The following is a 71718-nucleotide window of genomic DNA, read 5'->3' as shown; positions in this document are numbered from 1 at the left end:
GACTGGGTCTGAGCTGTGGGGCCTCGGGGGTGAGGTTTTGCCAGGAGCCTGAGCCTCTGTCACTCAGCATCTCTGAGCGGGGGCCAGAACAGGGGAGGAGGCCCATGCTGGTATGACTTGGCCATGGGAGGTTCGTCTGAGGACCCCAGAAATAGCTGGGGCTCATTCAAGGGCTGCTCCGAGCAGCTGAGACGCCCTGCTCCTCATTCAAGTAGGGAGGGCAGAGGCAGAGGTGCTGTGAGTGATGGTCCTGTTCTCTTACTGTTTTTTGTTTTTAGACACAGGGTCTCATTCTGTTGCTCAGGCTGGAGTGCAGTGGCACGATCATAGCTCACTGCCGCCTCGATCTCCTGGGCTCAAGAGATCCTCCTGCCTAAGCCTCCTGAGTAGCTGGGATCACAGGGACACGCTACCATGTCCAGCTAATTTTTAATTTTTTGTAAAAATAGGGTCTTGCTATATTGCCCAGGGTGGTCTGAAACTCCTCCTGCCTTGGCCTTCCAAAGGCCTGGGATTACAAACGTGAACCACCACACCTGGCCTGTTTTTTGTTGTTTTGGAGACGGCGTTTCACCCTTGTTGCCGAGGCTGAAATGCAAGGGCGCGATCTTGACTCACTGCAACTTCTATCTCCCATGTTCAAGATTCTCCTGCCTCAGCCTCCCAAGTAGCTGGGATTACAGGCATCTGCCACCACGCCCAGCTAGTTTTTGGATACTAGAGACAGGGTTTCCCTATCTGTTAACCAGGCTGGTCTCGAACCCTGAGCTCACGTGATCCACCTACATCGGCCTCCCAAAGTGCTGGGATTACAGGAGTGAGCCACCACACCTGGCCTAGACTGTTGTTGAAGCCTGTTTTCCTCTTCTCCTTCCTCGGTTCATTTTTCTTTTACACCCTCCCTCGATCATTGCTCTGCCCATCCAAAAGCTGTGGCTGGCACCAGACTGAATAGAACCCCCTAGCCTCAAGTTCCAAACCCACGCTCTCCAACAGCCAGGCTTTCACATGGGAAGCTTCAAAGCCTTGTGACAGCCTGGCTGAACCTCTCCAGCCCGGGCGCTCCTTCCAATTCCTGCCCCAGAAAACAAGTATCTCCTCTGTCCCAAAGAAGCCTGTCCGGAAGCCTCAGGCACCCGCTCCTGGAAGCCTGTACTCTTCACATTCGCAACAAAGGCCCTGTCCGCCCAGTCCTGCTGAGCACACTCCTGTGCCCCTGAGCCCTGAACTGGCCTTTGCTCAGGCTGGGACGACTTCTCAGAGCCTTCCACTTGCTGCAGACTTGGCTCAGCTTAAAGCACTCCATGAAATTGGGGTGTGGCATCTGCCTCAAGGAGCATTTCTACAACCTCTGTTGCCTCTACCGCAAAAAACTCCACCTCTGAACACTGCAAAAAACTCCACCTCTGAACACTGAATGAGAACTGCATGATTGTAAGGAAGGAAAGGGGGTGGGTGTTGTGGCTCACACCTATAATCACAGCACTTTGGGCAGCTGAGGCAGGCGGATCACTGAAGGCCAGGAGTTCGAGGCCAGCTTGGCAAACATGGTGAAATCCCGTCTCTACTGAAAATACAAAAATTAGCTGGGCACAGTTGATCAGTCTATAATCCCAGCACTCTGGGAGGCCGAGGCAGGCACCTGAGGTCAGAACTCTAAGACCAGCCTGGCCAACATGGTGAAACCCTGTCTCTGCTTAAAAAAATGCAAGTTGGCTGGCCACGGTAGCTTACACCTGTAATCCCAGCACTTTGGAAGATCAAGGTGGGCACATCACAAGGTCAAGAGATGGGGACCATCCTGGCCAACATGGTGAAACCCCACCTCTACTAGAAATACAAAAATTAGCCAGGCGTGGGCCGGGCGCGGTGGCTCAAGCCTGTAATCCCAGCACTTTGGGAGGCCGAGACGGGCGGATCATGAGGTCAGGAGATCGAGACCATCCTGGCTAACACGGTGAAACCCCGTCTCTACTAAAAAATACAAAAAACTAGCCGGGCGAGGTGGCGGGCGCCTGTAGTCCCAGCTACTCGGGAGGCTGAGGCAGGAGAATAGCGTAAAACCCGGGAGGCGGAGCTTGCAGTGAGCTGAGATCCCGCCACTGTACTCCAGCCTGGGCGACAGAGCGAGACTCCGTCTCAAAAAAAAAAAAAAAAAAAAATTAGCCAGGCGTGGTGGCATGCACCTATAATCCCAGCTACTTGGGAGGCTGAGGCAGGAGAATCGCTTGAACCTAGGAGATTAAAGTTGCAGTGACCAGCTACTCGGGAGGCTGAGGCAGGAGAATCACTTGAACCTGGGAGGTTAACGTTGCAGTGAGCTGAGATCACGCCACTGCACTCCAGCCTGGGCAACACAGCAAGACTTCCTCAAAAAAAAAAAGCAAAAGTTAGCTTGGCGTGGTGGTGGTGGCACACATCTATAATCCCAGCTACTTGGGAGGCTGAGGCAGAAAGGTCACCTGAGCCTGGGAAGTCGAGGCTGTAGTGAACCAAGATCGTGCCACTGCTGTACTCCAGCCTGGGCCACCAGAGTGAAACCCCATTTCAAAAACAAAACAGGCCAAGTGCATGCCCTCATGCGTGCCTGTAATCCCAGCTACTCAGGAGGCTGAGGCAGAAGAATCACTTGAACCCAGGAGGCCGAGGGTGAAGTGAGCCAAGATCTCCCCACTGCACTCCAGCCTGGGCGACACAGCAAAACTCCGTCTCAAAAACATAGAAAAATAAAACCACAATTTGGGTAGGTGGATATCTGGTTCCCTGAACTGTCCGGGTATGGACGGCCCTCCTATTGGGGTGGGATGGGACGCTGATCTCGGACTGCACACGTCCACCCGTCTGCCACCTGCCAGGGTCTCCTTCCCGATCCAGCCCAGGACAGGCCGGGGGCACTCACTTGATGTAGTAGCCAGCAGATTCTAGGTAGGACGCAGGCTCGTTGGTCAGACCACATCACCAGGGCAGGGTGATTCTTGTCTCTGTGCACCAGTTCCTCCATCACCCACATGTAGTGACGCACAGACACGTTGCTGAAGAGCTGCCGGGGGCCAGGAGGGAAGGGACAGAGGCACGGTGTGGCCCATGGGCTGGCCCGACGGAGCAGGTGCACAGCAGGGACTCATGGCAGCACCAGGCCCACAGCGGGACACTCATCAATAACCACAATCCCATCCCGGTCACACATCTGCAGCTTCTCTGCGTAGGGATAGTGGCTGGTGCAGAAGGCGTTGGTGCCAAGCCAGCAAAGCAGGTTGAAGTCCTTCACCAGCAGCAGACAGTCGAAGTCCTTCCCTCAGATCTAGAGGACAGCAGAGTTAGTGACCCCGTCCCTGTCAAAGCTGCACTTCCTCCAATGGCAGGACTCTGGAGAGCCACGCCAGGAGCCCCCTCTCCAGCCCAAGCACCAGCTCCACAGCGGGGTGGTTTGGAGCCATTTGCCTCATTGCCCTGAGCTGCCCTCAACTACAGCACACAGGGAAGGTGAAAGTGGAAGGTGACCAGAAGCAGCCCCCACGAGGACACAGGAGCCCCAATGCACGTCTACATCCTCATGCTTGTTGACACTGTGGAAATAGAAAGGTTTCCCATTGATGAGGAACTGGCTCTCGGTGACAGCCACAGTGAGGATCGCCACAGGGAGTGTGTAGAAGTCAGAAAAAGGCCTCAGTGATGTCTGTGCGGTCAGCCGCAGCTACGATAGCTAAAGCGCCAGGTGTGAGCACCCCGACAGCCTGAGCCCCATCTGGCCTGCCCTACCCTGCAGCAGGAAGACCCCCAGTGCACCCCAGCAGCCGCCTTGGGGCCTGCAGAGAAGCAGCAATCAGAGGCTCTGCCCTTTCCTGGCTGACCCTGGGACCTGTCCTTCAAAATCGGGCCTTCTCCTTGATCAGACGAGGTGGCTCATGCCTGGAATCCCCAGGAGGATCACTTGAGCCCAGGAGTTCAAGACCAGCCTGGGCAACAGTGAGACCCCAACGGTATAAAAAAGATTTTGTTTTTTTTTTTTTTTTTTTTTTTTGAGACGGAGTCTCGCTCTGTCGCCCAGGCTGGAGCGCAGTGGCCGGATCTCAGCTCACTGCAAGCTCCGCCTCCCGGGTTTACGCCATTCTCCTGCCTCAGCCTCCCGAGTAGCTGGGACTACAGGCGCCCGCCACCTCGCCCGGCTAGTTTTTGTATTTTTTTTTTTAGTAGAGACGGGGTTTCACCGTGCTAGCCAGGATGGTCTCGATCTCCTGACCTCGTGATCCGCCCGTCTCGGCCTCCCAAAGTGCTGGGATTACAGGCTTGAGCCACCGCGCCCGGCCATAAAAAAGATTTTGTTTTGAGACAGTCTCACTCTGTCACCCAGGATGAAGTGCAGTGGCGTGATCTCAACTCAGCATAGCCTCTGCCTCCCAGGTTCAAGCAATGCTCCTGCCTCAGCCTCCTGAGTAGCTGGGATTACAGATGCCCAGCAAATTTGCGTATTTTAGTAGAGACAGTGTTTCACCATGTTGGCCAGGCTGGTCTCGAACTCCTGGCCTCAACTGATCTGCCCACTTCAGCCTCCCAAAGGGCTGGGATTACAGGCGTGAGCCACCATGCCCGATCTACAGATAAAATTGTTTTAATTAGCCAGGCATGGCAGCATGTGCCTACAGTCCCAGTTACTCAGGAGGCCAAGGTAGGAGGACTGCTGCTGCCTGGGAGCTCAAGGCTGCAGTGAGCTGTGATCAGGCCAATGCACTATAACCTGGGTGACAGTAAGACCACCTCAAAAAAAAAAAAAAAAAAAAAAAAACACCCTTTGGGCCTCCCGCCAAAAGTGGGAAACATCAGAGAGCTCAGAGGACCGCGCCTGCCTGTTCACCTGTCCCGGGCCTCTGCTGAAACCAGGACTACCAGAGGGGGCAAAAGACCTCCCTTAAGCAAGTCCCGAACCACCATTACCTCCCACGAGTACAGGTAGGCGGGGCGTTCGTGCACCCGGTCCGGCCACCAGAGGTTGGCACCCGGCACCTTCAGCTGGCCCTGGGTCCCGGCCACGTTGTCCACAACTTTGTTTTCTGCATCCAAAAGATGCACTTCCAACTCGAACTAGTTACTGCACTTGACGGAGATCTGGTAATTCACCAGCCCTGCAGGAGGCAAGAGAGACCAGGGCTTAGGGAGGGGCACGACCTGGGGCACACAAATGGGAATGCTCCACAGCGGCCACTCCCAGGCAGCCATTTGCTTATTTTTTTTTTTTTTTTTGAGACAGAGTCTCGCTCTGTCACCCAGGCTGGACTGTAGTGCCGTGATCTCGGCTCACTGCAACCTCCACCTCTGGAGTTCAGTTGATTCTCCTGTCTCAGCCTCCTGAGTACCCAGGATTATAGACATGCACAACCACACCTGGTGAATTTTTGTCTTTTTAGTAGAGACAGGTTTTGCCATGTTGGCCAGGCTGGTCTCGAACTCCTGACCTTACATGATCCACCTGCCTCAGCCTCCCAAGGTGCTGGGATTACACGCGTGAGTCACCGCGCCTGGCACGCTTTTTTTAATTTAAAAAAACATTTTTTTTGGGCCAGGTGTGGTAGCTCACGCTTATAATCCCAGTACTTTGGGAGGCCGAGAGGGGTGGATCACCTGAGATCAGGAGTTCAAGACCAGCCTGGTCAACACAGTGAAACCCCATCTCTACTAAAAATACAAAAATTAGCCGTGTGTGGTGGCACATGCCTGTAATCCCAGCTACTTGGGAGGCTGAGGCAGGAGAAAAGCTTGCACCTTGGAGGTGGAGGTTGCAGTGAGCCAAGATCGTGCCACTGCACCACTCCATCCTGGGTGACAAGAGCAAGATGTTGTCTCAAAAAAAAAAAAAAAAAGAAAAAAAATTTTTTTTTCAGCCAGGCACAGTGGTCACACCTGTAATCCCAACACACCAACACAGAGAGGCTGAGGTGGGAGGATTGCTTAAGTCCAGTAGTTCAAGACCAGCCTGGGGAACACAGGGAAACCACATCTTCCCTAAAAATAACAAAAATTAGCTGGGCGTGGTGGCTTGTGCCTGCAGTCCCAGCAGCCCCAGGTACTTGGGAGGCTGAAGTGGGAGGACTGCTTAAGCCAGGAGACTGGGGCTGCAGTGAGCTACGATCTTGAGGCAAAGTAGGTAGTCAAGGAAGGGACCGTGTCCTTCAGACGTACCAACCACAGCACTGAGACGTGTGATGTGTGAACAAACATGTACAGCTACAGCCCATGTGCAGCCAGAGGATGACCCAGAACGTGCTTAGAGTAACACCTCTTCCAGCTCCTTAGGAATTCATCATGGAAGACTCCTAGAAAGGGAGTTACCCCAATAATAACCAGCGCTCTCTCATGCTTACGAGCAGCCTGCCCTGAATTCTCTCTCTCAGGGTAAACCGTGTATTTTGCACTTCACTGTTTTTTGAGATGGGGTCTCGCTCTGTCACCCAGGCTGTCTCAGCCTCCCGAGTACCTGGGATTATATAATTGAGTGTTGCACTGTCAGCTCACTGCAACCTCCACCTCCCGGGTTCAAGCAGTTCTCCCATCTCAGCCTCCCTAGTAGCTGGGATTACAGGCACACGCCACCACACCCAGCTAATGCTGTCCAGGCTGGTTTGAACTCCTGAGCGCAAGTGATCCACCCACCTCGGCCCCCCAAAATGCTGGGATTACAGGCATGAGCTTCTGTGCCCAGGTTATTCTGCACTTAACTTGCAAAATACTTTTCCCTTTACAATAAATTGCTCTATGTTGCATCATCTTTGCTGTGTGATTCTCATTTAAATTCTTTTTTATTTATTTTAATTATTTATTCTTTTTGAGACAAGGTCTTATTATGTTGCCCAGGCTGGTCTTCAACTTTTGAGCTCAAGCGATCCAGCCACCGTGGCCTCCCAAAGTGCTAGGATGACAGGCATTAGCCGCCACACCCAGCCTAAATTCTTTGAAACTTACAACTGCGGCCCCACAACAGCTGTCAATCATCACACCACTGCCATCCAGCCTGGGCGACAGTGCGAGACTTCCTCTCACAAAAGGAAAAAGATATATTAAAAAAAAATTTTTTTTTGGCCAGGCACGGTGGCTCAAGCCTGTAATCCCAGCACTTTGGGAGGCCGAGACGGGCAGATCACGAGGTCAGGAGATCGAGACCATCCTGGCTAACACGGTGAAACCCCGTCTCTACTAAAAATACAAAAACTAGCCGGTGAGGTGGCGGGCGCCTGTAGTCCCAGCTACTCGGGAGGCTGAGGCAGGAGAATGGCGTAAACCCAGCAGGCGGAGCTTGCAGTTAGCTGAGATCCGGCCACTGCACTCCAGCCTGGGCGACAGAGCCAGACTCCCTCTCAAAAAAAAAAAAGAAGAAGAAGAAAAAAAAAGGATGTAGACCAAGCAAAAGCGGACCAGACCTCACTGGATCCCACTTCTCTGCTGACCACATCCAAGTCAGCAGGGGAACAGGAGTGGTGTCCTCAGCCTGATGTCGTATTCTGTCCTCTATCTGAACCTTGAAAACCAAGGCACCTTTCCTACCTGCGCAGAGCTGACCTCAGAATGTCTAAACTGTCCCGACCTCCCGATCCCAGACTCAGCTCTGGGCAGCGCCTGCCGCTTAGGCCTGACGAGTGTCTGCTGGCTCACGACTGTAATCAGAGCTGTAATCAGAGCTGTAGGAGATCAACGTGGGAGGATGGCTTCAGGCCAGGAGTTCCAGACCAGCCTGGTTAACGTAGTCAGACCCAGTATCTTAAAAAACAAAACAAAACAAAAAACTCAACTGTGTTTTTGTTTTGAGATGGAGTCTGACTTTGTCACCCAGGCTGGACTGCAGTGGCCTGATCCCGGCTCACTGCAATCTCCGCCTCCCTGGTTCAAGCAATTCTCCTGCCTCAGCCTCCCAAGTAGCTGGGATTACAGGCGCTCCCCACCACACCCGGCTAATTTTTTTTTGTATTTTTAGTAGAGACGGGGTTTCACCACGTTGGCCAGGCTGGTCGTGAAGTCCCGGCCTCAGGTGATTGGCCCACTTCGGCCTCCCAAAGTGCTGGGATTACAGGCGTGAGCCACGGAGCCAGACCAAGTTTTGTTTTTATTTTAATTAGCCAGGCATGGTGGCCCCAGCTAACTTGGAAGGGTGGGGCGGGAGTATCGCTTGAGCTCAGAAGTTAGGATTGCGCCACTCCGCTCCAACCTGGGCCGCAGGGCCAAACCCAGTCTCAAAAACGTTTCAAAAATTAGAAGTAAACATTAGAAAGGACACTGCCCGGGCTCAGCCTTCGCCTCCGGACGGGGCACAACAGGAGCGCTTCCTCCTCCTCCCGCCTCCTCCGCCCGGGCCCTCCCGGGTCCCCTTAGTCCCCCCGTACTCCAACCCCGCGCCCCCAAACCCGTTGACCTTTAACCTCCTCCGGGCCCCCAGCTCAGGGACGCTCAGGTGAAGGAGACTGCAGGGCGCCGGGGCTCACCCCATTCCCACCGCCGGGCTTCCGGGCGCCTCCTGGCCCTGCCCTGAACCCGCGCCTCCCGCAAAGGTCGCCGGTACCTCTGCTCCTCGAAGCCCCTCTGTCCGCTGTCGGAGAAGTCGGCGCGGAAGCTCCAGAGGCCGTCCAGCTCCTGGCGCTCCTGCGACGCTCTCTTCCAGGGATACAGCATCCCGCCCGGCAGCTCCAGCAGCGCAGCCACACAACAGCGGCCGAGAGCCTCCCCGGCCACAGCCGCCCGCCAGTCCACTCTTCATCCTCCCGCTCTGGGCCGCCGTGTGCGGGGTATGAGCGGCGCAGGAGTCCTGCGGTCAGGTCGCGTGATGGGCGTGAAGTCCTCCGCGCCATCTTTTTTGAGGGCAAGTGCCAAGCCTGGAGAGGCGGGGCGGTGCCAGGCCCTGCCCAGTGGGGCATGGCTGGATCCCCCCCTCCCTCCGCCCCCCCTCGCCCCCCCTTTGGGGAAGCGGGACTCCTCGACCCTCAGCGCCAGCCAAGAAGGACGTCCTCTGCTCCCCATCCCAGCAGCAGAGGCTGGATGATCCAGGGCGGCAGACCAGGACAGAACCCCTGAGATTGGTGGGATCCCCGTTTCTTCAAGGGGCAGCTCCACTTGCTTTCCCCAGCAGGAACTGGAGCAGGCCCCAGTGGGGCCTCTTCCTTGACTGTTGGATGCAGCTTCTTGCAGGGATGCAGGTCCTTGGGAGGCGGCCATAGCCTTGACCCTGGGCCTCTGGGACCCCGACCCTAAGTAAGGGGCCAGAGGCTCCCTCTTGACGTTGGTAAGACATATGAAGATGCAGGGGGAGAGGCCAAGTGCAGTGGCTCAAGCCTGTAATCCCAGCACTTTGGGACGCTGAGGTGGGCGGATCACTTGAGGCCAGGAGTTCGAGGCCAGCCTGGCCAACATGGCGAAACTCCGTCTCTACTAAAAATACAAAAAAAAAAAAAAAAGGACCCGGGCGTGGTAGCAGGCGCCTGTAATCCCAGCTACTCGGGAGGCTGAGGCTAGAGAATCGCTTGAATCTGGGAGGCAAAGGTTGCAACGAGCCAAGGTCACACCAATGCACCCTCAACATCCCCCTTCCCCGCCACCAACAGTGACCCTAACCCGTCCCCCACCACCAGCATTGCAGCCCCAGATAGTGTCCCCAACACACTCCGAGCTATGGGCAGTGCAGCCCTCGATAGTTAGCGCCCCCATCCAGCTCCCAGATGCAGGCAATGATGCCCTGGATATCATACCCCCTGCCCACTGCAGGCAGTGAAGCACCCAATAGCGCCCCCAACCGGGCACCTCACCTCTGGCAGTGTTGCACCCAACAGTGCACCGGACCCATCCCCGACCAGAGCATTGCAGCACCCCATAGTTCCCCAATTCGCCCCCACCCGGCCATGGGCAGTATATCCCCAAATAGTGCCCCCAAACCTACCCACCGCGGCAGTACTGCCACAACCCACCCCGAGCCACGTGCAGTGCAACCCCGGATACCGCCCCCAACCCACTCCCCTCCGTAGGCAGTGATAGCACACCCAACCAGCCCCCCAACACGAGCAGTAACGCCCTGGATAGGGCCCCCACCCTCACCCCACGGGGTCCCTGGAACCCTAGACCCTGTCGCCGACTCCTGGGGAAATTCTTGCCACTTGGGGGCACTCCCGTTTGCAGAGACACGCACCCTGGAAGGGAGCCAGGGACTCACGAACCCCCACCCCCAGGTCGGGCTCAGGAGCTGCGGGTCAGGCACTGACCTCCATCACGACCCAGCCTCTTCTTCGGCCTCGCCGCTTTTTCTCCGCAGCCTGCTTCAAACTCTCCCTGGAACCCTGGGCGCCTGACCCCGTTCCCTGGGAACTTCTTGACGCTTTGAGGTACCCCCGGAGGGAGAGACACGCACTCTGGGTGGAAGCCAGGAACTTCATGACCCCTCCGGGTCGGGTGCGGGGGCTGCAGGGAAGAAATCTTATCTCTGTCCGGGGACCCCAACCTCTTCTTCGACCTCGCTGCTTTTCTTCCACAACCCGCCTCAACCTCCCCCTGGAACCCTGGACGCCTGTCTCTGTCCCCCGAGGAACCTCTTGTCACTTTGGGGTGTCCCCTGGAAGAGAGACACGCACCCTGAGTGAGAACCAGGGACTCCAAGAGCCGTCGGCCCCGAGGGCTGCGGGAAAGGCACTGACCTCCGCCTGGGGACCCCAGCCTTTTCAGCCTCGCCGCTTTTTTTCTGCAGCCTGCCTCAACCTCTCCCTAAAACCTCGGGCGCCTGTCCCTGTTCCCCAGGAATCTTCCTGCCACTTTGGGGTGCCCTGTGGGGAGAGACACTCACCCTAGGTGGAAACCAGGGACTCCATGACCCGCCCGGGTCAGGAGCGGGGGCCACCGACAAGGCACTGACCTCCGCCGTGGGAACCCAGCCACTTCTTCGGCTTCGCCGCTTTTTTTCCGCGGCCCACCTCAACTTCCCTCCGGAACCCTGGGCACCTGTCCCCATCTCCCAGGGAACTTCTTGATGCTTTGGGGTGCCCCCGTGGGGAGAGACACGCACCCTGGATGGAATCCAGGGACTCCAAGACCCCCCAGGTTCGGGCGAGGGGTCGCCCCAGAAGGCACTGATGTCTGGTGTGGGAACCCAGTCTTTGGCCTCGCCGCTTTTTTTCCGCGACCTGCCTCAACCTCCCCCTGGAACCCTGGGTGCCTGTCCTTGTCCCCCGGGAGACTTCTTGCCGCTTTGGGGTGTCCCCGTGGGAAGAGACACACACCCTGGGTGAGAGTCAGGGACTCCACACACCCCCCCCCCCCCACACACACACCGGGTCGGGCGCGGCGTTTACCGGGAAAGCACTGACAGTACATCCCGGGATAATGAACCTATTCCGCCAGCTTTTTACCATTCTGGCTGTGCTGTATCCTCCCTCACCGCCAGGAACCGCAGCAGCGAGGCCAGCCAACTCAAGCTCCAGCCTCCCGCATGCGCGGCGACTGCCTTCCCCTTCTTCTCTAAATTAGGAACAGCAGCTACGGGTGCCGATGCAGAAAAACCTGTAATCGCAAGCTCTCCACATTTGGCATCCCTTATATATAAGGTTTAATGCAAATGTAGTTCCTGGACTACATGTTCTGATTGGATGAAGGAAACCTCTAGGCCTATTCTGATTGGACTTTGTTGTCATGTTCTGATTGGTTACTAGAAGACTTCCTCTTATCCAATCAGAACGTGAAAATAAAGTCCAATCAAAATAGACCTACAGCTTTAGCTCTCATCCAATCAGAACATGTAATACAAGAACCTCTGTAATATAACCTGGGTAAGTGGCAATCGTGTTTCTCTGTGCTCTACTGCGTTTGCAAGCCCGTGTGTTCCGCGCCCGGCTTAGAAAAGGAGGCGTCACCGGTGGTATGCTGGAGGCTTGAGTCTGCAGCAGCGTGGCTCGCCTGGCTGCCGTTGGTCGCGGTGAGGGAGAGTACAGCGCAGCCAGTGTGGTAGAAAGGTGGCAGAGTAGGTGAGCTATCCCAGGCTGCACTACCTGCGGCGGCGGAGTGAGGGGCTGGGCGGGCGGAGACTGGTTGGATGCAGTATCAGGAGCTACACTGCCCAAGGCGAAGGTTGGGGCTGTGCAAATCTCTATCACTGCTGATTCACCTCACATTTCCAGAACTAATGAATCAAACAGACCATTGTGAGGTATGAAAGTCCCTTAACATAGGTAGTGCCATATGTTCTAAAGGATTTGTCCAGTTGAGTCTCATTGAGAAGGTATGGGACAGAACAGGTGATACGACACTGTTGTAAGTGGAGGATTTTAAGAATGCCCAGTTGGTTAGTAAACTGTGTGTGTGTTGTTCCAGCAGCCCCTTTGCATGCCAGTTTTTGTCAAGCCCCTTTTACCATACTTAAGTGAAACTGACCCAGCTCATCACATAATGCCCGAAATCAAGGGTCTGCAAACACTGGCCTCATGTAGGCTGCTTATTTTCCTTGCCCGTGGCGGCACTGGTGCAGGGTCCGATGTTAAGGATGCTGTCACACACCTCAAAGGCAAGTGGCCAGCTGTGTGCCCGACTGGGCCTTGCTGCCGTACACTTCAATCTCGTCCATGTCATCCTGTGACAGGGACTTGTCCCTGGCTGACCAGCTGACGGTGTGTCCAGTCATTTCTTCTCTGAGGGAGGCTTTTCCTTGTCAGCAGCCTCACAGATGGCACTGGCCGGGGGCTCCTGCAGCTTCTCTGTGTACTTGAGGAGGAGGGAGTTGCCCAGGTGAGAACCCAGGAACAGGTTCGCAGGCTCCATGGTGACCATGCTGGTGGTGAGGACGCTGGTGACCACCTTGTCAAAAGTGGAACGCTTGGATGCTGCACATGCCATCGGTGATGAGGGTCAGCACTTAGATCTCGCCGTGCTTGAAGGAGATAACCATCTTGTCATAGGAGATGAAGATGGCCTGGGCGTAGTCCAGGATGATCTGCACAGCCATCTGGGTGTGCAGTGGGAAAGCCAGGGTGCCTGTGGTGAGGCTGTTGAGAGCTACGCCGTGTGGGGGAACACTCTGGTTCAGAATAGCGAGCTGACCACAAAGACCACCACCCCACCTATGGACTTGGGCACGGCCAGAGCCTGCATGCAGTCAGTGGGTAGCTGGTGAGGAACTAGATGAAGGGCTGCACCTTCTGCGTGATGTCAGCAAGATGGCCACAAAGCAGCACTGTCTGCTGCGGTCATCCTCCACCATTGCAGTGCGGCTCACTGGTTCCGCCTCCGGGTTCACGCCATTCTCCTGCCTCAGCCTCCTGAGTAGCTGGGACTTACAGGCGCCCGCCACCACGCCCGACTACTTTTTTGTATTTTTAGTAGAGACAGGGTTTCACCGTGTTGGCGAGGACGGTCTCGATCCCCTGACCTCGTGATCCGCCCGTCTCGGCCTCCCAAAGTGCTGGGATTGCAGCCTTGAGCCACCGCGCCAGGCCTGATGTGGTCTTAAAAGAGTTAGACAGTTGAGAGCTGTATCTGTGGCCTACATTTTGTTCTGTTTTTGTTTTGTTTTTTCTTTTTTTTTTTTTTGAGACAGAGTCTCACTTGGTCACCCAGGCTAGAGTGCAGTGGTGTGATCTTAGCTCACTGCACCCTCCACCTCCCGGGTTCAAGCGTTTCTCGTGCCTCTCCCTCCCACAGAGCTGGAATTACAAGCGTGTGCCACCACACCTGGCTAGGATTTTTAGTGGAGAGGGGGTTTCACCATGTTGGCTGGGCTGGTCTCGAACACCTGGCCTCAAGTGATCCACCCACCTCAGCCTCCCAAAGTGTGTGGCCTACATTTTGGATATGAAATATGAAAAATATTTACCAAAAAATAAACAATAAATAATTACTATTGGATCCATATATAATTTAATCAATCTGGTTTCCTTCATATTTCCTCTTGCTTTTCATCCTCCTCGCAGTTTCATGATTCTCTGGAGGTCATCTAAAACAATAATATAATTTAAGGAAGCAAATTTTTTTTCTTGAGATGGGATCTTGCTCTGCTGCCCAGGCTGGAGTGCAGTGGTACAATTACGGCTCACTGTAACCTCAAACTCCTGGGCTAAAGCCATCCTCCTGCATCAGCCTCCCCAGTAGCTGGTACTACCAGTGTGTGCTACCAAGACTGGTTAATTTTCAAACTATTTTGTAGAGATGAGGGTCTCACTATATTGCCAGAACTGGTCTTAAGCAATCTTTCCACCTCGGCCTCCCAAAGTGCTGGGATAGCAGGTGTGAGCCACCAAACCTGGCAAGGAAGCAAATTTGATTTTACGTCATCCAAAGACTAACGCAAAGGAAGTGTATCTGAGTTGTAGTACGTCAATAAGTGGAAATATTCAGATTCTATATAAATTATTTGTGATTTCCTTTCTGAGAAGAAAGAGACTACAATTCTCATTATACATGTGCATTTTCAAACATTTCCAAACTTGAGATGAAAAAAAGAAAGAAAATATGAGACAGTGACTATATTTGAGGTATATTCTTTAAACAGACTGTAAACGTGGGGTTTACACATTTTGTCAGCCAACAACAAGTTCAAAATACATACATTCTTAGTGTTAACAAGGGCTATAAAAAAGTGTAGAACAGCTATCAGTAATATTTTTGTGTTAATATGAATTCTAGGCTTGGATAAAACACGCAGGATATGATTTATTACAACTCTAGATGTCTGCTTTTTAAATGTTATTTCTTTTTTAGGACTTCAGTCTGATTAAATGTTATTTCTTTTTTAGGACTTCGGTCTGATTAATAGATGTCTTCTTTACCTCTTTTTTTCTGGTTTCTTGTTTGTTTTGCTTTGTTTTGTTTGAGACTGGATCTCTGTCGCCCACTGCTGCTAGAGTGCGGTGGCATAATCATGGCTCACTGTAACCTTAACTTCATGGGCTCAGATGATTCTCTCACCTCAGCCTCCCGAGAAGCTGGGACCACAGGCACATGCCACTATGCCCAATGAATTTTTTCTATTTTTTGTAGAGATAGGAGTCTCACCATGTTGCCCAGGCTGGTCTAGAACCTCTGGCTCAAGTGATCCTCCTGCCTTGGCTTCCCAAAGTGCTGAGATTACAGGCGTGAGCCACCACACCTGGTTGAGATTTCTTAGTTCTATTATATTCTCTAATACAAAGAAAGAAAGGTCATCATCCAGTTTTAAGTGCTTTCAGGGCAATTTCTTTTTTTAATTTTTTTAAAATTATACTTTTAAGTTCTGGGATACATGTGCAGAACATGCATGTTTGTTACATACGTATACGCTTGCCATGGTGGTTTGCTGCGCCCATCATCAACCCATCATCTACATTAGGTATTTCTCCTAATGCTATCCCTCTCCCAACCCCCAATCCTCTGACAGGCCCCCATGTATGATGTTCGGTGTTCATGTATTCTCATTGTTCAACTCCCCTTATGAGTGTGAACATGTGGTGTTTGGATTTCTGTTCTTGCGATAGTCTGCCGAGAATGGTGGTTCCCAGCTTCATCCATGTCCCTGCAAAGGACATGAACTCATCCTTTTTATGGCTGCATAGTATTCCATGGTGTATATGTGCCACATTTTCTTTATCCAGTCTATCGTTGATGGTCACTCGGTTTGGTTCCAAGTCTTCGCTATTGTGAACATACCACAATAAAAATACGTGTGCATGTGTCTTTATAGTAGAATGATTTATAATCCTCTCAGTATATACCCGATAATGGAATTGCTGGGTCAAACTGTATTTCTGGTTCTAGATCCTTGAGGAATTGCCACACTGTCTTCCACAATGATTGAACTTATATACACTCCCACCAACAGTGTAAAAGCGTTCCTATTTCTCCACATCCTGTCTAGCATCTGTTGTTTCCTGACTTTTTAATGATTGCCATTGTAACTGGCGTGAGATGGTATCTCATTGTGGTTTTGGTTTGCATTTCTCTAATGACCAGTGATGATGAGCTTTTTTTCATATGTTTCTTGGCCACATAAATGGATAGACTGTATGTTTCTAAAGAAGTGGTTCATTTTATCTGGGCTAACCAACTTGTTGGCATACAAATGTTTATAGCATTCTCTTAAAATATTTAAAATTTTTATAAATCAGTATTGAGGCAGGGCTCAGTGGCTCATGCCTGTAATCGCAGCACTTTGGGAGGCTGAATCACTTGAACCCAGTGTTTGAGACCAGCCTGAACAACATGGTGAAACCCTGTCTCTAACAAAAAACAACAAACAGACAAAAACTAGCCAGGCATGGTGGTGTATGCTTGTAGTCCCAGCTACTCAGCAGGCTGTGCATGTGCTCCAGCCTAGTCGACAGTGATACCATGTCAAAAAAAAAAAAAAAAAAGTAGGGCCGGGCACAGTGGCTCACGCCTGTAATCCCAGCACTTTGGGAGGCCAAGGCGGGTAGAGCACGAGGTCAGGAGATCGAGACCAGGCTAACACGGTGAAACCCCGTCTGTACTAAAAATACAAAAAAGTAGCCGGGAGAGGTGGCAGGCACCTGTAGTCCCAGCTAACTCGGGAGGCTGAGGCAGGAGAATGGCGTGAACCCGGGAGGCGGAGGCTGCAGTGAGCTGAGATCGCACCACTGCATTCCAGCCTGGGTGACAGAGCAAGACTCCGTCTCAAAAAAAAAAAAAAAAAAAGGTAGTAATGTATGCACTTTTATTTCTGACTGTAGGAATTTGAACTTTCTTTTCTTTTTTGCACTTGGACGTTCGTACATGTATCCCAGAACTTAAAGTATAAACAAAAAAAGAAACATGCAGTCCACCAGCTATGAGTCATGAGGAAGGAAACAACAGACCTGGAACTGGGAAGAAGACTGAGTCGATAATCAAAAACTTGTCGATAAAGAAGAGCCCTTCAGCGGGGACACAGGCCCCCTGGACCTGTCCTGCCTGGCCCCCGAGGCTGCATTTACCCACCTGCCCGCAGAAGGTGGGCCATCAGGGTAACTAGAAGCTGCCAGCCATCCGTTTTCACAGTGAGGCCCCCCCGAGGCCGTCTCATCAGACTTGCTGTGAGCAGCAACCTGTAGCTGTGGCTGTGACTGGCAGAGGCGCCGGGGGTGGGGCCAAAGTAGTCCCTTGGAGCCCTCACACACTATTGGTGGGAATGTAAATTAGTACAACCACTATGGAGAAGAGTGTGAAGACTCCTCAAAAAACTACAATTAGGGCCACCACGTGATCCAGCAATCCCACTGTTGGGCATATACCCAAAAGAAAGAAAATCAGTGTATTGAAGAGATATTTGCACTCCCATATTTATTGCAGCACTGTTCACAATAGCCAAGATGTAGAAGCAACGTAAGTGTCCATCAACAAATGAATGGATAAAGAAAATGTGATGTATATGCACAATGGAATACTATTCAGGCATAAAAAAGGAAGTCATGTCATTTGCAACAACATGGATGGAACCGAAGATGATTATGTCAAGTGAAATAAGCTAGTCACAGAAAGACAAACATCTCACGTTCTCACTTGTTTGTGGGATCTAAAAATCAAAACAGTTGAACTCATGGACATAGAAAATAGAAGGATGGTTATGAGAGGTTGGAGAGGGTACTGTGGAGCTGGGAGGGAGGTGAGGATGGTGAATGGGTGCAAAAAAATAGAACGAATAAAACGTACTATTTGATAGCACAACAGGGTGACTATAGTCAATATTAATTTAATTGTACATTAAAAAACAAACACAAAGTTGTCCCCTGGCTTTGCTCCTTTGGGGGAGAGTTGTACAAATTGGACTAGTGGCCCAGCACCCTGGGCGACCATCCTGTGCTGGCCAGGCTGTGCCAACCTCATCTGGCTGGAAGTTCGGGGCGGCAGGACTCTGAACCTGCCTCTGCTAAGGGGCTTCCCCAACCAGTGCCATTTAGTGGGACGCTCTGGGTGTGAACCTGAAAGTTCCAGCTTTCTGCCTTGCCATGTGAATGTATTCTTTGCGCCACAAGCACCCACTTTGCTCCTGCCTCGCTCCTGCATCACTCCTGGGAACAGCGGGTGGACAATTGCTTTGGGGGCTGCAGAGAGAAAGCTAAGTGGACTGAGTAGGGGCCTGTGAAGGGGGAAGGAGGATGGACTTTCAAAGGCTAAGGAGTGGGCAGCTTAAGGTTGCAATGGCAGAGGGGGCTCTGACCCAGGACCTGAACTGCAGCCAGCTCTTGGGATGTGGGCCACCCAACTCTGCAGCTGACCCCTCCACTGACCAAACGGGAGAACAACGAGTGTTCTCCCCTGTGCATATTGATGCATTGTTTAGCCTTGGCTGACGGTGGGGTGAAGAGAAGTGTGGGTCTCCTGGGTCAGGGGAGGCTGCCTTTTCTAGTGCTCATGACTTTTTTTTTTTTTGAGATAGAGTCTCGCCCTGTCACCCAGGCTGGAGTGCAATGGTGTGATCTCAGCTCACTGCAACCTCTGCCTCCTGGGTTCAAACGATTCTCCTGCTTAACCTCCTGACTAGCTGGGATTACAGGTGCCTGCCACCATGCCCAGCTAATGTTTGTATTTTTAGCAGAGACGGGGTTTCACCATGTTGGCCAGGCTGGTCTCGAACTCCTGACTTCAGATTATCCACCCACCTCAGCCTCCCAAAGTGTTGGGATTACAGGCGTGAGCCACCGTGCCTGGCCTCATGACTTCTTATTCCTGGTCCCATACCTGGATTTGTCTCCATCCATGTTCAGATTTGTGATAGTTTGTTTTGTCTTTTAGGTTTTTCATCGAACGCCTCCTGTAGACCGCACTGCTCAGAGTGCACTGTTAGGGCACGGCTCTGCCACTGCCACCCTCCGTGAGCAGATTTCTCCCTCCTGCCCTGGGGATATGGAGAGTGGCTTGTTTCTTTCCCTATCTATCCTAGAAAGATGATTTGTGGGTTTTTTTTTTTTTCCCACCAAAGTGGCAACTGGGTTGGTGTTGGGGATTCAAGCTGGCCTCGGGTGGTAGCGCTCCTCCACCGTTTCTCCCTGGTTTCAACAGTGTTAGTTAGCATTTGTCCATGAAAAGACAATCTTTTCTCTAAAGCAATAAGGGGTAACAGCAGGGGGGTAGTGACTGCTGCTGCCGCCCCCAGCTCCCCCTTTCCCCTAGCCAGGTGTGGGGGAGATTCCTGTTGTGACTGAATGTAAGCACCCCCAGCTCTGCTGCAGCCAATGTAGAGGAAGTGGGGCACTCCCTCTGTCTCTTTCTGCTCTTTACCTCCAGCTAAGAAACTTCGGAGTTAGGGGGCCCAGGAACCTGGAGAGGTCTTAACCCTGTGAGGAAGTATAGGGGGACCCCTCTCCCGCCCTCATTCCCTTCTGAGAGTGGTCAGTGTTTACTAGCTCCTGAGTCCCCAGCCCAGGGACCCTGTTGCTTTCCTTCACCAGCCTCAATCTTCCTGGGCCTTCACTGCTCCCCTGCCCTTCCTGGGGTTGGGGTGGGGGCAGGCGTTGATGTGTGTTTCCCTGTCTACCTTGTACCCACAATCATCCCACCGTTCCACCCTGTGTGACTTCCTTTCTTTTACCTACTCCTGTGAGTACTGCCTTCTCCCAATAAAACTTGGTGTGTATTCTCAAAAAAATTCAAAAGAAAAGCCCTTCACCAAATGACTCCGTGGTGAATCCTACCCAACAATTAAGGAAGAATTAACACCAATCCACCTTAATCTCTTCCAAAAAACTGAAGAGGAGGGAACACTTCTTAACTCATTACAGGAGGCTTGCATGACCCTGATACCAAAAAGAGACAAAGACAGTACAAGAACAGAAAAATAGAGAGCAGTGTCCTTTATCAACACTAATGCAAAAATCATCTAAAAAATACTAACCTAATATAGCAGCATATTAAATTATACACCAAGAACATGGGGAATTTTTTCTCAGAATGCAGGGATAGTTCAACATCAGAAAATCAGTCAACATATGAAAAGCAGCCACATTAATAGAACAAAGGAGAAAAAAACACCTGGTGCAGAAAAGGCATTGACAAAATTCAGCCCTTTTTGGATAAAAAACAATCAACGTGGAATATAAGAAAACTCCTTCAACATAATAAAGCCACATATGAAAAGCCTATAGCTAATATCATACTCAATGCTGAAAGACAAAGCTTTTCCCCTGAGATTATGATCTAGACCATATGGTCTACTTTCATGACTTTAATAAAAAAACTATGGGATTAGAACACTTAACATGAGCTTTACCCACTTAACAAATTTTTCAGTGTACAAAGCAGTACTTATAAGTACAATGTTGTACAGCAGATCTCTGTCACTTATTCATCTTGTTTAACTGGAACTTTCTGCCTGTTAATTAGCAACTCTCCATTTACCTACCCCCACGCTCCCTGGCAACTGCCATTCCACTCACTAATTCTATGTGTTTGACCATTTGGAGTACCTCATATAAGTGGAATTACACAATATTTGACCTCATGTGACAGGTGATTTCACTTAGCGTTAATGTCCTCAAGGTTCATGCACATTGTCGCATATTGTAGACTATTCTGCCTTTCAAAGGCTGAAGAATATTCCATTGATGCATATACTACATAGTCTTCATCCATGCATCCACTGATGGACATTAGGTTGTTCCTGTAGCTTTTGTGAATAGTACTTAAGAACATGGGTGTGCAGATACATCTTTTTGAGATGCCGATTTCCATTTTTTTTGGATACATGCCCTGAAATGGATTGCTAGATCACCTGGTAGTTCTATTTTTAACTCTTTGAGGAAACTTCCTACTGTTTTCCATAGGAGCTGCACCATTTTACATCCTCACCAACAGTGTACAAGGGTTCCAGTTTCTCCACATCCTTGATACTTGTTGTCTTTTTTCTTTTTTTTTTTTTTTATAATTAACAGCTATCCTGACAGGTGTGAGGTGATACTTCATACTGGTTTTGATTTGCATTTTCCCAATGATTAGTGATGTTGAACAATTTTTTATATACCTCTTGGCCATTGGTATGTGTTTTTTTGAGAAATGTCTATTTAAGTCTTTAGCCCATTTTAATTGGCTTATTAGGTTTTTTTTTGTTTTTACCATTGAGTTGTGGGGGATTCTTTTATATTTTGGAATCAACCATACTTCCTCTATTCAACATAGTATTGGAAGTCCCAGCCAGAATAAACGGGTAAGAAATAGAAATAATTAAAAGGCATTGTAATTGGAAAAGAAGTAAAATCATCTCTATTCACAAATGACATGAGATCAGGAGTTCAGGACCAGCCTGGCCAACATGACACAACCCCATCTCCACTAAAAATACAAAAATGGTGGCGCATGCCTGTAATACCAGCAACTCGGGAGGCTGAGGCAGGAGAAGAATCGCTTGAACCTACGAGGTGGGGGTTGCAGTGAGCGGAGATTGTACCACCACCCTCCAGCCTGGGCAACAGAGCAAGACTCTGTCTCACAAATAAAATAAAGAATACATAAAGAAAACCTTAGCTGGGCACGGTGGGTCACGCCTGTAATCCCAGCACTTTGGGAGGCCGAGGCAAGAGAATCACCTGAGGTCAGGAGTTCGAGACCAGCCTCGTCAATATGGTGAAACCCCATCTCCACTAAAAATACAAAAATGGTGGCGCATGCCTGTAATACCAGCAACTCGGGAGGCTGAGGCAGGAGAAGAATCGCTTGAACCTACGAGGTGGGGGTTGCAGTGAGCGGAGATTGTACCACCACCCTCCAGCCTGGGCAACAGAGCAAGACTCTGTCTCACAAATAAAATAAAGAATACATAAAGAAAACCTTAGCTGGGCACGGTGGGTCACGCCTGTAATCCCAGCACTTTGGGAGGCCGAGGCAAGAGAATCACCTGAGGTCAGGAGTTCGAGACCAGCCTCGTCAATATGGTGAAACCCCATTTCTACTAAAAATACAAAAAATAGCCGGGCATGGTGGTGTGTTCCTGTAATCCCAGCTACTCAGGAGCCTGAGGCAGGAGATTTGCTTGAACCCAGGAGATGGAGGTTGCGTGAGCCAAGATTGTGCCATTGCCCTCCAGCCTGGGCAACAAGAGCGAAACTCCATCTCAAAAAAAGAAGAAGCAAAAGAAAACTTTACTGGCTGCAGTGGCTCATGCCTGCAATCCCAGTGCTCTGAGAGGCTGAGGCAAGAGGATTACTTGAGCCCAGGTGTTCGGGACCAACGTGGACAACAAGGTAAAAGACCCCCACCTCTAAAAAAATAAATAAAGTTAGCCAGGCATGGGTGGCATGTGCCTGTGGTCCCAGCTATGGGGGAGGCTGAGATGGGAGGATCACTTGAGCCCAGGAGGTTGAGGCTGCAGTGAGCCATGCTTACCTCGCTGCACTCCAGCCTGGGTGACAAAATGAGAACCTGTCTCTGAGAAATAAAAAGGAAATTCTACAATTCAACAACAACAAAAACACAACAAGGCTATTCTGGGTACACTGCCTATGAGTTTGTCCTGCTCCACAAGAAGCGGTATAAAAAAGAATACAACATAATTTTTAAATGGGCCAAGAAGTCGAATATATAGCCCTCCAAGAAGATGCACAAATGGCTATAAGCAAATGAAAAATCATGAACATTACTAGCGATTGTGTTAGAAGTGTAAATCAAAACTATATTGTGATACCCACTTGATACCTACTAGCATGTCTATAATTAAAAGATAAATGACAAGTATTGAAGAGGATATGGAGAAATTAACTCTCCTATGCACTGTGGGAAGAATGTAAAATGGTGCAGCTGCTATGAACAACAGTTTGGCAGTTCTACAAAAAGTTAAACACAGAATTGTCACATGCAATTCCACTTCTACATATATACTCAAAAGAATTGAAAGTAGGGATTCAAACAGATCCTTGCACACCAATGTTTACTGCAGCATTACTTATAATAGCCAGGTATAGAAAGAACCTAACTGCCCATCAACAGTTGAATGGATAAACAAGATGTGGCCTATGCATGTATTGGAATATTATTCAGCCTTAAAAAGACAGGAAATTCTGATACGTGCTACAATATGGATGAATCTTGAAAATGTTTTACTAAGTGAAATAAACCAAAGAGGAAAATATTGTATGATTTCATTTGTATGAGGTACCTAGAATAGGCAAATTTATATAGTAAGAAAGAATAACAGAGGTTACCAGGGCATGGAGAGAGGGAGAGACGGGGAATTAGTTTTTAGTGGGTACATACTTCCGTTTGGAGATGATGAAAAAGTTCTGGAAATGGATAGTGGTAATGGTTGCACAACACTGTAAATGTACTTAATGCCGATGAATTGTATACTTAAAAGGGACTAAAATGGTAAATTTTATGCTATGTATATTTTGCCACAATAAAAAAATGAACTATTAAAGAAGAATGTCTGGGCTTTCCAGTTTTTTTGTGTGTTTTGTTTTGTTTTGTTTGAGACAGGATCTTGCTCGGTTGCCCAGGCTGGAGTGCAGTGGCATGATCATGGCTCATTATAGCTTTGACCTCCCAATCACAGGTGATCCTCCCTCTTCGGCCTCCCAAGTAGCTGGGACCACAGGCATGCATCACCACACTCAGCTAATTTTTGTAGAGACAAAGACTCCCTATGTTGCCAAAGCTGGTCTCGAACTCCTGGTCTCAAGTGATGCTCTCTCCTTGACCTACCAAAGTGCTGGGATTACGGGTGTCAGCCACCACGTAGGCTTTACTTCTAACTTCTTCTTAGCTGTGGTCCAGGGGTCTTGTTTCCTGAGTCCTCGTGATCCCCATCACATGCTTCCAGGTTGATTCACTTCTTGTACAACCCTCTGACCCAGTGCTCTCCACAGCTCTGCCCTCAACTCTCCACATATGGTGCCTGAAGAGCCACTTCCTTTCCTATACAGGCCACCAGTGTCTTTTTGTGGCATATGAAACTCACTTCAGAGAAATGTGGGACTTTGGAATCCATGAAAGGCATAGTTCACTTCACTGTCAAGGGATATAGCTCATTGGTCAGAAATTGTATCTGTTCTCTGAGGAACCATTGCATTCGGCCTCTCCTGGCTGGTTTCTGGTTCCTTCTCCCCTCCTTGTCTGTCTTCATTTCTCTCAAATCCCCCCTCTACCTGGTCAGATCTCCTTAAAGACCCTGTCTTTGCACTCAAGAGAACGCCCCATGCTCCACCTCAGATTCTCCCCTCATTTCTGGCCCTGCATCCCTCATTCTCACACTCTACCTAGGCTAGCACTCACTGGTGGAGGGCTGGGGTGCCATAGCTTTGGAGGAGAGGTTTAAAGGTCTCCATATCCAGGAGCTGGCTCTGATATCTCGCCCCACCTGCCTGAGGCTGATCATTAACCCAGAACTTATATAAAGATGGTTCATGCTGTGGAATGAATATAGCACTGCCTGCAGCCATGGCCGGTACGGTTAGCCCCAGCACCATGACTGAGACCCCAGAGCCACCTCCATTGTCTGATCGCATCCAAAATGCTGCTGACATCTCAGTCATTGTCATCTATTTTCTGCTGGTGATGGCTGTTGGGCTGTGGGTAGGTGGAATCCCAGTGGCACAAGGGTGGGCACAAGGTTTAGGAGGGGGCATCTTAAGAGGGGGAGGGGTGTGGTCATGGCAAAGCTTTTCACAAATGTCGTGTTAGTATCAGAATCATATTCTTGTGTGTTGCATAAATAATGCTTACAATGAGCTAATGTGTCTCCTAACAACCCCATCGTGTGCACAGAGCCAGCACCGGGACCTTCAGATTTACTTTGCATCCCCAACACCTGGCATAATGGATAAAGATGGTATTTTTATTACTGCGTTTCTTTCACTTTCTTTTGTTGTTTGCTCACTTTCTGATTTAGTGAATTGGACTCTCCGTGTATATTGACTTTTTTTCTTTTTAATAAGTTTGAGACTGCAAATTTTCTTGCAAGCATGGCTCAGTGATACCTCACATGGTTTTCATAAGTGAGAGTAATCACAGCAGTTAAGACAGAAGTTGAGGATTATGATATTTTTTTAAGTTCTTCCAGCTCTGGGTTTTTATGAAGCGATTGTTTTTGAAGTCCTTTAAAACTTGATGCTGTAGAACACTTTCCAGCAAAATGTTTCTCTCTGTAGGAGTGCTGAAGTCACCCCTGTCAGCACCCTGGCCAGAGCCTCTGGGGTATCTGGGTGCACTTGCTGTGACTTGACCCTCATCTCTCTTCCCTTCCACTCAGGCGATGCTGAGGACCAACCGAGGTACTGTAGGAGGCTTCTTCCTCGCTGGTCGTGATGTGGCCTGGTGGCCGGTAAGTTTTCTGGACCGGTAAGCGGACCAAAGTTTTCTCGAGATAAATTTCCTGAGTGTGTGCTTAAAAGTGAATGTAGGCCGGGCGCAGTGGCTCACGCCTGTAATCCCAGCACTTGGGGAGGCCAAGGCTGGCAAATCATCTGAAGTCAGGAGTTGGAGACCAGCCTGACCAACATGGTGAAACCATCTCTACTAAAAATACAAAAATTAGCCGGGCGTGGTGGTGCATGTCTGCAATCCCAGCTACTCAGGAGGCAGAGGCAGGAGAATCACTTGAACCTGGGAGGCAGAGGTTACAGTGAGCCTAGATCATGCCACTGCACTCTAGCCTGGGCAACAAGAGTGAAACTCCATTTCAAAGAAAAAACACAGTGAATGTAGAAAACATTGGGAATGTTGATCAGTTCTGATGTACATTGGTTGCCTAGTAGCTGAGGCTGCTTTCCTAAATCTCTGACCTCATGGCTCCTCTCTGTAATTCCAGGACATGACAGTATGTCACCTACTATGGCAGCAGGTTCAGTCTGGCACTGAAGGGCCCCAGTTCAGCCCCACCTCATATTCTTTTCTTCTGCTCTTTATCAAGAGTCTTCTCCTGGCTTATGAGCTGTGCACATTCCTGCTTTGTTGCCAGTCCTGAGCTGATGCTGGCCCTCTTGTTAGGATTGGCCCTCCCTTGTCTGCTGTCCTCCTTCAATCCCTCACCTCAGCCCTTCCTCATCTGAGGAGCCGCCCGGCTCTCCCCATGGGTCCCTATGTCCCGTGCAGTTATTTATTGTGTTCCCTGTGATGGTGCTAATGCTGGTGCCTCCTGATTCGTGCCCAGTGGGTGTTCTTGTGGGGTTTTGATGTGAGGCCCCCTCAGCCAGGGTCCCACTGCAGCAGAGGCTGCATCTTCCCCTCTGCACCTGGAGAGTGTCAGCCCGGCATCACATTATACGGTGAGTGCTTAGCAAATGCTTCCTTCACAGGTCTGACTCATTTTCTAAATGGTATGAGGGGAAGTGGAGACGGGCAACTGTCCTGGCTGGGGTGATGGAAGCAGAACAACTGGAAGTTTGAAATGAATTTTATTTGGGGCATCCAATCAGTCATTGCATTTTTAGGACTGTTTAGTGAAACATGCAAGGAGGCTCAAGCGATCTTGAAACCAAAAAGCAGCTCAATCCCATCCTCTGGCCCCCTGTAGCTGCGTAGAAAAAGTGATTTTACAGAGGCCTTAAAAAGTGGGAAGAGCCAACCCCCAGTTCTCTTCTGCCAGGACTGGTGCTCATCCACGCCCACTCAAGAGACCTCTCTTGATCTTTGGGTCTTTAAAACAGCAGGCACTGTGATGGTGAGGGGCTGAATGAAAAGAGGGTCCCGTGGCTGGGAGGGTGGAGAGAAATTCCCTCCTAGCCAGCTTGGGGTCTTTGCGTATGATTAAAGGGACAAGAGATGATGGGAGATCTGGCAGTGCTTGGCCAAGGACAGGCTCAACTCAGAGCATTTTAGTAGATTGACCAATGCTCTCCCAAGACAGGGGCCAACAAGCTTTTCTGTAAAAGGCCAGATTGTAAATATTTTAGGGTTTTCTAGCCATATCGTCTATTGCAGACACAGAACCCTGCTATTGTAGTACAAAAAGCAGCCCAAGTCCGTATGGAAAAGCAATGAGCGTAGCTGTGTTCCAGACAATGAAATTTGAATCATATAATTTCACATTTTTACAATTTCACATTTCACAAAATATTATGCTCATTTAGATTGTTAACTATTATTTAACAATGCAAAAATGTAAAAACACATTCTTGGCTCATGGGCCATTCAGAAATTGACCATGGGCTGGATTAGCCCAGGGGCCGTCGTTTGCTTGACTCCTGCTCTGAGGAGTAGTGACCGAAACATCTCAGCATCTATTTTCAAGAAGTCTGATTTGGATCTTTTAACCCCAACCCTGGTCTGTTCTCTTGCATTCCAGATGGGCGCCTCTCTCTTTGCCAGTAACATCGGCAGCAACCACTATGTGGGGCTGGCTGGTACAGGAGCAGCTTCAGGAGTCGCCACTGTCACATTTGAATGGACTGTAAGTGACATCATAGGCTTTTTCCTTTAAATCAAAACCATATCCAGTGTCTTAGGATGTTTTATGCTGCTATGACAGAATATCACAGGCTGGGTAATTTATAAAGAACAGAAATGTGTCTCTCACACCTCTGAAAGCTGGGAAGTGCAAGAGCTGAGGGACCCACATCTGGCAAGGGCTTCTTACTTCGTCATCCCACAGTGGAAGGTGGAAGGGCAATAGGGCACAAGAGAGAGGGAGAGAGGGATGGAGGATGAGAGGAAAAGAAAGAGAAGAAGAGAAGACAGGAGAAGAAAAGGGAAGAGAAGAGAAGAGAAAAGGAGAGGAGAGGGTGAAACTCATTTTTTAAACTCAGGAACCCACTCCTACTATAACCAACCTACTATCTTGATAATGGCGAACATCTATTTATGAGAGAAGAGCTCTCATGACCTAATCACCACTTAATGGTCCAACCTCTCAATACTGTTGCGTTGGGGGTTAAGTTTCCGACACATAAACTTGGTGGCACACCAAGTTGAAACCATAGCATTCAGGCATATTAATGAAAGTCATATCCCAGGTTTTTCTGGGTGTCTGTATAGAATGTTCGCCTCTTTGGTTTGATTTTTTTTTTTCGCTTATTTGTTTGTTGTTATTTTCTTTGTCAGTTTTAAGTTCTGGGATACATATGCAGAATCTGCAGGTTTGTTACATAGGTATACATGTGCCATGGTGGTTTGCTGCACCTATGAACCCATCATCTAGGTTTTAAGCCCTGCATGCATTAGGTATTTGTCCTAATGCTCTCTCTCCCCTTGCCCCCCACCCCCTGACAGGCCCCAGTGTCTGATGTTCCCCTCCCTGTGTCCGTGTGTTCTCATTGTTCAACTCCTACTCATGAATGAGAACATGTGGTGTTTGATTTCCTGTTCCTGGGTTAGTTTGCTGAGAATGATGGCTTCCAGCTTCATCCATGTCCCTGCAAAGGACATGAACTCATCCTTTCTTATGGCTGCGTAGTATTCCTTCGTATATATGTGCCACATTTTCTTTATCCAGTCTATCATTGTTGAGCATTTGGGTTGATTCCAAGTATTTGCTATTATAAATAGTGCTGCAGTAAACATGCATGTGCATGTGTGTTTATAGTAGAATGATTTATAATCCTTTGGGTATATACCCAGTAATGAGATTAATGGGTCAAATGGTATTTCTGGTTCTAGATCCTTGAGGAATCACCACACTGTCTTCCACAATGGTTGAACTAATTTACACTCCCGCAGCCTTGCTCTGTAACCCAAGTTGGAGTGCAGTGGCAGGATCATGGCTCACTGACCTCCTGGGCTCAAGCCATCCTCCCACCACAGCCTCCCATGTAGCTGGGACCACAGGTGTGCACCACCCTGCCCAGCTAGGTTTTTGGTTTTTTGTAGATATGGGGGTCTCCCTATGTTGCCCAGGCTGGTCTCTTAATTCCTGAGCTCTGTGATCCTCTCACCTCAGCCTCCCAAAATGCTAGGATTACAGGTGTGAGCCACTGCACCCAGCCTCCACCTCTTATTTGACCTTCAGCACTTCTGTGGCCACATTCTGCCTAGCCCATTCCATGCACATTATTGCTCACCTCTAAGATTTTTCTCAAGCAGTTATTCCCACCAGGAATGTCATTTCTGTATGCCTTGATCTCTATGTTCACTTGATCATTTTAGCTCTCCTTTTCATCTCTCCTCCCTGAGTTCCCACTATGTGTCCAGCCCATCCTCTAGCACAGGGGTATCCAATCTTTTGACTGCCCTAGACCACACTGGAAGAAGAATTGTCTTGAACCAATCATAAAATACATGAACACTAACGATAGCTGATGAGCTAAAAAAAAAAATCACGAGAAAACCTTATTATTTTTAAAGAAAGTTTACAAGTTTGTGTTGGGCCACATTCAAAGCCAGCTTGAGCCACAGGTTGGACAAGTTTGTCTAGCACATGGCTGGACATGTGATGGATATGCTACCAGTGGCTCTTGAGCTGCCTGAGTTTTTCTCTTCTTCTGTCTTACTCTTCCTGGTGTTTTCATTTACATGCATGTGCATATTAGGTAGAAGATGATGCCTGTGTAAAGAAAAGTTGTATCATAGTGGAAGTTTAAACAGACCATCCCTGGCTGAACTCAGAAAGTGACCTTGAGTGATCACACATGCCTGTACCCCTCCCCTGTTGAAGATTTTGCCCCTACATGTACTTCAGTAGTATCCAGGAGTCCAGGATGGACCCAAGCTCCAGATATGCCCTTGCCTGGAGCTTTGTTTTAATAGTGCCATGGACACCAGAATGAAGCCAGTCTCCAGAGGCATGACCAGAATGACCTATGGACCAAGTGGCTGTGACGAGCCAGCTGCAGAGAACTCAGCTGCTCCCCCTGTCACTGTGACCTTGGGCCCCCTTAATCTCTGTAAGGTGTAAGGCTCAAGTTCCCCCTCTGTAAGATAAGAATAACTGTGCTTCTCATATCTGCCTCACTTAGGCTGAGAGCAGCGTAAGTGATATATGTGAAGACTCCGTAAAAGTTGCATATTAATGCTAGATTGTATTACTATCATCATTGTATGTGGGAAGACTTAGGGAGCACTGGTGATATTCTTCTATCTCCAGGTTCCTTTCTCATTGCTTTGTCACTCCATTTATCATTTATGCAACTCAAGAAAAATTCCCTTTGGCCAAGATTGTATGATCTTCCAGGGGTTCCACTGGGATCAGAACCCTTATCTTCTTTCCCTTTTTCACCACAACTTAATCCCCAGAAAATGGTGGCCCCTGAGTCATAGAAACAGAAAAAAAGGAACTCACAATTATATCAGGATTGTAATTGTTTGAATGGGATGGGATTAAGCCAACTTTTTTTTTTTTTAATATCCAGACTCAGAGGTCATATAAGGAGAAGGTCCACAAGCCAAGCCTCTTTAACGTCTCACTGTCTCTTATTTTGGTTCCTTGTAGTCCTCAGTAATGTTGCCGATTCTCGGGTGGATCTTTGTCCCCATCTACATCAAGTCGGGGGTGAGTATCTGTTACCAAAATGCCAGAGTTCAGTCCTAGGCACTGCTGCTCACTGCACAGAAGACCACTCACTGAGACAATGAGTATTGCCAGGAAAAAAGGCTTTATTTGGGTGCTGCAGCCAGGAAGATGGGAGCTCAGTCTCAAATCCATCTTCCTGATGGACCAAAATTAGGGATTTATATTACAGGGAAGATATGTAACCATGTATAGGAAAACAGGAATTGGGGTGGAGATAAGGAAGAGAAGTCAGTCAACAGGAAGCAGGTGGTGGGTTAGACAATTATAACGGGCGAGGGGTCTGGCTTCTCCCTGTCCAGGTGTGGTGATCTAGTGAGTTTCAGCTCTTTGACCCTATCTGGGAGAACTGATGGTTGATTTCCTGAGAGAGGAACTCAGATAAGACAAAGATAACTTTCGCAATTTGTCACAGTGGGAGGATCAGTTTCTATGCTTATTCAAATAAACCACAGACATCAGTGCTGTGGGACAACTGGGCCAGTTCCATATCCTTAGTGTTCGGGTAAATCTGTCAGACATTCATTTATTTACTTATTTTTTTTCTTCAATCATGAAACATGGGTCCCTGCCCTTCACCTGGCCTATTGCTAGAATTATACAGAGAGACAAAAAATCAGATTTCTTGACTAGAGAGGTTTCTGGTATAGAATGTGGCTGCAGCCAGTGGGGAAATCTGTGGTGCCCCTGCATGATGACCCTGGAGCAGAGATGACAGGTTTGATGGCAGAGTAAAGGTGAAGGCAGTGGAGGGGGAAGCATTATGATCAGCTCTAAGACTTGAAGCTCGAGGGTCGGAGTACACGAGGCCACCATTAATGGAGCCAAGGATTCCAGATCAGAGGCAGATGATGGATGACAAGAATGATGATTTCACTTTTCAACAGGATGAGTGTTTGGTGCATTCAGGACACTAAGGTGGAGATGCCCAGCCGGCAGTGGGAAAGTGAGGTCTGCAGATGGGTCAGGAGAGAGACTTTTGCTGGAGTTATCCATGGGAGTGTCCATCTCTTCAGAAGCATGGTTTGAGCACCCACCCTCTGCCAGGCACAGTCATTGTGCCTGGCATCAGGGATGCCTCTACAAATAAGAAGCCGTGGTTCCATCACCAGGAAGGGGCCATACACAGCACTTTCACTCACAGGTGCTTAGGAAATGCTGAGTAATCTGAATGCACAGGGCATTAAGGGTAAGTCCCTGTCAATGTCTGTCTCTGCAGGTGATGACCATGCCGGAATATCTCAAGAAGCGGTTTGGTGGGGAGCGACTCCAGGTCTACCTCTCCATCCTCTCCCTCTTCGTCTGTGTGGTTTTGTTAATTTCTGTGAGTTCAGAGACTCCTGGCATTTTAACTTCAAGAGGTTGTCAGATGGGGCCAGAGTGCTAATATCAGCGAGCTGGATGTGTAGACTGTCAACAGCCTTTAAAGGGTCAAGGTTATGGATGTCTTAAATTCGCAGGGGTGTCTCTTCAAAGTCTTAATGAGAAAAAAGGGAGCTTCCAAGATCCTGTGTTCACAGAGTGGTAGACTTTTAAGGCGTGAGAGGCTCTAGGGTATAAATCTCCCCTCTTATCAAGGATATGAAAAAATAGATGTAAAGAAAGAACAAAACGTCTCATTCAAGAACTTGTGTATATCTGGGGAGGCTGGCAGTGGTATAAATGCCAAACACAGCTCTTTAGTAGTAAAGAGAAGGACTTGGTCTCCTGCCTTTTCCATTGCGAGATAACCTTTATATTCTTTCTCAGACCATGTCCAGATTTATATTTTCATTTTCAGTTTGATTATCTGACACGTGAACCACAAGGAAAGTACTTTGTATTATTATACTGATTTTTCTGACGTTCACTCTATCTAAGACCACCATGGTAAGACATATGTCACAAATAAGTGTTAAAAAATTTTAAAGTACATTTTAAGTACTTTTTAAATAAAGTCACATTTTTGGGGGGCCTGGTGCAGTGGCGCACACTTGTAATCCCAGGACTTTGGGAGGCTGAGGCAGGTGGATCACTTGAGGTCAGGAGTTTGAGACCAGCCTGGCCAACATGGTGAAACCCCGTCTCTACTAAAAATACAAAAATTAGCCAGACATGGTGATGCGCACCAGTAATCCCAGCTACTTGGGAGGCTTAGGCAGAATAACTTGAAGCTGGGAGGAGGAGGTTGCAGTGAGCCAAGATCACACCACTGCACTCCAGTCTCGGAGACAGAGCGAGACTCCATCTCAAAAATAAATAAATAAACAAACGTTACATTTTGGGGGAGATAATCAGTGAGGAAAGAAGGAATCTGAAGATTCAGCAGCAGGTGTGAAAAACAACGAGTAACTTATTTGCTCCTCATGTATCAGTGACTAACAAAATAATCTCAAGTTCACAGTCTAGGCAGGTGTCTGAAAGTTCATGAGAGAAAAGGTTGACCTTTCCTATTGCTTCTCTGTTGTGCTGAGTCGTTGTTGGAAGTGAACTAGATGCTTAGATTAGATGGCATGAGCCTTCCCAGTGCAATGTGAGCATTGCCCAGCACTGACTGCATATTATTGAGCTGTGTGTGCGTGCAGCAAAGATTCTTGAGCAATGGGAGTTTACCATCTGGCTAAGGAGATAAGAATTCTGCATATGAAATAATTAGTCTCGTATGACAGTACATGCAAACGTACTAAAATACATGCTGAACTAGAGTGCACGGACACGTACAGAAAATGTGCTGTGCACACCCAGAGAAGAGGATACTCCCTGATGGATGGCATTGGGGGTCGTACTCTTGGAGAGGGCACTTAAGTATTCCCCAGGATGGGAAGGTTAGGTGAGGCAGAGAGAAGCAGAGTAGCTCACAGGTGTCAGGGACTTAGAGTTCACACAATTTTTAAATCGTTGGACTTGCTAATCTCCCAGTTCTCCTCTGGTGCTGATATCTACAGCTTTATGGTTCTAAAGCAGACCGGGGCAGTGGCTCACACCTGTAATCCCAAAACTTTGGGAGGCCGAGGCAGGCAGATCATGAGGTCAAGAGATGGAGACCATCCTGGCCAATGTGGTGAAACCTCATCTCTACTAAAAATACAAAAATTAGCTGGGCATGGTGGAATGCACCTGTAGTCCTGGCTACTCAGGAGGCTGAGGCAGGAGAAATGCTTGAACCCGGGAGGCGGAGGTTGCAGTGAACCGAGATCACACCACTGCACTCTGGCTGGCGACAAGAGCGAGACTCCGTCTCAAAAAAGTAAATAGACGGCCGGGCGCGGTGGCTCAAGCCTGTAATCCCAGCACTTTGGGAGGCCGAGACGGGCGGATCACGAGGTCAGGAGATCGAGACCATCCTGGCTAACACGGTGAAACCCCGTCTCTACTAAAAAAAAAAAATACAAAAAACTAGCCGGGCGAGGTGGCGGGCGCCTGTAGTCCCAGCTACTCGGGAGGCTGAGGCAGGAGAATGGCGTAAACCCGGGAGGCGGAGCTTGCAGTGAGCTGAGGTCCGGCCACTGCACTCCAGCCTGGGCGACACAGCGAGACTCCGTCTCAAAAAAAAAAAAAAAAAAGTAAATAGATAATTTTTTTTTTAAAAAAAGAGCACGAGCAGGCATGAAGACAGAGAACAGAGGACAATGCACAGTGAAAGGGGCCCCCGAAGGATGCAACCTCCCAGGCTGGAGGGTTGCTGGTGGATGGGGAGGGACAGAATGTTGGTGATCTGAGTGTGGGTGCAGGGAAGCCATGTATAGGTCCGTGGCTGTGCAGAGTCCATGGTTGGCTGGAAAGACACCTTAGCAGGAGTCCATTCTTGCCTGCAAGTTTATGTCTTAAGTGACATTAATAATGATTAACCTTAGACATGACCTTTTGTGTACTCTTACACTGTGATAACGGATTGTGTCCTAGTTACTTATTAAACAGATCGTTATGAGACATTAGGACAGTACAGTTTTCATAACTCTCCTTTGCCCAGGTTGGAAAAGATCATCTCGTTCACTGGTTCTCAAACTGTAATAACATTTGTATTGAGATTTGATACAAACTATTATCTAATCTACAGTCTTTATTCAGATATTGACTATTGTTTTAATACAGTCCTTTATAGCAAAAGAAAATTCTGATCCTTGCAATTCCTCTTTATTATAAGAAATATTTTACAGTCATTGTTAGTGTAACTGATGCCACTGAATTATATACTTAAATGGTTAAAATGGTAAATTTTATGTCATATATGTTTTACCACAATTAAAAAAAAAGTCATTGGTGGCTGAGCCCAGTGACTTCTGTCTGTAATCCCAGAACTTCGGGAGGCTGAGGCAGGAGGATCACTGGAGGCCAGGGGTTCCAGAGCTGCCTGGGCTAAATAGTGAGACCTTTGTCTCTTAAAAAAAAAAAAAAAAGATTATTTAGCCGGTGTGGTGGCACACATTTTTTGTCCCAGCTACTTTGGCTGAGGCAGAAGGAGCACTTGAACCCAGGAGCTAAGTTATAGTGAGCTAAGATCACGCCACTGCACCCCAGCCTGAGTGACTGGAGTAGTCCCTATTTCTTCAGAAAAAAAATCATTGATAATATGTCGACTACTTATATATAATTTCAAAACCATGGATTTAGTTCTTTAATAGTGCTATATAATAGAAACAATGGTCAAGGAATCCATAATAAGATAGTGTGTTTTAATATGAAAATGATTAAGTACAGCCGGGCGCGGTGGCTCAAGCCTGTAATCCCAGCACTTTGGGAGGCCGAGACGGGCGGATCACAAGGTCAGGAGATCGAGACCATCCTGGCTAATACGGTGAAACCCCGTCTCTACTAAAGAATACAAAAAAAAAAAACTAGCCGGGCGACGAGGCGGGCGCCTGTAGTCCCAGCTACTTGGGAGGCGGAGGCAGGAGAATGGCGTGAACCTTGGCCGGGCGCGGTGGCTCAAGCCTGTAATCCCAGCACTTTGGGAGGCCGAGACGGGCGGATCATGAGGTCAGGAGATCGAGACCATCCTGGCTAACACGGTGAAACCCCGTCTCTACTAAAAAATACAAAAAACTAGCCAGGCGAGGTGGCGGGCGTCTGTAGTCCCAGCTACTCGGGAGGCTGAGGCAGGAGAATGGCGTAAACCCAGGAGGCGGAGCTTGCAGTGAGCTGAGATCCGGCCACTGCACTCCAGTCCGCTGAGATCCGGCCACCGCACTCCAGCCTGGGGACAGAGCCAGACTCCGTCTCAAAAAAAAAAAAAAAAAAGAAAAGAAAATGATTAAGTAGAACTACACATCAAGTCAAAATGCTGTGGCGTAATACCCCTCTGTGGATGAGGATAAAGCAGTATGAGTGAAGACAGCTATAAATGCAGGCAGAGGCAGCTATGCATGTGTGGCACCTCCACAAGTAACACTCTTTCTGAAATGCTGAACATTTTTTTAAAAGTGAAATGTTCCCTCAATATTAGTTGGTATTCCTGGAAAACCCCAATGTACATTAGACTTACGGAAAGTACTTTGTATTTGTACAACTGAGTTGGGATCTAGGCTCAGAAAATCAAGAACAGGTTTTTGGCCAACATCAATATCGGGTGGGATGATAAAATGTCAGATTTTATTTCAAATCTTAGAGAAAAATACAACCGTCTCCTGCTACACTTGTTTCCAGTCCCAAGTTCTGCAAAGAAACAGAGACAGAGTCTCACTATATCTTCCAGGCTGGAGTGCCGTGGCACAGTCTTGGCTCACTCGGCTCACTGCAACCTGTGCCTCTCAGGTTCAAGCGATTCTTCTGCCTCAGCCACCCTAGTAGCCAGGCATGCACCAACACGCTTGGTTAATTTTTTTTTGTATTTTTAGTAGAGATGGGGTTTCACCATGTTGGCCACGCTGCTCAGCCTCCCACAGTGTCTCTCATATGTTTTTAACTATTTGAGATTGTTATATACATCATTGCCCTTTAACCCCAAAAAGTTCAATGTAAATTTTCTCCCAGATTTAACACTCATTGATGATTCTACCTGATCCAGTGATTTTTACCTGATCCAGTCTTTACTGTGGCAGTTGTAAAATGATGGTTTTTTTAAACTAAGCCTTCCCTGTATATCATTATTCCTAGGAGCAGGGATAATTTCTTGCAAAACCACAGTGGAATGATCAACTCAAGTAAACATAACATGGATACACTAATCTACCATTTACATTCCAGCTTTGTCAATTGACCCAGTAATATCCTTTTTATCATCTTTTCTTCTCCAGTGCAGGATGCGGTTCTAGGGTTAGGTGCCACATTCAGTTGCCAAAGGTCTTCGGCCTCCTTTCTTCTGGAACATTTCCATACCCCTTTTCTGTCTTGGATGACACTGACATTTTGAAGGACAGAGTCCCTACTCCACCTTTCTTAATATGACAATCTTTATTTTGGATTTGCCTGATATTTCTTCATGGTTGGATTCAGGTTATGCATTCTTCTTGGCTGGAATACTGCATAAGTGATATATCCTACTAAGAGTATCCTGTCTAGAAGTATTCAGGGCCCATCTGTTCCTCAATGGTGATGTTAATTTTAATCACCTGGTCAAAGTATTGCCCAATTTCTCCACTGTAGAATTACTGTTTTATTTTCCCCTGTAACCAATAAGCGGTCTGTGATAGATGCTTTAAACCATTGAAATATCCCGTTCCTCTTCAAATTTTTCCAGTAGATTTAACATTCATAGATGATTCTTATCAGATCCAATCTTTACTATGATGGTTGCCAAATAATAATTTTCCAACTCTAGCACTCCTTCCATAGTTCCCAGCCAGCATTCAGCAGGCTACTGAGGGCAGGAGTCTTCCCTTCTCTATTTATCTATTACTGATATTGGACTGATACATTCCTATTTATCATTGGTTTACCAATATTATTATATGCAGTTATTTGATACTTTTTTTTTTTTGAAATGGAGTCTCACTCTGTCACCCATGCTGGAGTGCAGTGGCGCGACCTCAGCTCACTGCAACCTCCACTCCTGCCAGGTTCAAGCGATTCTCCTGCCTCAGGCTCCTAAGTAGCTGGAACTACAGGTGAGTGCCACCACGCCTGGCTAATTTTTTGTATTTTTAGTAGAGACGGGGTTTCACCATGCTAGTCCGGCTGGTCTCAAACTCCTGACCTCGTGAGCTGCCTGCCTCAGCCTCCCAAAGTGCTGCGATTATAGGCATGAGCCACCGCGCCTGGCCAGTTATTTTGATACTTATACCACATTTGGCCAGTGAGAGTTCCTCAAACTGGATTCTGTGTAAAGGATGGAGCATGATCCCATCATTTTGTTGAGCAATTTCTTAAATTCTGGCCTAACAAAATGTTTCAGACTCATCTTGTACCAGCCCTGCTCCAGCCCTGGAGTCATCTGTTTTTCTGGGACAGCCCTGGCTCCTTTAGTGGGGAACGGTATTAGAAACAAAAATCTAGGTGCTAAGTGTGCTTATTGGGTTGACTTTTTTTCTTGACTCTTTTAGCTGACGGAATTAGGAAATAAATGCATACATACACACATGTAAATGCACACACAGAAATAGATATATTCATACACACACATACATATACTTTCTAGGCAGCTATACACATACATATACAGTTTAGAAATCATGAGTTCACACGAATACCTCCAATTCCAATCCAGCTTTATAGAGTAAATTGCCGTCTGCAATTCTATATTTATATGTTCCTTCTTCCACAATTGAGAATCCTGGCCCTCCAAGCCATCAACATATATATACACACACACACACACACACATACAGATATATATATACACACACACATACACATACACACACACACACACATATATATATAGTTTGTTTGCTCAATCCTATAATGCATCAAAAATGGTTACAGAAATGCTTCAGGACATTGTCCTGAGCAAAGATTTTTTTGGATAAGACCTCAAAACCACAGATAGCAAAAGCAGAAATTGACAAAAGACCTCAAGTGATCCACCCGCTTTGGCCTCCCAAAATGCTGGGATTACAGGCATCAGCCACTGTGCCTGGCCGAAACAAAAATAAGTAAAAAAAATTTTTTTTTTTTTTTTGAGACGGAGTCTCGCTCTGTTGCCTGGGCTGGAGTGCAGTGGCCAGATCTCAGCTCACTGCAAGCTCCGCCTCCTGGGTTCACGCCATTCTCCTGCCTCAGCCTCCCCGGTAGCTGGGACTATAGGCGCCGCCACCTCGCCCAGCTAGTTTTTTTTGTATTTTTTTTTTTTAGTAGAGACAGGGTTTCACCGTGTTAGCCAGGATGGTCTCGATCTGACCTCGTGATCCGCCCGTCTCGGCCTCCCAAAGTGCTGGGATTACAGGCTTGAGCCACCGCACCCGGCCATAAGTAAATATTTTTAACAAGAAAATTATTTCCGAATTGCCTCACCCATACTGTTACAAACAAACAAACAAAAAATGAATTCAGAACTTATTTGCAGTCCTCCATCCCCACCAGAAGACTAGTGTATCATCAAACATGGTGTTCCTCACTTCACCAAATTTTTCTGCCTTTTCTAGAGGTTTCTCCTGGGTGTAGGTCCCTGTTCTGAAAGGCAGCTTTGGCTGTTGGTTTTGAGAGCTTGTTTGACCCAGACTACTCTGAACCCTTTTGGAATTTACCAAGTAGCGTTTATAGTTGCCCACTGGTTATTAAAGCAAAACCTCTTCTCTGCTCTGCTATAGTTCTGAAATTGTCCCACTGTGCTTCTCAGCGGTCACCTGGTGGCTCTGTGGGGATGTCGAAGTTTCTTCAGATAAGCTACTGTTTCTCTCTGCCTCCTCCCAGATCTTGCTGTCATGCAGGTCTTGTGGCTGAGGTTGATTTGCACCTGCCATCTTGCCTTTTGGGCTTCATGGAAATACCCGGTCATCTAATTTTGTTGGTTTTGCCATAAACTTGCTCTGTCTAATGTAGAGAGTCATGGAAGTTCACAAACCATGCTACCACATTCACCATCTTCCTAGAATAATTTGTCTATACTTCTCTAAGTGTTCCCCACATATTTCACTAAGTAAAATTCCATGATAGCAGTATAACAAAGTGCTTAACCATGTAAGCTTCTGAGTCACACCACACGGGTTTAAATCCTGAGCTTACCACTTTCTATCTGGTTGATCCAGGACAAATTCCCTAAGCCTCCGTTTTCTCAGATGCAAAATGATGACAATAATGCCTACCTGACAGGTAGTTTGGGGACATGGAGAAGGGTAAGGGTGGATTCTGTCAAGGCTTCAAGACAGAGATGATCCATTGGCAGCTTAAGTTTTTCCAGAACAGAGAAAAAAATGTTACCCAATTCGTCTCTTAAAAACGGACTCAGTTCTGTTAATAATTTTAGGAAAATTAAAACGAACAGATAATTATAAAAATCCTCATTGGCAAACAAGAATACTAATTTTAAGAACATGTATCTTATTAGTTTTTTATATATACACACACACATATAATAACTAGCAGGAAATTGTCCTGAATTATTCATGTTAATTATGCTGAGCCAAACATTGTAGATAGGAAAATGTACTTCCCACTGAAGTATGTTTGCCTTAGAGAGATTTCTAAGTTGATCATAATCTCCCTTTTTTATGGTTAGACCTAAGGGCCCTAGGAGGGTCAGAGACACATGTAATTAATTGAATTCCAGCCAGCATGATGCTTTTACAGCACAGTCTGCATAATCTAAATTAATTCTACATTTTCCCTTCAATTTCAAAAATAATCATAACTGACCCCCCAATTCAAACCAATTTTCAATCATTGTAGTACACATATATTTGGAATATATATGAAACAACGTTCTTTGGTTGTATTCTATTTTGGTACATACTTTCTTTCTTTCTTCTTTTTTTTTTTTTTTTTTAGACAGAGTCTCGCTCTGTCGCCCAGGCTGGAGTGCAGTGGTGCGATCTCGGCTCACTGCAAGCTCTGCCTCCCGGGTTCATGCCATTCTCCTGCCTCAGCCTCCGAGTAGCTGGGACTACAAGCCCCCGGCCACCATGCCCGGCCCATTTTTTGTATTTTTAGTAGAGACAGGGTTTCACCGTGTTAGCCAGGATGGTCTTAATCTCCTGATCTCGTGATCCGCCCACCTCAGTCTCCCAAAGTGCTGGGATTACAGGCTTGAGCCACCGCGCCCGGCCGCTTGGTACATACTTTCTATCCAATTACCGCTCACTGCAGCCTCAAACTCCTGGGCTCGAGGAGAAGATATATTTCTAAATACTCCATCACAGTCGAGGAGCTTCCTATAAGCAATTACTCAGCCTCTCTAAGCCTCGTGGTACAGAAAAAGTTCTCAGGACATGTCACCTCATTTAATAAGCACCTCAACTGAGCAAGGAACTAACTTCTATGAGAATATAGAAGAGAGTGAAGACAGTGAAAATCATTTTTGAGCCTTTATGGAAGGTATTACTCTGGGGCCATCTCAGTGGAGTCTTGAAGGATAAGTAGGAGTCTATCAGAAAAAGAAGGGTTAAGAAGAGTGGGCCGGGCGCGGTGGCTCAAGCCTGTAATCCCAGCACTTTGGGAGGCCGAGACGGGCGGATCACGAGGTCAGGAGATCGAGACCATCCTGGCTAACACGGTGAAACCCCGTCTCTACTAAAAAAAGACAAAAAATTAGCCGGGCGAGATGGCGGGCGCCTGTAGTCCCAGCTACTCGGGAGGCTGAGGCGAGAGAATGGCGTAAACCCGGGAGGCGGAGCTTGCAGTGAGCTGAGATCCAGCCACTGCACTCCAGCCCGGGCGACAGAGCGAGACTCCGTCTCAAAAAAAAATAAAATAAAATAAAAAAAAAATAAGAAGAGTGGACATTGGGGCAGAGAAACCAGTGGCCTCAAATGCATGTTTCTTTCTCATCCTGACTGTTCCCTTTTTAGTCAGACATGTTTGCTGGCGCTATCTTCATCAAGCTGGCCTTGGGATTGGACCTTTACCTGGCAATCTTCGTCCTCTTGGCTATGACTGCTGTTTACACCATCACTGGTGAGTATGTTGTATATTTTTCTCACTCAGACTGTCTTTTGCTGATCCCACCCCAACCTGCAATTAGCATTCTCAGTGTTAGCCTTGTCGCTGCCGAGGTAAAGGCACCGTTTCATTCCCACTATGAGAGTCAAGCACAGCACCAGAAACACAACTAGAGCATAGAACACAGAATCCTCCGTATTAGAAGTGAGTATCTTGATGGAAGGGAATTATGTGGGGGATGGGGTAGGAAACAGGTCATTTGGTTCAGCTATGTGTTTGGTACCCAGACTGGCACTCAGAATTCAGCATATCATCCCCACAGACGGTTGGGAGGAAATAGCAGCTCAGACAGGAGACTAGCAAATGAAAGGTGAGGTTCAAATGAACACAGGATGCCAGGGCATGGCCTTGGCCGTGAATGGTACAGTTGAGAGAGGAGAACTGGAGCAGTGGGTTGCTGGCGGGAGGTGACGTGTGACAGTAGTCCAAGCAGGCCCTCGTGAACCAGGTATGTTGATGCGCTGCTCACGCATACCAACATAAGGATTCAAGTATACCAGCTGAGTTGGAAGACGCAAGGAAGAATACCAGCTACAACAGTCAAAACAGTTTGGGGCCATTTCGGTGCATTTGAGCTGTCAACCTAAAATAAGTGACAGAGAGACCAACTCTCCAAAATGAGGAGTTTCTTCGGGAATAGTGAGGGATTGCAAACAGCATATGTCCCGTGGCAGACCATAGAACTTCCAAGGGGGTTGGGGCAAAGGGGAGACTTTTAAAGACAGAGAGCAGAAGTCCATATAAGCTGTTTTGAAACAAAGATGATTGTTTCACCTGCTTCCTGCAGATGCTGGTGTTTGTTTATTGGTGGTACTGGCTGTTGCTAGGAGACAGTCTTCATGATAATGTCTTCCAACAGTTCCTGTTACCGGCATAGGTGTATGAGGGCCCTACCTGCATGGCCTCCCAGCCCCATTTTGTTAGGGTTTAACGTAAGTGTCACTATTTCGGTACAGACAACTTCCACAGAGCATGTGTTTCAGAATAAGGGAGCGATAAGGGCATGAGTCTCCTGTGTTCAGGATTCATCTTATTTTCTCATGACACTCTCATAAAGGGAATATCTTGTTGCAGGTGCTGGTGACTAACTAGTCTGACAGCCTAGTTAGTCTAGACTTGAAAAAGAAGCTGGGTTTGGGTTTTTGTTGTTGTTGTTCAACACTACAGCAAAAGACAAAACACAGTAACTATATCTGGTACTGAATTAATGAAACAATAATATATTCCAACACTAGAGCAAAAGTGGTTTTGCTAGATATTTTAGAGCAAGTGCACTGTGCTGAATGGGTGTAAATTGAGGGATTGTTAAGAGAAACTTTCATAGTATTAAAGTGCTGCCTTTTCCCCTGCTTAATATGCAAAAACTGACACAAAGATGAAACTTCACTGTAATTCACAGAAACTTTGAATCATGGCAAAGCAAGGGAATTAGGAGAACCAGTGCTGAGGAGATCATGATGTCAGGACAAGCTTGTGGCTCACCTAGGAGCTTTTGATGTCTTCTACTGGGTCATTTCCAGGTTCTGGGTGGAGGAGAACCCAGTGGTGAAGGCAAATACATGGGGACACATGGATAAAATGCCCTGGTTCTTTTCTTTCTCTCACCAGGGGGGTTGGCCTCGGTGATTTACACAGACACCCTCCAGACCATCATCATGCTGATTGGCTCTTTTATTCTCATGGGGTTTGGTAAGTGATGACCCTGCGTGCAGTGCCCAGCGGCCAGAAGTCACGGGACTCGTTTCTGTTCAGTCTGTCTGCTCCTTATTGGGATGCCTTCCAGTTCCATCTGGTCACACTTTCCCGTCATTTATATAATCCCCATCACTGAAATAACTGCCTGACTTCTTTCTTGCTTTATTATCTCAGCATAAGGAAATGGATGGTGGGGAAAAGAACATTACTTTCTTTTAAAAATTATTGCTGGCCGGGCGCGGTGGCTCAAGCCTGTAATCCCAGCAATTTGGGAGGCCGAGATGGGTGGATCACAAGATCAGGAGATCGAGACCATCCTGGCTAACACGGTGAAACCCGTCTGTACTAAAAAATACGAAAAACTAGCCAGTCGAGGTGGTGGGCACCTGTAGTCCCAGCTACTCGGGAGGCTGAGGCAGGAGAATGGCGTAAACCCAGGAGGCGGAGCTTGCAGTGAGCTGAGATCCGGCCACTGCACTCCAGCCTGGGCGACAGAGCAAGACTCCGTCTCAAAAAAAAAAAAAAAAATGGCCGGGCGCGGTGGCTCAAGCCTGTAATCCCAGCACTTTGGGAGGCCGAGACGGGCGGATCGCGAGGTCAGGAGATCGAGACCATCCTGGCTAACACGGTGAAACCCCGTCTCTACTAAAAAAAAATACAAAAACTAGCCGGGCGAGATGGCGGGCGCCTGTAGTCCCAGCTACTCGGGAGGCTGAGGCAGGAGAATGGCGTAAACCCGGGAGGCGGAGCTTGCAGTGAGCTGAGATCCGGCCACTGCACTCCAGTCCGGGCAACAGAGCGAGACTCCGCCTCAAAAAAAAAAAAAAAAAAAAAAATTATTGCTTAGGTAAGTTATCTCATGTAACCTTAATTTCTTTGTGTGAAGGACAGACAAAATCAGTAGCAGTGGGTTGACAATTTTACAGAAGTATTTGTACATTAGATTCAAAGTCCAGAAACCTTTCATTTACATAGAATTTTTATGAAATGAAGGATTAAATAGTAGGAAAAAATTTGAGAACTGAATATTAGTTCAACTGAATCATACACAGACATAGAATACATGACCTATGTTTGTGTATTCTAACAATGTATTGTAGTGGATTTTCATCCAAAACATCCATAACCTCATTATGACTATTTTGGATGGAAATCTATTGCATTGTGACAATACACAAATATAGGTTGGAGTTTTCTTAATAATGCTCACTTACTAGTATCGTTCAGTTCATTGCCATCAAGCAATATTGACGTAATTTACAGCTTGCCAATATTTGTTTTCTCTTATTATGGTATTTATCTTTGCATAGGAAAACTAGCCATACTGGACGGCATGGACACAGGACAGTTCTATCACTGCAGAATGTCTCTGTTGCACAGTGCCACTCCGGAGGCTAGTTGTTAGCACCAATTCTTTGTGTACTTTCTATTCAGTTATCCAGAACTTCTGTGCTGTTCTTGTTCATGGTGCCTTGGTTTCTGGCCTCAGTGATGCACTCCCTGGCATTAGGTCTCTAAACCTCAATTCTGCCATCTTTAGGATGAAGAAGGGGACTCTCATCTCTTAGAGTCTCCTATGTATTTTTGTTACAATCCATATTTATCTAATCAAAGCAACTTCCTTGTATTGTCTGTATCCTTCACTCGACTAAGTTCCTGCCTTGCACATTTATTTTGCACATGATCCTAGCACAGTGTTTGGCACATAGTAGTCCTTCAGCTAAATAATGAGATAGATTAATGTTAACCCTACAATTGTATAATACCCTGATGAATTTTTCATCATTTAAAGCTATACTAAGCTACCCCAGATGCCTGGGCTCAGCTTTTTGAGAGCAATCACAATTCTCTTCTGTACCTGACTAGCCTTTCCAGACCCGAACAGGCTGAGTCTCATCACTTTCCCTTGTCACGTCTAACCTGCCACCCCCAATTTCTGCTTCTTATCTTTCCAATTTTTTTTATTGTAACAGGCAAAATATAGTGTTGCACCAGAAAACCAGATTGCAAGTAAGATCAAAAGAGCCAAGCTCTGGGTCAAGAAGAGAGGCCTTTGCCTCCTGATCTTTTCAGAGGAGCTGGGGCTTTCTGATGGATAATTTCATGGGGCTCACTTTGTTAGTTCACCTTCCAGTTTGCTTATGCTCTAAATGGTTCTGAGATATCAGTGTCGGCCTGTTGGATAACAGCTTCGTTTTTACCTTAAAAGAGACACTAACTCAAAATTTCAAAGAGCAATATAGGAAGACAAGTCAGAGTTATTTGCTTTCTGTACTTCGTGAAAGTCAATCTGGTAGCATAGGCAGTGCCAGTGGAGGTACCAGAAAGACATGGATCTGGGAGAGGGTCACTGAGGATTGGACTGGGCTGATGGGAGGTGCTTGTGTACCTCCACCAAAAAGGAGTCATCATAAACATTGGACATCTTAGATTTCAGTAAGACACCTCATTTTACTCTGATGCCTTTTTAGCATTTAACGAAGTTGGAGGTTACGAGAGCTTTACCGAGAAGTACATGAATGCCATCCCGTCCGTAGTCGAGGGGGACAACTTGACAATCAGTGCCAGCTGCTACACACCTCGGGAGGACTCCTTCCACATCTTCCGAGATCCTGTCACTGGGGACATTCCATGGCCCGGAATTATATTTGGAATGCCCATTACAGCTTTGTGGTACTGGTGCACAAATCAGGTGAAGTGTGTGTGTGTGTGTGTGTGTCTGTGTGTGTGTCTGTGTGTGTACATGTGTTTGTTGTTCTTGTCTCATAGAAAAACATTTAGTTTCTATTTTGCACACACATCGTTTAAAGAGTCAAACACTTCTTCATTTTTGTTTTTTGTGTTTTTTTAGGTGGAGTCTCACTCTGTCACACAGGCTGGAGTGCAGTGGCATGATCTCAACTAACTGCAACCTCCACCTCCCGGGTTCAGGTGATTCTCCTGCCTCAGCCTCCCGAGTAGCTGGGATTACAGGTGTGCACCACCACGCCCGGCCAACTTTTGTATTTTCAGTAGAGACAGGGTTTCACCATGATGTTGGCCAGGCTGGTCTCAAACACCTGACCTCAGGTGATCTGCCCACCTCGGCGTCTCAAAGTGCTGGGATTACAGGGATGAGCCACCACACCCAGCTTAAAGAGTCAAACACTTCTACAAAGCTTGCTATTTAAAAACAGCTGCACGGTACCCTGCTTTCTACCCTATTTCTTGTCCTTCAGAGGCAAATGCTTTCAGCTCTTTTAAGTAAGTGTTTTGGCATTTATTTCTGTTCCCTAAATCCTTGTGTTCAGTGTGCAGTCTGTGAGCCATCAACATGGACATCACCTTGGAGCTCACTAGGAGTAAATGCTCTCAGACCCTGTAACCCTATCTAGACCCTTTGAATTGGAATCTGCTCATTAACTTGATCCCCAAGTGATTCAGATAAATGCTTGTGTTGCTCCCTGTTGGTTTTAGGATTTTATTGTTGGCTTCCCTATGATGAAGGATGAGAGTTTAGCTGTCTTTCAACTTTCCCTTCCCAGCCCCATGCAAGCACATCTGTTCCCCAATCCTCCCAATAGCTGTCGATCACAATTTTGGAGAGATCAGCATTCGGTGCCACCATTTTTGTGACTACCCGAATGTAATTCACATGAACCATGTGATGTACATTCCCTGACTTTTCCTTAGCATTTTTTTTTTTTGTTCCTGGAATTAATAATTTTAAGTCTTGTTTTCTTTCTTTTTAAAAAAACATTATTTTTTGAATAGAGACAGGGTCTCACTATGTTGTCTAGGCTAGTCTCAAACTCCCGGACTCCAGCAATCCTTCTGTCTCGGCCTCCCAAAGTGCTGCACTTACAGGTGTGAGCCACCGCACCTGGCCAATTCTTAATTTTTCATCTTGAATTTTCTTGCTAATTATTACTCATTGAATGAAAGGTTCTCCTAGAGTCTTTTGCCCTCTCACAGTCTGGCAGCACTCCCTCTGGTGCCCAACTAACTTATCCAATGACCCCTTCACTGTCATCTTTGGGAATTCATTTTTGCCCTACTCAGGTTATTTCTCCTTTTTCCAGTATCACCAGTTGTCTTCTTTCTTAGTTTATTCCGTCTTTCGGGGCAAATCCAAGCCTTCAGTATCTTCCTGAGCTAGGCCTCAGGAAGTGAGAATCAGTGAGAATGTGTGATATTTGTTTTTCTGTGCCTGGCTTATTTCACTTAGCGTAATGACCTCCAGTTCCATCCGTGTTGCTGCAAATGACAGGGCTTCATTGTTGTGTGTGGCTGAATGGTTTTGCATTGTGTATTATGCACATTTTCCTAATCCACTCATCCGCTGATGGACACTCAGGCTGATTCCACATGCTGGCTATTGTGAATAGTGCTGCAGTGAACATAGGAGTGCAGATAGCTCTTTGGTATACTGGTCCACATCATTTCTTATTGCAACATTAAACTCTGGAAAGAGACACTCACTGCCTTGGAAATCATCCCCTGGTTGTTTCATGAGTGTGTCACGTTCTCCCGGCAGGTCATCGTGCAGCGCTGCCTGAGTGGCAAGGACATGTCTCACGTGAAGGCCGCTTGCATCATGTGTGCTTACCTGAAGCTGCTGCCCATGTTCCTCATGGTGATGCCAGGGATGATCAGCCGCATCCTATACACAGGTAAGCCCTGAATCCGTATGTTCTCTCTCTTTTTTTTTATGCTTTTATTCTGAGAAGTGTTCTTAAAATGTCATAAAGCCTTGAGAAAATCCATTCTGGATGGAAGTAAAAGCAGAATTCCAGGTGGAGGGCACAGCCTGCACAGTGGTCAAAGGCAGGAAAATGTGGCATATTGGACGCTCTGTTCCTTTATCCTTTTCACACCATCTGCCTGTCTCATAGACATTTGAGGCTGTGAGTTCCGTCTTCATGAGTTGCTTAGATTTAAGGAAGTCCAGAGAATATGGCAAAACGACACTGCAGGATGAGGTAGGATTGGGTTAATTTGAGTCGAGTGAGCTGTACTGTCTGAGTTTGGTGACATCTCTGACTGAGAAGGTCTTGGTCCCTCTGAGAAAACTGGAGAAGTGAATCAGTTTTCACTGCTTTGGAATCAGGCTGTTTGAGGATATGTAAATTTCTGAGTCAGCTGAGAGTAACTGCTAGTGTTGAATTCAACTTCCTTTATTATGAAAAGTGAAGAAAATATAACCAAATCTTTCTTGACTTATCGAGGAATCATTTTTATTGAGGTAATCCATCAGATAACACTAAATCCACGTCATGTTTTCTCAACTGGGCATCAGTTGATTTCACTGAAATATTGTTAAGTGAACATCAAGGGACCAGCATCCTTCTTATTGCAGCTTTGTAATATTCTTTAAAAGGGTAAAGAATATTCATGCCTGTAATCTCACCTACTTGGGAGGCTGAGGCAGGAGACTCGCTTGAGGCCCAGGACTTTGAGACCAGCCTGAGCAATACAGCAAGATCCCATCTCTAAATAATAAGATAAAGTAGCTAGGCCTGATGGTGTATTCCTATAGTCTCAGCTGCTTGGGAGGCTGAGGCAGGAGGATTGCTTGAGCCCAGGAGTTCAAGGCTACAGTGAACTATGATTGCATCATTGCACTACAGCTTGGGTGACAAAGTGAGATCCCATCTCTTCAAAAAAAAAAAAGTGTAGGTATCTAACTAGTGGGGAATGGCCAAAGAAATTATGGTGCACCTCCTTTATGGAAAAATGAAAACAGGAGACTGAAGACTATCTCAAAACTTGAGAAAATACTGAGGTTAGGATACTAAGTGTAAAAAGAAACTTGAAAAATAATGTCTCAACAACTACCATAGTTTTACAAAAAAGACATTTCTCTATAGAAAAGGATTAAGAAGGAATGAAAAGAAGCTAATGTGTTGAGGTGTTATTTTTCTGGGTGATTCTTTATCAAGCCTCCCTGTCTGTTGTCATAATGTCGTTTAAGCAAAAACAAAAACCAACAAGGTATTGTGCAACTGCCACAGAGGTGAGGCATCATGACACATGGGACAGTCACCCAACTGACCATCACAAGTGACACCTCTTCTTAGATGCAGGTGAAAGATACTAGGCTAAATGTGACTGCACTCAGGACCTAACTTCCCGTTGCTATTGTGGTCAATCTCTTGAGTTCTGTGTTCCTGGAAGAATGTCTTCTTTTGCTGTTTTCCCAGAGGATGGGGTCCACTCCCTCTCTTTGCTCAAATGCTCTTGCTAGGCCACGTCCCAAGAGAGCCCCTGTCCCGTTGGTCAGTGCAAGGGGGCTACAGGGATGAGATACTTAGGGTTGTGTTTTGGGAATAGAGGGGCCAGATCTATGGTATGGAGTTCAAAGTTGAATCTTCAGTTTCCAGGCAAATATCTTTCCTTCCTTATGATCTTACAACTTTTCTCTTTGTTTAATGGTTGTTGGTTTTGCCTATTTGGGCCTCACTGGACTCACTTCTGAATTCTTCCTCAGATAAGGTAGCATGTGTGGTACCTTCTGAATGCGTGAAACACTGTGGCGTTGATGTCGGCTGCACTAACTATGCATACCCAACGATGGTGCTGGAACTGATGCCCCAAGGTAGGAAAATGTCCTTGCTGGGACAGCCCCAGAGCCCTGTCTACAGACGGGTCTCGTGGAAGGGTTATGGTGCAATTCTTGTACCTTCCATTAATTCAATCCCACTCATCAGACATTTCTTGAGCACATTCCACAGGCTACCAGCTCTGTGCTAGGCCTGAACATTTCAGAGATGAACCAGGTACAACTACTGTTAGAAGAATTCTTACTCCTTCAGATTCGAGACTGTTTTCTGAGGCAGCCAAGAACAAATTAAATGATCCATTTGTCAATAAAAGAGTTGCATAGTCATAAACTTGTAAACACAAGACCTAGAGGTAAACTATTTTTTCTGCTTTTTGTGGGCTAGTGATAACCAAATAAACCAAACAGAATAAACTATTTATCCTTCTTTTTGGAGGGCATTTTTGGGACTAGTGATAACCGAATAATAGATCTCAATCTATTTAATCTGCAACTATTTATTGAGTGCCTACTAAGTGCCAGGCACTGCTTTGGTGCTAACAAAACATCAGTGAAATAGGCACAAAGTCCCCTACCTCTTGGAACTCAAAATCTAGTAGTGTGAGATAGAAAATAAACCACATAGGAAATACGTAAATTATTAGGATGCCAGAAGGTGATCATTGCTGTGAACAGAAATGGAGCAGGTACTGAGCTCAGGACTTGACCAGGTGATCTCGTACCCCGTATCTCGTACCTCGTATCAAGAGTTGGCTACACTTCTTCCACCTTCCTCCACCCTGACACACAGGAGGGAGGAAGGGACCAGGGTTCACTACCATGACACCACATACTCCCCATCCACACACACTCTGTCCTAGGAGGCCTAGGGCCATTACTAATGGGCAGAGGGAACTGGAGGATGAAGTTCCCATCATGGCTCAAAACTCTTGGCTTTGCCCCTCCAAAGACTTGTTTAGCAGAACCACCTACTGGACTTCTTCCTCTCCAGTTCTCTTAAGTCTTCAGGAAGCCAACAGCCCCTACCCAAAGAAAGACAGTGTGATGTTGTTTCCTCTCTTCTAAAACTGGGTTCCAGTAGATGATCTCTAAGTTCATGTTTAGGACTAAAATTCTTTTTGCTTTAATCTGTCCCCTCAAGCATTTATTTTTTGAGTTACAAACAATTCAATTACACTCTTTAAGTTATTTTAAAATGTACAATTAATTTATTACTGATGATGGTTACCCTGCTTTGCTATCAAACAGTAGGTCTTATTCATTCTTTCTCTCTTTTCTGTACCCATTAACCATCCCGCCACCACCCCTAGTCCCCCACTACCCTTCCCAGCCTCTGGTAACCATCCTTCTGCTCTCTATATCCATGAGTCCAATTGTTTTTGATTTTTAGATGACACAAGTAAGTGAGAACATGTGATGTTTTGTCATTCTGTGCCTGACTTAGTTGTACTGGATTATTCTCAGGTGACCAGGAAAATATGCAGGAAACTCCACATGCTGATGTGTATTGATAGGGACATCAGTTACCAATGTTCCGGATGGTGCTTTTACCTTTCAATGCTCTCTGGTTTAGCAAGGCGCTGTCCAGCCACTAACCAGTGCTTGTACCCTCTCCCGGCTCCAGGACTACGAGGCCTGATGCTTTCAGTCATGCTGGCCTCTCTCATGAGCTCCCTGACCTCCATCTTCAACAGCGCCAGCACCCTCTTCGCTATTGACCTCTACACCAAGGTGCGAAAGCAAGCGTCGGAGAAAGAGATCCTGATAGCTGGACGGTGAGTTCCCACCTAGAATCCTCTGGAGAAGTGCAGACGTAGAAGTGAACTAGAGTTCCCTTGCCTTTGACTTTGGTGAAAGTAATCCTAGCATCTGGGTGCGGTGACGAGACATTGGAGTACATCGAATTCAAGTGATCACTTTCCAGATACAAAAATTTGAACCATATCTTTAAATGAAATAATCACTTTTTCAGTCTTTCAAATGCTTCTGAATGGCTCTTATTTCTTCCCCTCCTCATATCACCCCCCCATTCACATCTTCATAAAACTCCACCAGTATTTTAATGGGGTGTAAAATTCCCACCTACTCTGATAGGTGAATGCATTGTTTCTAGCAGTTTCTGTGTATATCACATGGAGGTAACAGATTACGTCTTGTACACATGAACACAGAGGACTTTATCAGTCATATTCATGAATGATTGGGCTGTGTTACAAAGGAGCAGGGAAGAGACTAATTCCAAGAGGATGCTTGGAGAGTTAAGGCAACCCCGGGGACCCTGAGCAGCCTGGAGGCCTTGAAGATAGTGGGAGTAAGATGGAAGGAAATGAGGAAAAAATGGATACCAGAATGTCCTCCTTCCCCTTCACAATTTTCAAGAAGACCCTATATTATCATGGTTTTTTTTTTTTTTTTTTGACAGAGTTTCACTCTTTTTGCCCAGGCTGGAGTGCAATGGCACACTCCCAACTCACTACAACTGCTGCCTCCCAGGTTCAAGTGATTCTCCTGCCTCAGCCTCCTGAGTAACTGGGATTACAGGCACCCACCACCATGCCCAGCTAATGTTTTGTATTTTTAGTAGAGATAGGGATTCACAGTGTTGGCCAGGCTGGTCCCAAACTACTGACCTTGGGTGATCCATTCTCCTCGGCCTCCCAAAGTGCTGGGATTACAGGTATGAGCCACCGCCCCTGGCCTGTCACAGCATTTTGTAAAATGTTTTAAAAATCAAAGTACAGCACACATAAAGAAAACAGTTAAAACATGGATGCACAGCTCAGAGATGCGTCACAAAATGAGGACCCATGTAACCATCAATCAAGTCAAGACATGGAAATTGCCAGCACCCAGAAGTTCGTCTTGGGCTACATCATTCCAAAGCTAACCACTGTGACTTGTGACGCGATAGCTTAGTCTTTTCCAACTTCATGCTATTATAAGTAGAATAATTGCATTTGTATCCCTTGAAATATGATTTTTTTTTAAGACGGAGTCTTGCTCTGTCACCAGGCTGGAGTACAGTAGCACAATCTTCGCTCACTGCAACCTCTGCCTCTCAAGTTCAAGCGATTCTCCTGCCTCGGCCTCCTGAGTAGCTGGGACTACAGGCACCCACCACCATGTCCGGCTAATTTTTGTATTTTTAGTAGAGACAGAGTTTCACCATGTTGGCCAGATGGTCTTGATCTCTTGACCTCGTGATCTGCCCACCTCACCTCGGCCTCGCAAAGTCCTGGGATTACAGGTGTGAGCCACTACCACCTGCCGAAATATGGCTTATTTTGCTCATGTTATGTTTGCAACATTCATTCAACTGTGTTGCTATGTGTAGTTGTAGTATAATCATTTTCTTTCTCTGTGATGTTCCGCTGTAGTCAGATATCAGAATTTGTCTAGTCTTTTCAAAGAAATTGGTATCAAGAGAAACTGACCAACTATTTAAAAGACTGTCCTTTGTTGTTGATAGTAACAATAGCTTTAGCAAATTAAACACTCGGGGAAAAACCCAAAGGTCTCACTTGGCCCAGAGCTTGACTCTGGACAAATGCTGTAGGAGAGGGAGTACAGGAAGGCAGGAGCATGCCTGTAGTAGAGAAAGTACTGGTTGGTGTTCAGGAGGCCCAAGATGCAGTCGTCCCATTAATAGGTGTATGATCTTGGACACACATCCTCCTTAAGTCTCAATGATAAAGCAATGACTTGTTCTTTTCCCCTCTCTCTCTCTCTGTGTTATCAAATGCCTACTATCTCACAAAACACAATAGGAAAAAAACACATATGCTTTTAAAATTCCTGCCTCATGGAATGTATGCCTTTGTCAGGAAGATAGATAATTAATAAAGGTATGCTACCTCAGGTGACCACAGGTGCTAGAAAGACAAAACAGGAAGAAAGGATGGAAGCAACCTCATCCAGGTGTTCAGGGAGTCCTCTCTGAGGGGGTGGTGTCTGAGCAGAGCCTGCAGGAAGTGTGGGAGTGAAGCCCATGGTGCTCTCAGGGAAGGAACAATGAGGGCTGTTTTCCTCCTACAGTCACGTATGTGGTATGTTTGAGAACAACCAGGAGTGAGGTTCGTCCGTGAGAAGCCAGTGGGAAAGTGAAGAGCAAGGTCAGAAAGGTGCCTGGAGGCGAGGTCATGCGGGGCCATTGAAGTCATAACAAGACAGGATTTTATTCTACATGTGATAGGAAACTGGAACTGAATGAGTTGGGAAAGCACGTGACTTGCCTTCCAATGGTGATAAAAAAATACCAACAGTAAGTGTAATTTATTGAATCCTTAGTGTGGTTTAGGCATTATGCTAAGACTTCCCATAGTTTATCACATTTAGTTGTTGCAAGGATGCAGTGATTTTGTAATGTTTAAATGAGACATTTGTCTCCTTCAGTCTCCTGCCCAAATACTTGTTCCTTCCTCCACCCCACAACTGCTTCTCTGTTTCATGTGAGCAGAGAGAGATGAATGGCCTTTTATGCACATTCTAGTAAATTATGTTGGTTCATTTACTCACACAACAAGCACAGACAATGCTGGAGTTTGGAAAGGTGAAGAAGTCATGCTCCCTGGACAACACGAGCCTTTAACACGCTTTTTACCTGCTGAAGTACTCAAGTAGTAAAATGCGCAAGTTAGCATTTCTTGCCGATTTACTCAACATTCTGAGATAGAGGCTGTTTCCATTCTAACCTATGCAAACCAACTTTGTTCCCTGCAAGCTAGGAAAAGAACAAAAAAATGGAAGTCTGCTTTCTTTATTGTACAAATAATGGCTGGTTAATAGAAATAGTGTGGTACTTATTTCCAATTGATACACTACATATAGTGTGTTGGAGTTATTAATCGCTGATATTTTAACTTTTTATGAATAGATATTTAATCTCGTAGATGAAGCTATTATGATTGATTAGAGACAAACAATTGCTTTATGGCATTTTACTAAAAGATCACCATTAAGCACAGCATGGGTTCATGTGTGGTCGAGGAGCTTGATTTTGTTTGGAAAATCAATGAATGGCAACAAGAATGAACTCTAGAACTAAAGCACAGTGGAAGTACTATAGTGCTTTTGTTTAATGTTTAAATTATGTTGTTTTCTTCTCAGGATATTTGTTCTTCTATTAACTGTTGTGAGCATTGTGTGGGTCCCATTGGTTCAAGTGTCTCAAAACGGACAACTAATCCATTACACAGAATCAATTTCTAGCTACCTTGGACCTCCAATTGCAGCTGTTTTTGTGCTTGCCATCTTCTGTAAAAGAGTCAATGAACAGGTAAATGAAAACTGGAAAAAAATTTCCCTGCTGGAGTGAGAAAAAATTGTTTATTTCACTGGGGTATCAAAATACATTCTTTCTACCCTATTTATGCAAGTCATGACCCATGATTTAGTTAATTTTAGTTGAGGTCAGCCACAATTCCTGATCCTTACTAAAGTATAAAAATATAGCACACATTCATAGTACAGTCTTTATGTGTTTATTACAAAGTATTACATACATACACGGTGCAGAGTTGAGGAACATGTTTGGGAGGCAGACTGCCAGGGCCCAATCATGGCTATACCACCTAATCGTATTGTGATCCTAAGCAAATTACTTGAGTCTCTGTAAAATGAAGATAATGATAGCACCTGTCCTATGGGATTGTTGTGAGGATTGAGATAAAATATGTGAAATTCTTAGAAGAAAACCTACCACACTAGTAAGAATTCGAAATGTGTTCGTTGCTATTTTGATATATGTAATTAATTGATTATTGTGCATCATGCACCCTTAATCTTTCCATGTTTCCTTAGTACTAGCCTTACTATTATGATTTTCAGATGAGGAACAGGTGCAGAGGGGTTAGTATCTATGTGCTTTCCACATGTTACTTAGTATTAGTAAGTGGGATCTTGGTATTCAGGCTTAGATCTTCTTCCATCCAAAGCTCATACCATTAGTCTCCATGCAATACTGTTTTTCTAAAACATGACATCTTGAGCAAAGGAACAGACACGTGTTTCCACCCCCATCAACTCCTCACAGACATAAATTATCAAGAGCTTCACAGAACTGTCAAAACTACCTAATACCAGCTCTGGAAATTGTGTAACATAATTGATACTTCTGCTTATTTTATCAAATAAATCACAAGTGTTTTGATCTAACTGCGAAACAAAAGTCAAGGAAAACTTCAGCTTGGGTCAGTGTAGACAGTAGTGTCCTGGTATTGGAGAATCAACAACGGTGCAGTGGTATGTACAGTTCAGGACCATGGAAAGCAGCATCCAACTAACAAGCACTGGTATTTGCAATTTTCTCTACTTTGGTAACCTTGTGCCCAAGGTTAGCCATTTGTGGGTCCTTAACTGAGAAAGCAGGCAGGATTATAATTATGACTTACTTGAATAAGCTTCTCACATTTTCTAAACATTCTGATTTTCTTCTTGCTTCTTTTGCAGGGAGCATTCTGGGGTCTAATGGTCGGACTTGCCATGGGCCTCATTCGTATGATAACAGAGTTTGTTTATGGAACAGCGAGTTGCTTGGCTCCAAGTAACTGTCCCAAGATTATCTGTGGAGTGCACTATCTCTACTTTTCCATCATTCTCTTTTTTGGGTCCATGCTGGTCGTCCTGGGAATTTCCCTCTTAACAAAACCCATTCCTGATGTACATGTGAGTGATGAGTAATGGATATATGCTAATTTTAAAATAAGAGTTATTTGCCTTTTAGTGTATGAGTGTATGAGTTCCAGGAAATGTATTTATTGTACCTCTAGAGCTAGAAGAACCCTAAGATTATCATTCGGTCATTGAAATAAAGAACAGTTTGCACCTAGTATGTGCAAAGCACAGTGAATTAAAAAGTAAGGGATTAGAAAATGGACATTATATTTTGTAAATTTCACAGTGTAGTTGGGAAGTCAATCTACAGCATTGTCATAGGACACCAGGAAGAGAATAATTGGTGTTTCCAAAGACGCTGGGAAAGACTTCACAGCAGGGCTGTCATCTGGGCTGTGCCTGTTTGGGCCAATAGGATTTCATATACAGCACGAACACTGACTGGCACAGAGATGGGGGGAAAGTACATGGTACCAGGGGGCAGGAAAAGAAAGAATAGAATAATGAGATGCATTTTAGCCTTTCAATTTAGCAAAAATGTTTAAATGAATAATATTTAATGTTAGTGGTTAATATTAGCATTGTGGGAAAATTCTCACAGTCCAAACCTGTTGGAAAGTACATAGATTTTATAATTTATAGTAGAGCAATTGGGTAGTATTTATGGATAAATACTTACGAATACTTATGAATCAGCAATCCCAGTTTTAGGAGTTTATTGTGTATAAATACTTGGTCAAGTAGGAAAAATGTGTATAAGGATTTTCTCTGCAAAAGTTTTCAAACAGGAAGTAGCTGGGAGAAAAATCCAGATTTCATCATGAAGGGAAAGATCACACAAACACAGTGCATTGAACATTATACAGCTGTTTAGAAACACGAGGGAGCTCTATTATTTGTTTTGAAAAAAATGTTCATAATGTGGTTAAGTGGAAAAATATGTGCAGAATAATATAATGTATAATAGCACTTTCTGAAATAAAACACATGTAGGCATACAGATGTTTGTCTAAGCACACACAAAAAAATCTTAAGAGCATATCCACCTAAGAGTTTCAACAAGAGGCATTTCAGGGAGTGGGGAGACACTATAGGGGCCTGGCAAATATTAATTAATTATTTTTAAAATATAAATACTGCTTATATACTAATATTGTTTGAATTGTTTGAATTTATGACTAAATATGTGTAGTTTTTATATATTTTGAATGTATCATTCATAATTTTTGAAGTAATGCTTCTTTATGTATTTTCCTGAGAAGTGGCCAGTAGATTATGTGTGGATGGGAAACCTGAAATAAGCACAGTTCAAAATGTTTTACCAAGGACATGTCACTGAAATTCCTAACTAAATATTTACGCTGAATATTGAGTTAGATGAAAGAACACTAGAAAACCTAGTTTTTCAATAAATATATATGTTAAATTCTTACTTGCCAATAGGAATAAACAATTTAATTTTTTGTAGGAAAAATTTTTTTAGGAAAAAAATATTGCCTGAAGGACCAAGTGAGACCATTTTTCTGATTTATGTTTCTGTTTCATTAATATGCTGCGAGGTTTAACTTTCAAAATAGACTTGATAAATATCATGGTTATTTCAGAGAAAGTCATGAAAACTGTTGTGAATCTAGCCTAACAGTGCAGAAATGAGATGTCCCAGGATGATAGTCTTTCAGCAAAACTAGTAATTATGCTATGAAAGTTAAAAAGAAGTTGAAGGACTCCCAAGAAGAGAGTTTTAACGAAGAAAGTGGATCTAGTACAAGAAATCCTGTGAATAAGAGCTTATGAAGATATGATTAGGAATCTTACTGAGAAGGTGAAGGCATATGTCAAGAACAAATAAAACCAATTACAAATTCTAGTAAATTTGTACAAGAAAGTCATGAGCCAAATTAAAATGAGGCATAACTTAGAATATGATAGATTATAAAGGTTTAAAACCCATTGATAGGCCGGGCACGGTGGCTCACACGCCTGTCATCCCAGCACTTTGGGAGGCCAAGGTGGGTGGATCATCTGAGGTCAGGAGTTTGAGACCAGCCTGGTCAAAAACCTAGTGAAACCCCATCTCTACTAAAAATACAAAGATTAGCCAGGCGTGCTGGCAGTCCACCTTTAGTAATCCCAGCTACTTGGGAGGCTGAGGCAGGAGAATCGCTTGAGCCCAGGAGGTGGAGGTTGCAGTGAGCCAAGATTGTACCATTGCACTCCAGCTGGGCGACAAGATAGAAACTCCATCTTATTAAAAACAAACAAACAAACAGAAAAAAGCCATTGATACTTAGAGCAATTTCCTTAGAATGACCCAGGGCTGATATTTACTTCTTGTGTCCAGTCGGTACATACAGCATCAATTCTATTTATTTTCAAATGCTTAAATCAACATACAAACTAACTATGGAAATCTTAATATATTTACAGAAAATAATAAAAATTATATAAAGCATAATAGTTTAAAATGATGGTACAGCTGACAGCAGTTTGGAGGTGGGTTAGAAAAAGGGGTGTGTAAGCGTACTAATTGCAACTGGAATTCAAGAATAGCACATAGATACCAGCCAAATGTGATGAATCCAGAAATGAATTTAAGAAAATGGTTTGCAAGTTATAAAAGCAAAGACTAGATAAACTGAATGAAATAATGATGTGGCTAATAACTGTTGGATGTTAAGGACAATGAGTGAAGCTGGCGTATAGTGTAGGTTAGCTAAATCTTCAACTTTGCTGAAATTACAAATCCAGAAGTAGGTATTTTTAAGTATATCATTTGAGGTTCTGAATAGCAACCAGAAGAATTAAAAACAGAAAAAAAAATTTTAAATGATTAGTGTGTTTTGGTGAGTGTGGTAGGAGGCCTTTTCTTTGCGATCTATATTCTCCTATGTGGTTTGACTTTTAAAAAAAGCAGACAATAAACAAAGGTACCGTTGCATTATATTATTACAAACATGTACCTATTACTAATGTATTTTTGTATGGCCCCTGTTCAGCTGTACCGCCTGTGCTGGGTTCTTCGGAACCGTACAGGGGAGCGAGTCGATATAGATGCAGAAGAGAAAAGTCAGGAAGAAACAGATGATGGTGTTGAAGAAGGTAATATTTGATTTACATTTGGTTTTCATGTAGGAACTCTGTGCACAGGCTTTCTAAATGGTTTTCTTTTAATGTCATTAAGTCCAGCTTCTGAAAAGGCTGTTAGATTTATGATAAACTGAAACTTTAAATTTTTACCTTTCCAAAAATCAAGACAATATTATTAAATCCATCTATTCATCTGCCTGTCCATTTGTTTGTCCCCCCCATCATCCATCCGTAGTTATCTCAGACAATCAGTTACAGACTCGCCTGTTCCTAGTTACATAGTAAGTGTTCGATTTTTTTTTTTTTTTTTTGAGATGGAGTCTCGCTCTGTCGCCCAGGCTGGAGTGCAGTGGCCGGATCTCAGCTCACTGCAAGCTCCGCCTCCCGGTTCACGCCATTCTCCTGCCTCAGCCTCCGAGTAGCTGGGACCACAGGGGGCCGCCACCTCGCCTATTTTTTTAGTAGAGACAGGGTTTCACTGTGTTAGCCAGGATGGTCTCGATCTCCTGACCTCGTGATCCACCTGTCTCGGCCTCCCAAAGTGCTGGGATTACAGGCTTGAGCCACCGCGCCCGGCCAAGTGTTCAATCTTGATTGACTGCAAATAAGCATCTAGCCCCACCTTCTCTCCAACTTTATTTCTCAGTATTTTCTCTAGCAGACCCTCTATTCCAGGCAGACAGCTTTTCTCACTTTTCCCCACATGTGCCAAGCTCCCTAAAATATTTCTACCTCCTGTCCAAGAGAAAAAAATGCTTATTCTTTAAAACTAAGTTCTAATCTCACTTCCTTCATGAAAATTTCTCCATCAAGTCACCCCTATGGCTCTTTGTTTACCTAATATTTTTTAAACCTCAGATAAGGTTTAGCACTTCACAATATGTTGTCTTAAATTGGACAATAATTGCTTTGTCTGTTTTGGTTTGGTTTCTTCAAAGTGAAGGAAGAGTCAATGCTTTTTCTGTTCTTTTTGATTGTTTATATCAGTGTTCCTGAGTATGACTGGCCTATCGTTTTCTGGTTTTGTACTAAAAGTTTGGTTTTTGTATTAAGATTATAGAGTTATCATAGAATGAATCAGAAATTAGCCCATTTTTCCATTTTATGAAAATATTTCAATAAGATTGAAATAATGTTGCCATTGAATTTTGGTATTTTGCCAATAATACCATAAGGGCTGTGTGTGTGTATGTGTGTGTGTGTGTGTGTGTGTGTATGTGTATGTGTGTGTGTGTGTATGTGTGTGTGTGTATGTGTGTGTGTGTATGTGTGTGTATGTGTGTGTGTGTCTTGCACATCTTAATTACTGATCAAATTTATATAATGGCTATGGAAATATTTAGAGTTTCCATTTCGTCATTAATCACTTTTGGAAAATTATGTATTTCTAGGATTGTGTCCATTTAGTGCACATTTTAAATATATTGGCACAGAGTTATTCATAGTGTCTACTTATCCATCTTTGCTGCCTCTATAGTTGTGTTATCCTTTCAATCTCTAGTATATTTTGTGATTTATCTTTTTTCTTAATCTTACTAAAGATTTGTCTAGTTTACTTTTCTCAAAGAACTAACTTCTGGCTTTGTCATTTCTATTATTTTCCTTCTTTTCTATTTCATCCTTTCTGTTTTTATTTGTATTCCTTCCATTTACATTATTTGGGTTTATTCTCTCTGTTTTTTTTTTTTTTTTTTTATTAACTTGGATATTAACTCATTCATTTCCTCTGGAAATTTGATTTTTCTTTTGATTTTTCTTTGATTGTTCTTTTCTATATAAATAACTAAGGCCATGTAAATTTCCCTCAAAGCAATACTGTTTTAAATCTTACAGCTTTTAATTTGTATAATTTTCATTATCATTTATTTTGAAGTATAATCTTACTTTATGATTTTTATAAACATTTGAATTTAGAAGTATTAAATTTTCCAGTGCTGCAACAGATAGCCATATATATGAGTCTTTTTGTATTTTTGCCAGTATAAGTTGGGGATAGATTTTGTGGGGTTTAGTTGTTGGGTCAAAGGGTTCATGCCTATATGATTTTTGCAATATGCTACTAATTACCCTACTAATTTCCATGCAAACTCACTAATTATGTTGTGAAACTTCGAAATTTTTCCCACTGGTAGATGAGAAAGTGGTATAGGTTTAGTTTAAATTTCTCTTTTTTGGGTGAGCTTGAGAACCATGTGTCTTTTTTCTTTCAACTCTTTATTCATCTCTCTAATATGCTGACATGGGCTGTTGATAGCCTTTTCTTACCGATTTTTAGAAACCCATTATATATTAAAGATATTAAACCCTTTGTAACAGAATACGCAAATGTTTCCCCCATTTTGTCGTTTGTTTTTACTTTGTTTATTGAACTTGATGCCATGCAAAAGTTGCCTGTTTTTATATGATTAAATCTATCTACATTTTCTCAGGGATTCCTCTTAACATTCCCAGGTGATTGTAATCATTTTTTACCGTCATAGGTACTACACTGACAAGGATTTCTAGTTCTTTTGTGATCTAGATCTTCTGCAACCATTTGCTTATTTTTGTTCCAGATTATCCTGAGCAATCACGTGGATGCCTCAAGAAAGCTTATGACTTGTTCTGCGGTTTGCAGAAGGGACCCAAGCTAACCAAGGAGGAAGAGGAAGCCTTGAGAGAGAAGCTCACAGACACGTCTGAGAGGCCCTTGTGGAGGACAATAGTGAACATCAACGCCATCCTCCTCCTGGCTGTGGTGGTCTTTATTCATGGCTACTATGCCTGAACTGTATCTGAGCCATTAGAATAATGAATAATTCTTAATAATGAACCAAAGGATAATTTGAGTGATTTTCATGTTATAGTGTGTTGTGTGGCAAAAAAAATCAGCAGTTGGTAATTTTATCCAATGAGATGACTACAGACTTGATATTTTGCTTTTGTTGTTCCTTTGTGTCACTAAGAGTTGATATAAAACTGTGAAGTGACCTCTACGTGTGTAAACAAGGCACACAGGTCTAAATTTTATTTTTCCAGCTTTATTGAGGTATAGTAAACAAATGAAAATTGTTTATATTTAGGATGTATGATGTGATGATTTGATATATGTATACCTTCTGAAACAATAACCACAATCAAGTTAACACATCTATCACCTCACATGTTTACCTTTTCTCTGTGTGTGGTAAGAACAACTGAGAGACTCTTAGTAAATTTTGAGCACACAATACAATATTATTAGCTATAGTCACCATGCTGTCCTTTGCACCCTCAGAATATATTCATCTTATGAGTGAAGGTTTGTACTCTTTGACTAATACCTCCCCCGTTACCTGCCTCTTCACCCCAGGCAACCATCATCTACTCTCTGCTTCTGTGAGTTCAACTTTTCACTGCAGCACTATTCACAATAGCTAAGATACAGAAACAATTTAAGTGTGCTGTGTTGGATGAATGATGAGAATGTTATATATATACTTAATAGAATACTATTCAGCCGTAAAAACGAAGGAAATCCTGCCACTTGTAACAATGTGGATGAACCTGCAGAACATTATGCTAAGTGAAATAAGCCAGACACAGAAAGACAAATGCTATAGGATCTCACTTATATGTGAAGCCTTAAAATGAAAATGACCAAGTGATATGGTTTGGCTGTGTCCCCATCCAACGCTCATCATGGATTGTAGTTCCCATAATCTCCACGCATTGTGGGAAGGATCTGGTGGGAGGTAATTGAATTGTGAGGGCGGTTATCCCCATGCTGCTGCTGCTGCTGTGATAATGAGTTCTCATGAGATCTGATGGTTTTATAAGGGGCTTTCCCCCCACTTCACTTTGCACTTCTTTCTCTTGCCACCTTGTGAAGAAGGATGTGTTGTTCCACCATGATTGTAAATTTCCTGAGGCCTCCTCAGCCATGCTGAACTGTGGGTTCACTAAACCTCTTTCCTGTATAAATTACCCAGTCTTGGGTATGTCTTTATTAGCAGTGTGAGAATAGACCAATACACCAGGCAAATTGCCCTACCTCGTACTTGCTTTCTGAAGTTTCCAGAGATTTCCATTTGAAAAGAATGCCTCTTCCAACTTTGCCTCACCTAGTAACCTCCTCATCTACACAACAGTGACTTCTCCTGTGGAGCGACCTTCACTCAGTTACTTCAAGGATTTAAAAAATAAAAATATTTTCTAATAGTTGATGGGGGTGAACTAGAAATATCCATTGTAAATATCTTTTAAATATACTGGAAATTATTGCTGACATCTTAAAGTCATTTGTCACTAAATACTAAAACATCAAACCATTGATTTTTAACTGCTTCATTAAAATATAATTCATATAGTATAAAATGTATCTATTTAGAGCATATAATTCAGTGTATTTTAATATATTTGCAGAGTTTTCCAATAATTATCAAAATCTAATTTTAGATAGTAACATTTATTGGCATCCTTGAATATACGTATTTCTCTGTCTTTATTTCTGTTTTAACACAGTGAATGACAATTATCTCTATGTAGAATTGTAGAGAGGTTTAAAACACCTTTTTGTAAGCAAGTCAACAAACTAAAACGTTTTAATAAATTACGTAAGAAACATGGAAGACGGCCAGGCGCAGTGGCTCACACCTGTAATCCCAGCACTTTGGGAGGATGAGGCGGGCGCATGACAAGGTCAGGAGTTCAAGACAAGCTTGGCCAACATAGTGAAACCCTGTCTCTACTAAAAATACAAAAAATTAGCTGAGCGTGGTGGCACACGCCTGTAGTCCCAGCTACTCAGGAGGCTGAGGCAGGAGAATAGTTTGAACCCGGGAGGCAGAGGTTGCAGTGAGCCGAGACTGTGCCACTGCACTCCAGCCTGGGTGACAGAGTGAGACTCCGTCTCAAAAAAAAAAAAAAAACATGGAAGAGAGAGCACTTTCAGCACATGCTGGAGACTGTCTCTTCCTGGGTAAAAATAATAAAAAAGAAACACATCTATCATAATGTTATAAAAATCCAAACAATGCCCTTGGGTCTGTAGAATTAAATATAATACTCTTCACTGACAACCCAATCCTCTCATCTACTGTCACTAACTTCCCAAAGAAGTGTTGACAGGTTAAAACATACGTTCTAGTAAGTAATTTTTCTATTCATTTATATACATATGTAAACATACACATACATTTACAAAATGTAATCTTCCTTTATGTGTTAATTTGTGACTGGCTTTTTCACATAAAATATATCTTGGAGGTCTGCCTATCTGTACAAATAGATCTTCATTTTTCTTATAGTTGCACTATTGTTCCATAGGATAGTTCACCATAATTTGGCCACTTTTCTACTGAGGAACATTCATGTTGGTTTCAATTATTTGCTATTATCTACAGTACTCAAAGAGACATACCTGTATATTCATCTTTTGACATACTTGCTAGTTTTATTTTCTTTATTTTCCTAGAAATAGAATACTGGAGCAAAGGGTACAAGCATTAATATTTTGATTAAAAATTATGTTTCAAAAAGGATTTGCCAATTTATATTCTCATCAGTGTATGAGAGTTTTTATTTACTCACATGCTTGACTACAAGGTATATTATCAATCGTCAATTTTTGTCAGCTTGATTGAAAAATAATTTCATTTTTTAAATTGGTGTTTCTCCACTTACTAGTGAGATTGTATATGTCTACGTGTATTTATTAGCTATTCATATTTTTTCTGTGAATTACTTGATATCCTTTACCAACTCTCTAATTCATTTACAGATATTCTTTACATATTCTATATATTATTTGTATATGAATAGCAAATATTTTTTCTTAGAGTCTGTGTCTTGCCTTGTACCTTTATGTTGTCTTTTATTGTACAGAAGCTTTAATTTATATTTAGTCAAATTGTTTCATTTTCTTATGGCTTCTGGGTTTTGTGACTTACTTTCAGTTGTCTTTTTAGGGTTTTGTTGTCTTTGTTTTGTTTGAAATGACATACATGAAATCCTACATTATATTGCAATTCAGTTTTTTCTGTTTATACTGCAGTGTGGACATTACTAAGCCTAACTAATCAGATCAAATGTATTTAGTTTAATTTCTGCCTAATAATTTATAATATTGAGTGTATTTGATTTCCTTAGCAATTCCCCCTTTTTCTTTTCTTTTTTTTAAGACAAGTTCTTGCTCTGTCGCCCAAGCTGGAATGCAGTGGCACTATCATGGTTTGCTGCAGCCTCCAACTTCTGGGCTCAATGACTCAGTAAGGCCAGAAATTAAAAGAAAAAGAAGAACTTCTGGGTCAAAGAAATCCTCCTGCCTCAGCCTTCCAAGTATCTGGGACTACAGGCATATGCCACCACACCCTATTTTTTTTAGAGATGGGATCTTGCCATGTTGCCCAGGCTGATCTTGAACTCCTGGCTTCAAGTTACTCACCTCAGCCTCCCAAAGGGCTGCGAATACAGGCATGAGCTACTGCACCCAGCCAACAATTCCCCTTTATATGGACATTCAGGTTAAGTGCCCTTTGCCACTATAAATAGTGTTGTAGCAATCATCTTTCACACTGGATGATTTCATTTCTACAGGATAGAATCTTTGTAGTGGTATAACTCAGCCATAGCTATGTTTACGTACACTTTTAATAGATACTGATTAGTTACTTTCCAAAAAGTTGATGCAATTCACATTCCTATCAACAGGGAACAAGCAGGAGGACTGTTTCCCCTGTAGGCTCAGTAGCAACAAAAGTTGTTGCTTTTTCAAATATATATATATATATATATAGCTAATTTTCTTGGTGAAAAATCTCACAGGAGTGCTAACTAATCAGTTATTTTAACTTTAGTGAGTTTCCTATTTATAACCTTTTCCTATTTTTCTATCAGGTGGTTTAAGGTGAGGAACATTCTTAAAACAGGAAACCTAAAAATAATAAACCATTGACATTTTGTATATCAAAAGGCAGTGCAAATGAAATTGAAAATGTGGAGTCCAAAATATATTACAAAACATGAAAAAAAGAGCTCCCATAAATAAATGAGAAAAAGACAAACCCAATTGTTGAAGTGCATTTGGATTTGGATAGGAAGGAACAGACTTGGGCTTCCCTGCACTCTCTCTATATATATGTATGTATGTATAATGTATATATATGTATGTATATGTATATTTTGTGTGTGTGTGTATATACACACATTGTATATATTCACATTATTGCCCAGGCTTGTCTCAAGCTCCTGGGCTCAAGCAGTACTCTTGCCTTGACCTCCCAAAGTGCTGGGATTACAACCCTGAGCCACCGCACCCAGCATATATACCCAAAGGATTGTAAATCATGCAGCTATGGCCGGGCGCGGTGGCTCAAGCCTGTAATCCCAGCACTTTGGGAGGCCGAGACGGGCGGATCACGAGGTCAGGAGATCGAGACCATCCTGGCTAATACGGTGAAACCCCGTCTCTACTAAAAATACAAAAACTAGCCGGGCGAGGTGGCGGGCGCCTGTAGTCCCAGCTACTTGGGAGGCTGAGGCAGGAGAATGGCGGAAACCCAGGAGGCGGAGCTTGCAGTGAGCTGAGATCTGGCCACTGCACTCCAGTCCGGGCGACAGAGCGAGACTCCGCCTCAAAAAAAAAAAAAAAAAAAAATCATGCAGCTATAAAGACACATGCACACGTATGTTTACTGCAGCACTATTCACAATAGCAAAGACTTGGAACCAACCCAAATGTCCATCAATGATAGACTGGATTAAGAAAATGTGGCCCGTATACACCATGGAATACTATGCAACCATAAAAAAAGGATGAGTTCATGTCCTTTGTAGGGACATGGATGAAGTTAGAAACCATCATTCTGAGCAAACTATCGCAAGGACAGAAAACCAAACACCTCACGTTCTACTCATAAGTGGGAATTGAACAGTGAGAACACTTGGACACAGGAAGGGGAACATCACACACCGGGGCCTGTCGTGGGGTGGGGGCAGGGGGGAGAGAGCATTAGGAGATATACCTAATATAAATGACGAGTTAACGGGTGCAGCACACCAACATGACACATGTATACATATGTAACAAACCTGCATGTTGTGCACATGTATCCAAGAACTTAAAGTATAATAATAAAAAAAATAAGTAAAAACAAAAAATAAAAGAACTTGGCTTCTGGACTGTGGGTGTGAAGAAAGAAAAGCTCTTTGCAGCCAGCACTGTGCCTTTACCCTCTGAGTGAGTCCCGGGCTACACAGGGTAGGCGTTTCCCTGGATATGGGTATGAGAATGATTTCCTTTTATAACATTAATGATGGGACCCATATCTTTACATTTGCTAAGATTTCCGCTACAGAGCCACTGTGCCCATTTTTTGCTCTTGCAGATTCAATTATCGATGACCAAGGCTTCGTGAGTATCTGTCCTGTGATTAATCTTGGCATTGACAAATCTACAGTTTCTCCTGAGCAGGGCAAATAAACTTTTAGCCACAAAACCATTTAGACACTCACTTTACGCTCAATGCTAGAAACTTTTCTGCTTGGTACAAGATAATGGAACAAAGTTACAGCAGAAAAATATGGAACATCTCAAATTATGAATGCCAATTAAGTAGATTAATAAGAAATTGCATTTTAAATACTAAAAAGTATTGTTACAGTTGTCCTTTGGGTTTTATGGGCCGTGGCTCCGTGTCCCTCCCACACCTGTCCGAGTGGCTTCTGCTGCCTCTCTGTGCTCTGGCTGCCTCACCCTGCACTGTGCCGCTGTCTCACTGACATCACAACTCTTCTGCAAATCTATCTTGCTGTCTGTCTGTTTCTTCTTCCCTGGAGCAGCTGAAAGGATCTTCTTGTGAATTTGACTCATTTCATAAGTCATTCTCACACTCTTTACGTTGTATCCAGCCTGGTTTTGGCAGAAAGTTTTTCTCACATACAGGATACGCCAGGGTTGGACTCTGTCTTTATATGTGTATGTGGAGTGGCCCAGAATCCAGCCAAAAGCAAACCCCAAATGGTTACTTTATGACCGGAATCCAATTCATTCCAATCACCTAAAGTTCACCTGGCTCCCCACACACTGTCTCCCGAGCTTTGTTTTCTTCTTCAGACACTGAATCCCGAGGCGTGATCTCGTCCCATTGTACGTCATTTTTAATAGAACTAAATGCAGGTCTTTTAAAAATATACATACAAAGAAAAACTCTTCATTTAATATGTGATACACTTTAGAAGGGGGAAATAGATTATATTCAAGTTATTTGAAATTTGAAAACAAAGCTATTATTTTATGAATTAAGTATAAATTAAGTGCTAACCTGGCCATTTCCACGATACCTGCAGATTCGTCAGATCTCTTGGTCAAGACCTGAGTCTCAGCCTGGAGGACATGATGTTAAGCAAAATAAATCAGGTCCGGAAAGATAAATACCGCATGTTCTCACTCCTATATGGGAGCTAAAAGAAAAATGCTGAGCAGAGAATAGAATTGTGGGTGTAGAGGCTGGGAGGGTAAGGGGGAGGGGCGCTTGGGGAGAGGTTGGTTATTGGATACAGAATTACAGCTAGATGGGAGAAATGGGCTCTGGTGGAGGCTGGGAAGGGTAAGGGGGAGGGGAGCTTGGGGAGAGGTTGGTAATTGGATATAAAATTACAGCTAATTGGGAGAAATGGGCTCTAACACAACTGTAGTTTAGGTAAATATGGTTACTTGTACATGCTTGCATATTTTCAAAAAGCTAAGAGGATTCTGAAGGCTCCCATCACAAATAAATAATAAATGTTGGCCAGGCATGGTGACTCACTCCTGTAATCCCAGCACTTTGGGAGGCCGAGGCAGGCGGGTTACCTGAGGTCAGGAGTTCGAGACCAGCCTAGCCAAAATGGTGAAACCCCATTTCTACTAAAAATACAAAAAAAAAAAAAAAAAAATTAGCCAGGTGTGGTGGCACATGCCTGTAATCCCAGCTACTCAGGAGGCTGAGGCAGGAGAATTCCTTGAGCCCAGGAGCCAGATGTTGCAATGAGCCAAGTTCATGCCACTGCACTCCAGCCTGGCCGACAGAGCGAGACTCTGTCTCAAAAAAAAAAAAAAAAATTGTTTAGAGTGTGCTAATTATCCTGACTTGATTTTTACACACTTTATGCATGTATCAAAATATTACTGTGTGCCATAAATATGTACAATTGTTACACGTCAACTGAAAGTAAAGAGAAAAAAAAGTAAACCAAAACAAGACCTGAGTGTCTCAGAGTCCTCTAATCCCATGACGGATCATATTTAAAGCTGACCAAAATTAGGTCTTTATATTTAATTATGCAAAAAGAGAAAATTCCTTTAATATGTGTCAAAGGGGATAGGGAAAATAATAAGATTATATTGAAATTATTTGAAATTTGAAAACAAAGCAGTAAAGATCCCACTACACAGAAAGTCATGAAAAGGAAAGGAACGGGGTTGATTCAAATGGAAGAAAGCACAACTCACATCACAGGTAGCAATTTCCATTTGAGAACACAAGTTTCACCAGAAAATCATCTTTTTTTTTTTTAATTGTGGTTTTTATCCTAACACTCTCTGAAGTACTCAAGGTCCAAGAAGCTTAAGGGTCATTTGTCAAAATAGTAATTATCCAATTTTTTCCTAAGAATTATGAAAGTTTTTCAAAACCAGAAATAAACCAATGGAAATAAAAAAAATTACCTAGAATTTCCTCAATGGGATGCATGTCCTTATTACCTTTGAGTCTGATGTATATGAATTTAAACCATTTTGTAAAATTGCAAATCCAATCATACTTAATACTTTAGGATTCCAAGCAAAGCTTGAAGCCTACAACATATTACAGGAATTATCTTTACTGACAACTGGTAGAAACATCTCTAAAATAAGCTTTTGAAGTTAGTACATTAAGCCTAATTTAATATAAAGGCAATTTAATCTTACCTTCATATGAAAGAAAAATACACTGTCAGGATGAAGGATTTACTAAAGTTACAATTAGCTGGAGATATATCACCAATAAACACCTAATTCCCTGTTATAATTAAATCAAAGCCTCATTAGGCTAGAGGGCGTGGCAGGGTGTGACCCAGTGGGAGGTGGGAATCTCACCAACAAAAGGCCCTCCTGTGCCCCTTCCCCACAAGACCTGAGCTCCTGGTGGAAGCAGCTGGAGGACAGAGGAGCTTCCAGCAGAAGAGGTGAGTCCATGCCTGTGTGTGTGTTTCCTCCTTAGATGTCTAGAAATGGGGATTATGACCTGGGGAGATGAATGAGAGAAATTTGTAATTAATGAATTCAACAAAGGCTGTCTGAGCGCTGCCTCAGAGTTGAAAGCCAGTCACCCTGGATCCCCAGTCTAGGAGTGGGGCACTCAATTTGGTATTAATTTCCAAGGCTGGAGAGGATGTAATTTTTTTTTTTTTTTTTTTTTTTTTTGGTGAGACAGGGTCTTAACTCTGTTGTCCAGGTTGGAGAGACCTGGCGAGATCTCTGCTCTCTGCTAATTTTTGTATTATCTGTAGAGACGGGGTCTTCCTGTGTTGCCCAGGCTGGTCTCAAACTCCTGGGCTCAAGGGATCTTCCTGCCTCAGCCTTGCAAAGTGCTGGGATTACAGATGTGAGCTACTGCATCCAGCCCCTCTTTCCTTTTTTTTTTTTTTTTGAGATGGTGTCTCACTCTGTTGCCCAGGCCGGAGTGCAATGGCACAATCTCGGCTCACTGCAACCTCTGCCTCCCAGGTTCAAGTGATTCTCCTGCCTCAGCCTCCCAAGTATCTGGGATTATAGGCATCTGCCACCGCGCCTGGCTAATTCTTTTGTATTTTCAGTAGAGATGGGGTTTCACCATGTTGATCAGGCTGGTCTCAAACTTTTGATGGCCTCAGATGATCCACCCACCTCAGCCTCCCAAAGTGCTGGGATTACAGGCACGCCTGGCCTCCCAACCGCTAATTCTTATGTTCATCAATCAGTCTCTTGCTCGGGCTGCCCTAGGAGGAGGTGAAGTGACCCCAGCTCTCTGCTCCTCACATGGGTGCTGCCGTGTCACTGGCTCAGGCTCAGCTGCTGGGTCCCCAGGAGAATGAACCCTTCCTCCACCTCAGCTCAGAGCACAGTGATGACGCGTGACTTCCTTCCCAATAGAACTTCAGATCTCTGAAGGCGGGGGCGGGGCGGGGCCGGGGAATGGATGTGCTTGAGTGTTTGTACTCATGGCCTTGTTCTAGGAGTGACAAAGCTGGAACACAATACCTGTGTGCATGAAAAGGTTGTCACTTGTCACAACTAACAGGCTTTCATCTCATGGAAATTTTCTTCCCTTGCGCACTTTTCCCCTGGCAGTGGACATGGCTGCACTTTTCCAAGAAGCAAGCAGCTGTCCCGTCTGCTCAGACTATCTAGAAAAACCAATATCCCTGGAGTGTGGATGTAGCGTCTGCCTCAAGTGCATCAACTCACTGCAGA

General features: G+C 44.9%; 2 protein-coding genes across 6 annotated transcripts in view; both read left to right on the top strand.

Moving 5' to 3' along the window:
• The first annotated feature begins 24236 nt into the window (after positions 1-24236).
• Positions 24237-62346, top strand: LOC117096191 (solute carrier family 5 member 4). Of its 5 annotated transcripts, XM_033233234.1 has the most exons (16): positions 24248-24474; positions 25151-25222; positions 27185-27289; positions 30263-30322; positions 31560-31664; positions 41200-41305; positions 42959-43039; positions 45517-45737; positions 47562-47697; positions 49515-49622; positions 51211-51361; positions 53779-53847; positions 54693-54861; positions 56034-56249; positions 59195-59297; positions 61841-62346. In XM_033233234.1, the coding sequence occupies exons 1-16, from the start codon at positions 24316-24318 to the stop codon at positions 62050-62052; spliced, it is 2073 nt and encodes a 690-aa protein (XP_033089125.1). In that variant the 5' UTR covers positions 24248-24315; the 3' UTR covers positions 62053-62346. The 5 variants fall into 5 exon arrangements, with proteins under 5 accessions (XP_033089128.1, XP_033089129.1, XP_033089125.1 ...); XM_033233235.1 differs by lacking the exon at positions 53779-53847 and having other exon boundaries at positions 24256-24474; XM_033233236.1 differs by lacking the exons at positions 24248-24474; positions 25151-25222 and adding an exon at positions 31228-31291 and having other exon boundaries at positions 27211-27289.
• Positions 62347-71292: 8946 nt separating this feature from the next.
• The window catches only part of LOC117096192 (ret finger protein-like 3), a 3052-nt gene continuing 2626 nt past the window's right edge, over positions 71293-71718 (top strand). Inside the window, exon 1 of the mRNA XM_033233239.1 lies at positions 71293-71718. This exon is cut by the window's right edge and continues 168 nt beyond it. Within this exon, the coding sequence (XP_033089130.1) occupies positions 71514-71718 (205 nt within the window). The 5' untranslated portion in view covers positions 71293-71513.

This window comes from Trachypithecus francoisi, unplaced genomic scaffold (genome assembly GCF_009764315.1).
Source record: "Trachypithecus francoisi isolate TF-2019V2 unplaced genomic scaffold, Tfra_2.0 Lachesis_group14, whole genome shotgun sequence".
NCBI lineage: Eukaryota > Metazoa > Chordata > Mammalia > Primates > Cercopithecidae > Trachypithecus > Trachypithecus francoisi.
This window is presented reverse-complemented; position numbering and strand designations above follow the sequence as displayed.

Excerpts from the sequence above, each read along its gene's own strand:
- LOC117096191 (XM_033233234.1), top strand. The coding sequence starts at position 24,316 with ATGAATATAGCACTGCCTGCAGCCATGGCCGGTACGGTTAGCCCCAGC. Across the intron at positions 51,362-53,778 it reads GAGATCCTGATAGCTGGACG|GAAACTGGAACTGAATGAGT; the intron begins GTGAGTTCCCAC and ends TACATGTGATAG. Across the intron at positions 53,848-54,692 it reads GTGATAAAAAAATACCAACA|GATATTTGTTCTTCTATTAA; the intron begins GTAAGTGTAATT and ends TTTTCTTCTCAG.